General features: G+C 38.7%; 2 protein-coding genes across 2 annotated transcripts; one reads left to right on the top strand and one right to left on the bottom strand.

Annotated features, from left to right (window-relative positions):
* Positions 1-19970: 19970 nt before the first annotated feature.
* LOC120518863 (proto-oncogene c-Fos-like) lies at positions 19971-23184 on the bottom strand. The gene is made up of 4 exons (XM_039741864.1): positions 22864-23184; positions 21790-22017; positions 21364-21471; positions 19971-21265 (listed from the first exon to the last, which is right to left on the bottom strand). Exons 1-4 carry the CDS (start codon positions 23002-23004, stop codon positions 20600-20602), a joined length of 1143 nt encoding a protein of 380 aa, XP_039597798.1. The 5' UTR covers positions 23005-23184; the 3' UTR covers positions 19971-20599.
* Positions 23185-34370: 11186 nt separating this feature from the next.
* Positions 34371-37389, top strand: fosab (v-fos FBJ murine osteosarcoma viral oncogene homolog Ab). Its single transcript, XM_039741448.1, has 4 exons — positions 34371-34678; positions 35219-35461; positions 35825-35932; positions 36035-37389. Exons 1-4 carry the CDS (start codon positions 34538-34540, stop codon positions 36698-36700), a joined length of 1158 nt encoding a protein of 385 aa, XP_039597382.1. The 5' UTR covers positions 34371-34537; the 3' UTR covers positions 36701-37389.
* The last annotated feature ends 30827 nt before the right edge of the window (positions 37390-68216 follow it).

Below are 68216 nucleotides of genomic sequence, written 5' to 3'. Positions count from 1 at the left end.
AGACTGGCACAGCACACTTACCACACCAGACTATGACATAACTAATTACATAAAAGATTTATATTGCATGTTTGTTGTCCACTTTCCACCTAATAAGTTATTTTGAACGTTTGACTATGCTTTTCTTCTATAATTAATACACGTTTTATCACAGTTTAATAAGAACTATTCTCTATTTTGCCAGTTCTTATGTATCAGTCTCTCCAAAATTAAGTACAGCAGAAATGTTTGTTGATATGCTTTAAGAATGTTACAAAATACAAAATTCATATGTACACTCTGCTGTTGTAATCCTAACTGTAAAGTATAGATCACATGCATTAGTTATACTGTCCTAGGGCTCCAGGATTACTGTTATGCAAACCCACTATAACTTGCTTTAGCATACCCATCTCCTTACCCAAGGTTGAAGGGTTCTACCTAATAATGCCCCTATGCAAAACTCTACAAGCACACTCCAGAGTGCAGGCATTAATACTGTAAATGATATAAAGTAGGAGAAAGTAGGAACATTCAGGACTTTGTATGTTAGAAGGAGCTTACTAGACAATCAAAAGCAAAACTTGGTAGCCCTCACACTAAAGCATCAATAGTAGACCAACTATGCTAACTCCATTTTATTATAATTATTCCCTTTGGACCATTTGGAGTGCAATCAGCAAATTAAGCCCTATGAAAACACTTCATTTGGCTGTAAAGTTTAGTATTCCATAAATTGTGTGAAATTATTTCATTTTTTTCATATTTTGCAGTGGGATTAAAGAATTACCTCACCTATCCATCCATCTGCTGACCTGTTTTTATTCAATACAGATTTTCAGGAGAAATGCAGCCTATTCACATGACACCAGGTGCAAGGTGGGGGAAAAAAATAGATAAGACACCATTCCTACATGATTTTTAAAATACCTCACAAAAAATCTTTGTCTCAAACTTTTTTATTATTTCCCTGTAAGTGTTGTTCCAGTTTCATAGGGCCATCACTGAATGTATCCTCAAAACAGAGCTTGCACCAAATTGTTTAGAGGACATAGAATATTGTGGGTTTAAAACTACACTTTTTGTGAGTGCTACACAGGGGCATGTAATATACAGAAAGCTCACATTCGTTCAGGAAAGCACAGCTCTCCGTTGCTATTGAAAGAAATTTTACTGTTCACTCAAAAGAAAAACCACTCATCATGTCCATAGTTTTTTCCCTGCAATAGATAATCTGGTCAATTAAAATGTTTCGTATGTTTGTGGTTCCACCACATTTCTAAATCCACATTCCACATGTTTTTTATAGTGAAATGATAGGAGCGTGTCGCTTACATGCAATTATACAGTCTGTGATATTGGTTTACATATTTAATTATTTAGTGTATTACTCTTTTGGTGTTGTTTCATGCCAGTTATTTTGATAGTAGATATCTGTATTTTTGCTCTCTACATTTTTTTGTTATTGTTACAATTATTGCTGTAACATCAACATTAATTCCAATCAAATATGTTACGTCACAATAATGTTTTCTGTCATTATCAAAACTTCTGTAAAGCTTGAGAAAAGCTTTTATGTTTTCAAGACAACTTTGATTATTATAACAGTACAACCCACAAAATTATAAGCCTCCCAAAACTAAAGAAAAAATAAATTTGAATGACTTTCAAACTTTCTTAATTTATGGGTTGCACTATGCTCATTTAATCTGTTACAGAGACACTGTAAAATACTTCAGATGACAATTTTCTTTCAGTTCTACATTAATAAAGTAGGTAGATTTAAATATACAGCATATGCTTTAACAAAATATACTGTAAAACTCACTGTTTTCCTTTCTCCGTGTTAGTTTGGGTGTGTTTATTAAGCTCTCCCGCAATGAAATGATGTCCTGTATATGTCCACTTTCTGCTTTGCAGCTATTGCTGATGGCACAGACTCTGATATGTCCCACTTCATCCTAGGAAGTTTGTAAAATTAACAAAAAAAAAAGAATCAGTGAACAGTAATTTCAGTAACCTACTAATACTATCAAGAATTATACATGTACACTTTGGAATCTTATTTGCCATCAAATAGAAGAAAGGTAAAAAATTACAGCACCACTTGAGCTAAGATGTCATGTAATTGTGTAATTGAGTCTGACTTTTCTAATTGGAATTAAGTCATCCAATAGCATTCAAACTGACCAGGGTAGACTGCAAAGCTTGTGGTATAATGAATCGAGAGCAGTGTTAAGAATTTATATGCCAGCATCTACTGTCATGCCGCAAAAATTATAAATACCTAAATAAATACTCAAATAACACAAAGGCCTCAATAGACAAAAATGATGAAACAGTAATAGATCTTATATATCAGGAGCCTAATTGTCATTTAAGATTATTGCTGAATGTGATGGCAGACATTTTAGCCATTTTAAGATAACTACATTTCAAACACACTGGAAAAAACAAAGAAATGCATAAATACAAAAGCTCTCAGCACTGTAGTGCAGTGGTTAACAGTGCCACATCTAAAATCTATTGTCTTAGTTTTGAATCCCACGCCCATTTACTGTATGCATAGGTTTTCCTAAAACATCCATTATGTATACAGATTAGCTGACTTGATGATCCCAAATTGTCCCATGTAAATGCAAGTAAGGGTGTGTGTGTAGGTGGGCTCTGTGATGATCTGGCACCCAGTGTCGCCGGCACAGGCTTCAGACATTATAACCTTAGCCCTAAACTGAATTGGAGAGTATGTTACACAGTAGTAGTTTGTGCTCTGTCTCCTTAATTACCTTTATATATGGCTCCATTTTCACAAAAACATATGTAATGCTTCATTTATGTTTTATGATGAACACTAAAGCCAACAGTTTATATGTTGGCATTTCAGCCAATAACTATGTATTCTTAACACACTCAGATTGGTTTTAAGATGTATTGCCCTCTGGTGGACGTTTGTCAAGGTACTGACAACCACCTGACCTTAGTGACCTGTGAAAGGTTGTGAGGAACAAAGATTTAAAGAAAACATGGAGAATTTATGGATGTTGCAAAGGAAATAAAAGAAGTGTCAGTTAAGAAATGTATTAATTGAAAGAGATTGAGTTATCTAAGGTTACACCAAAGTTCTTAAGTGATGCTGCAGATAAGAAAGTTTTTAATTGTATATTTACTGAAATGGTTTTGCATCCTCTGGCAAAATTCATAATGCATGTAATATCATACAGGGCAGGCAGTCATGCCAATATATCCATTTTACAATTTAGTGCAGGTATGCAGGGAGATGAACTGAGTGGACACACTGGACCAATTTATAGTTGCCAGGTAATTTATGGATGTTGCAAAGGAAATAAAAGAAGTGTCAGTTAAGAAATGTATTAATTGAAAGAGATTGAGTTATATAAGGTTACACCAAAGTTCTTAAGTGATGCTGCAGATAAGAAAGTTTTTAATTGTATATTTACTGAAATGGTTTTGCATCCTCTGGCAAAATTCATAATGCATGTAATATCATACAGGGCAGGCAGTCATGCCAATATATCCATTTTACAATTTAGTGCAGGTATGCAGGGAGATGAACTGAGTGGACACACTGGACCAATTTATAGTTGCCAGGTAACTCTTTGAGGGCTGAATATTTTTTCCAAAAAACTCAGTTTTCTGAAAAGCACACAAAGCAATAGTTTCACACATAAATCAATATAAAACATCTGCTGCTATGTGCCGTGACTGCTGTTGGTGCACATTTGGCACCTCTGGTGTCAGTGTCTGCACAGGGGCACCTCAATGGTCAGCAGGAATGCACGGTGGGCCGGCTGCCTGGCTGTCTTCATACAGCAGGTAGGTGGTGGTGGCAGTCACAGTGTCACGCAATATGGTTTGTACCTCCTGTCATCATAAGTGGTAATCCTCCCAGGCAAGTGCTGCTGTAGGTGTATCAGCTACATGAAAGTGTTCAGCACTACAATCAGCTGGGGACCAATCAGATGATGCCAGTACCTCACTTTCGTTTTTAATATCCATTTCCAGATCACTTGCATCAGACTTGGAGTCTGACAAGTCACAGTCCTATTCAACGAAATTACGTAAAACTTCTATGCTTTGCACATATGCTTTTGTTTCTCGCCAGATGTCGATGCCATTTCAGAGGTTGTTTGCTCTTCGCTACTCATGCACGCATTTGGAATTGAGGTCAAATCAACAAAGCTATGTAACTTTCCTTCGAAGTAAAACATAAAGGCGAGTTCTGTTGCAGTTTACAGCTGATTACCATCCCCTACCCCTAAATTTTGACAAAAGTCGACATCAGCCCTGAAAGGGTTAAACTAAAACCATGTCCTTGGGTTATAAGGGGAGACGTGTCTCTGGAAATACTCATATAGTTACAAAGGCAACCAAAATATCAAACTATGACACAAAAATAAGTAATTAAAAATGTGAATTAATTATTATTATATAATAATAATAATAATAATACACCGTAAATGATTCAAAACCTGTGTCTAAAATGTATTTGTCAAAAATAGTAAAATAAAATTGCAAATATTTTTGGTAGGTTGTAGTTATAAGTTGTAAAGACTATGTATAGTGTATGAGAGTATAGCTGTTCTTCACTTTAATAATTCTTTAAAATTGTCTGATATAGATCTACACTAAGTGAAACATACGAGTCTGATTGGGGGGATACTTGGGACCAGTGCCAACCCTAGTGACACCCCCCAACCTATTATAGGACATCACTGGGCTCCTTTATTAATGAACACTTACTAGCCGCTAGGAACAGGAGACCGCCGTGGAAGACCTGTCCTTTAAATGCTAGATGGAGCTCAGAGGTATAGAAACTCATTGAACTTCCAAAGAGAGCTCTATGAAATACAGCCACAGGTCTTCCACACTATGCACATGACCTTGGAGCAGGTTCCTAGGGATGCTGAGGGAGTGGCCTACTCTCCCAGCATTCTGAAGAGCTTAGAGATAGGACAAGCATTGACAGGTGTTGAAGCTTAGATGGTAGGAGGAAGAGAAGGAAGTCAGTAATGAGTGTTCATGAAGTCTGTAAATGCAGTAAGTCTTTTAGATATGATTGAATATCATGAACCAAGCACCCATTGCGATAGCCATGTCTTTCCGTCTATCCACATGAAACAACTCAGCCACCCCATGGACCAATTTTGTTGAAATGTGGCACACTTGTTCTTCAAGAAAATGTGTCTAGACATTTAAATTTTCATTCAGATACAATGGACATGACCTTATTCTTCCTTTACTCCAGTCCCCTCCTGTTTGTGTCTGCATCTTTGAAACACTTATGCACTGCGGTCATTTGGTGGTAAGGCAAGAAACGTAAACTGGGTGAGCTCAGTTAGTGCTCAACTCAAACACTGTGTTTCATACCTCTGCAAAGACCCATGCAGAGCTCGCCTTGTTTAGCAGTTTGTGCAGTGTTTTTCTAGAGTGTAGTGTTTGGGCTCATTTTTGGATTTTTTAAGTACCGTCCTTGGGAAACCTCATGGCATCAGGTTTTTACTCCAACCAGTTTCACAATCGGTGAGACATTCTTACTTTAACTGATCTTAGTGTTTAGATTATCTGTCCTTCAAATATTTCTAAGAAATTCAAAAACAATTGTATTCTTTGCAGAAGCTTTAAATGTTTTTTTGTTTCTTTTGCCATTTTCATTTCCGCCTTTCTGTAGTGTTTTCTCCTTTAATTTTATTCAAATGTGGATGAATAGCAATGAGGAGGGCAGACACAGGTGCATACAGCATTGACTGCTAAAGAGGAGCAATAACTTCACTGCCATGTTCACTTGTCTGCTCATTAAGAAATGATTCTTATAGCTGAGCAGACAAGTGCATTTGACACTAAAGTTAATTTATTTCTACAGCTCATTTTCATACAAGGTATGCAGCTCAAAGTGCTTTACAAGATGTCAAAGAAACAGTTTCAAGAAAAAAGTAGAAGTAAATAATAATATGAATGAATAAATGAGATAATAAAAATCTCTCTATATATAAAATCCAAAATCTGCTGTCTGTCTGCTTTTCACTAGAGAACAGCTTAACAGATTTAGATCTGGCTTTTTTCTATAATTTGCTTGGACATTCCGGTTGATTTTGCGACTTCTGTAATCGTTCTAAGTATCATAGTTTGCTTGCAGGAGCGATTTATTCGTGCTAATCTGGGACAGAGGCTGTGGGCCGAGGGGAGGGGGACACGTGATGTCAAGAGTGGGGATCCAAATGGAGCCATCCTCACTCGGGTGCCAGCCTCTGTTGCCTTTGCTTAGCTAGTGAATGAGAGAAGTACTTAACAGATTTGGATCAGGTTTTTTTCTATAATTTGCTTGAACATTCCGGTTGATTTTGTGACTTCTCTCATCGAGCTAAGTATTATAGTTTGCTTGCAGCAGTAATTTATTCACGATAATCCGAGACAGAGGCTGCAGGCCAAGGGCAGTGGGGAGATGGGCGGGGCCCTCCTCACTCACACGCCAGCCTCCGTTCGAACCAGTCTACCTCTGGCCACGTCATGGAGCATACCTTGCCTCCACTCGGCTAGCAATACCTGTTTGTTTATTGATTTTTAAAGTTTGTCCTGTATCTACGGTTTAGCTAGTAGTAAATAAGAATAAATTGGTCTCAATGTAAATAAGGCATATATACAAGTAACAGAGTCCTTAGTTTGTTTTTAGGTCTCTCATGATTATAATAATTAATCTGATGTCAGACGGCCAAAGGTCAAACAACCACCCACCTCAACAAGGCACCCTACCTAACATACATACGGTATAGTAGCTCCTCTTGTTTTTTAAGCTTTGCCCTAGAAGATCTGATGCAATCAGTAGCAGTCAATGTTTTTAGCATTTGGTTTACAATATGGAAGTAAACTCTTTAGAAAACTTTGAATTTAAAAGAAAACAGCAAAGCAAAGCTAAGCATTTACAGTTTGGGCAAAAATACAATTATTTCAGAAGTTCCCTGAGTATGAGCAAAAAGGAAGATAAACAGGACAGTTCATTTCACAATGAGATCAATTAAAAGTAAGAATAATACACTTGATTGTGAAATTATTTGAAATAAAAACCCGCAGCTACAGGGCTTCTCAAGACTGAGAGTTTTTTGTACCATTCCTTTTTGGATTTGACCTCTTCCCTTTTTGTGAATGTGCCTGCTGGATTAGCATAATTTGTAAATCTTATATAATATTTTTTCACCATGCTTGTTTTTAATTCGGAATGAACAGATGAAAAATAAAATCACTTTTCTTTTTGTACAACATAAGCAGATGATGTTAAAGTTTAATTACATACAGTACTCTTATGTGTTTTATGCAGCTTAAGAAGCACAGGCATTGCTACACTTCTCATTCCGCTCTTCACACTGTGTAAACAGGTGGAAGGAAAACGGACTGTGAAAACTGTGCAAATGTTCCTACAAAAAATGTAAAGAACCAGTATCCTGCTGCACATTCAGATCGCACTTCAAGTCTGAGTTCAGTGGAGAATAAGCAATCGGACAAAAAGTCTAACAATGCCACTTCTTTTAAAGTTACAAACAGGTGGCAACATTGAGACCTTTTAAAAGATGAAAGTAAGTAATAAAAATAATAATGCAGTACACTTGTAAATTTGTTGTATATGGGTTTCTGTTCTACTGCGTATTTTTGCAGGTACTGTATAGAGTTTGTATGCGTGTCCGCAGTAGTATCGTGATCTCTACAGGTCCATCTGCCAGAGATTTGTTGAAAGGCAGTGTTTTCTAGTGCTGAATGTATTCCCTGAACCATTCAATAAAAAGCAAATTCTCAAATATGTACAAATAATGAAAATGAAAACAGACCAAGATCATGTTGAACATCTGAAGTACTTGGAAGGCAATATCACTGTATGCCTGAGCAGAGCAATGCAAATAAAAAACAAAGTAACAAAACAGTTTAAACTGCTGGAGTGTTCAGAACTGGCAGGACAGGCAGTCAGACCTTTGTATTTTAATGAAGGGCCAATACTAGAACTTGATTTCACTCACAACATTTCTGCAGTCAAGTAGTTAATGTGTTATACTGCAATCCCTGCCACTGACTCTCTGTGTATATCTCTAAATTTGCCAGCATCCCATGTGTAGAAACAGTTGATGAGTGAACTTATGATTTGTAAATTACTTTAGATAAAAGTGCTTTCTACAAAATAAAACATTAACAGCTAAAGGTCTGAGTAATGGTATTACACAGATTTGTGATGTTGTTACTCTATTTGAAAAAGCAACATTTTACATGGTAAATATGAGCAATGCTTTACAATTACTAGAAATGCATCTTCCTTTGCCCAACTTACAAACTCAGTTTGATAGGAATTATTTGTAATTGTCAGTATTTTTAAAACAAAGAGCAAGTAATAATAACAAGGCAAAGAGAATGATGCACACTTTGGCACTAAAGAGATGCAACAAAATGCATGGGTGAAAATCTATCCTCAATAACCTAGAACATCCCATTTTACTTTACATTAAGTATTTCGCTCCAAGCCCGTCTAAGCAGATTGAAACCTGAGCTCATCCTAGTCCTCCAGTGTAGGCTGCACGGTTGTGGCTCACTTTGTTAGAGCTGTTGTTTCCTCTCCTGGCAGACAGTACAAATCGCTTTTATTCAAATGGCATCTGGTTTATATTATCCAATAAAGCCTTTTCCAATATGTTTTCCCATATATCAGAAAAATTGAATTCATGCAAAAAGCACCCGTAAACAAAGTATTTCTTGCTCTTAGGGCTAAACACAAACCTACAAAATTCAGGAGTTGCACTTTTATATTCTATTTGACTGAATGACTTTAAATGTTGCATTGCCTGAAGGAGAATGGCATCTGTTACATGATCATAAGCGAGAAGCATTGGTTTGGATGTTTTCCCAAGTATGTCTATAATATAGCACCCCCACCCCATCTTTCAGCAAACATTTGAGTAATTACTGTCAGCCTAATCTGCCAAACTAAACAGCATTTATCTGTGTGTTCACATCATTTTATTGGACTCAGTGATGACAGATCTGTTGAGGCATCATGCCATATTGATCAAGATTTTTGATATGTTCTGTTACATACAGGAATGATGGTGAAAATAGAATAAAAAATGATACTTATTAATAAACAAATACATTTTGTTCATTATTTAAGTAGAACCTTTTGCTCGCCGTTTTGATGTACAGGCAGCCTGAGCCTCTTAAAGCACAAGGAGTGCTTTAATTATGTACCGTGTTCAAAATATTTGTGCTATATGCATAGAAGCCTAATGGATGAAAACGACCAAGAGTTAAGAATCTGTCATAAGACAGCATGTGCTACTCTTTTAAACTGTGGCTACCAACGGGGCTTGAAACCACACAATATGTGGCCTGAAGCCAAAATCCCAGTTCACTCAAGTTAACTTGCTAGTGCTGCTCATGCAGGTTCTTCCACAAGGGTGTGGTTCCTAAACTAATGAAACCTTAAACATCTCAGTATGTTCAGAATTATATGTAAAAATGCCGGGCAGACCTGGTTACCTGTATTTATTCCTAGAAGATGAGATTTTAGTGGTTATAAAAAGCAGTTTTAGTTTATGCAGTGATGCTGGCATGGAACATGAATAAAATGTGTCACTTGTGAACATTAGCATGAGGTTTAAAGGTAAATGGGCCTGCAATTCTTTATCAAACAACTGCCAAAATTAATCTGGGGTGTGAAAAATCATGTCATTAGGAATTGTTTGCTGAGAACAGAAGGACAATAGCTACAGATGAGAACGCTCATTTAAAGGAGGGCAGTGGTGCCAAGAGTTCAGGCAGTGGTCTAAACAGCCATACCAAAATGGAACATGATAGATGGGTCATCATGGGGGCTGCATATGTGGTGCAAACCATTAGAATTCTAAACATTTTTGCTTGCAGTGGTGAAAGGTCTTGGTGTATCCGTAATAAGGAAGGGTTTGTTGTACAGACATTGTTTGACTGCTCAGTGGTTAGCACTGCTTCTCTTTAGATCCAGTGCTCTGAGTTTACATCCCATGTCCAGTCATTTTCTTCATAATTGTGTAAATTTCTTACCACTTTGTGTTAGGCTTATTCTGAATTGTAAATTGCCCCAAGATGACTGAATGGCAATGCAATACTTCAGTTAGTTATGTAATAGATGGATCACTGCCCTGTCCAGGGTTTGTTTTTGACTTGCAACAAATGCTGCCAAGACAGACTTCAGTCTGCTTTAACTATGACATGGATTAAGCAGGTATGAAAATGTTTAGGGGCTCTTATCTGCTTATAAGACAATCCACCAAGTGTGTCAAAAAAAAGTCAGCTGAATAATTTATGGGAGTTCCTGCCATGACATCTGAGTAGCATGAGAACTGTGTGTGTTGATTAATATTCTCATTGAAAGACCAATACTGCAGTCCTCAAGCAGAATTCCAAATGTTAGGAGATCCTATGCCACATCACATAGTCCTGGCTTTGGTGATACACGGTGGCCATACAGTCTATTAAGTGACATCAACTTGGTGCTTTCAGCCTTCGAGCATTCTGCACCAATCCAGCTAATCATTTTCAGAAATAACAATGAGAATGGATTGTACCCCACAAGCCCCTGACAAAAATTAGGATCTTGCTTTGATAATATATGTGCCCATTTTTTGACCAGAGTAACTGAAACCATACTTTTTAATTACAGTGCATCCGGAAAGTATTCACAGAGCATCACTTTTTCCACATTTTGTTATCTTACAGCCTTATTCCAAAATGGATTAAATTCATTTTTTTCCTCAGAATTCTACACACAACACCCCATAATGACAATGTGAAAAAGTTTACTTGAGGTTTTTGCAAATTTATTAAAAATAAAAAAACTGAGAAATCACATGTACGTAAGTATTCACAGCCTTTGCTCAATACTTTGTCGATGCACCTTTGGCAGCAATTACAGCCTCAAGTCTTTTTGAATATGATGCCACAAGCTTGGCACACCTATCCTTGGCCAGTTTTTCCCATTCCTCTTTGCAGCACCTCTCAAGCCCCATCAAGTTGGGTGGGAAGTGTCGGTGCATAGCCATTTTAAGATTTCTCCAGCGATGTTCAATCGGATTCAAGTCTGGGCTCTGGCTGGGCCACTCAAGGACATTCACAGAGTTGTCTTGAAGCCACTCCTTTGATATCTTGGCTGTGTGCTTAGGGTCGTTGTCCTGCTGAAAGATAAACCGTCGCCCCAGTCTGAGGTCAAGAGCGCTCTGGAGCAGGTTTTCATCCAGGATGTCTCTGTACATTGCTACAGTCATCTTTCCCTTTATCCTGACTAGTCTCCCAGTTCCTGTTGCTGAAAAACATCCCCACAGCATGATGCTGCCACCACCATGCTTCACTGTAGGGATGGTATTGGCCTGGTGATGAGTGGTGCCTGGTTTCCTCCAAACGTGACACCTGGCATTCACAGCAAAGAGTTCAATCTTTGTCTCATCAGACCAGAGAATTTTGTTTCTCATGGTCTGAGAGTCCTTCAGGTGCCTTTTGGCAAACTCCAGGTGGGCTGCCATGTGCCGTTTACTAAGGAGTGGCTTCCGTCTGGCCACTCTACCATACAGGCCTGATTGGTGGATTGCTGCAGAGATGGTTGTCCTTCTGGAAGGTTCTCCTTTCTCCACAGAGGACCTCTGGAGCTCTGACAGAGTGACCATCGAGTTGTTGGTCATCTCCCTGACTAAGGCCCTTCTCCCCCGATCGCTCAGTTTAGATGGCCAGCCAGCTCTAGGAAGAGTCCTGGTGGTTTCGAACTTCTTCCACTTACGGATGATGGAGTCCACTGTGCTAATTGGGACCTTCAAAGCAGCAGAAATATTTCTGTAACCTTCCCCAGATTTGTGCCTCGAGACAATCCTGTCTCGGATGTCTACAAACAATTCCTTTGACTTCATCAATCAATTAATCAACATTTATTTATATAGCACATATTCATACAAAAAAATGTAGCTCAAAGTGCTTTACAAAATGAATAGAGAAATAGAAGACACAATAAAAAATTAACATAAGTCAACATTAATTAACATAGAATAAGTAAGGTCCGATGGCCAGGGTGGACAGAAAAACAAAAAACTCCAAAGGCTGGAGAAAAAATAAAATCTGTAGGGGTTCCAGACCACGAGACCGCCCAGCCCCCTCTGGGCAATCTACCTAACATAAGTCAAACAGTCCTCTTTGTATTTAGGGTTTTCATGGAAGGACCTGATGATGATGGTCACGTAGACTTCTGGCTTTCAGTCCATCAATGTTGGTGCATCATGATGCTTTGAGTAGGTGGTGGTGGCGCAGTCTGCCACCACAAAGAAACCGGAAAAAGAAACAGAAGAGAGAGTTGGGGTCAGTATGGATTTTGGAGCCACTGTGAATAGTTATTATGATGAATTGAACATACAGAGTATCAGGATTAAGTTAAAGTGAAGTTATAAAAAGGCCATGTTAAAGTAAAGTGTTTTCAGCAGTGTTTTAAAGTGCTCTACTGTATCAGCCTGGCGAATTCCTATTGGCAGGCTATTCCAAATTTTAGGTGCATAACAGCAGAAGGCCGCCTCACCACTTCTTTTAAGTTTAGCTTTTGGAATTATAAGGAGACACTCATTTGAAGATCTAAGGTTATGCTTGGTTTGTGCTCTGACATGAACTGTCAGCTGTGGGACCTTATATAGACAGGTGTGTGCCTTTCCAAATCATGTCCAATCAACTGAATTTACCACAGGTGGACTCCAATTAAGCTGCAGAAACATCTCAAGGATGATCAGGGGAAACAGGATGCACCTGAGCTCAATTTTGAGCTTCATGACAAAGGCTGTGAATACTTATGTACATGTCCTTTCTCGGTTTTTTTATTTTTAATAAATTTCCAAAAACCTCAAGTAAACTTTTTTCACGTTGTCATTATGGGGTGTTGTGTGTAGAATTCTGAGGAAAAAAATGAATTTAATCCATTTTGGAATAAGGCTGTAACATAACAAAATGTGGAAAAAGTGATGCGATGTGAATACTTTCTGGATGCACTGTATATACATATTACATAACTTGTATATAAAAAATACAGAATAATCTTGGTGGAGCTATGATAAAGTGGTCTATAAACTCTTACCACTACAAAGTCTTTAGGGACCTATCTGTATGAAATCACAATAATTTCTATTTATATGATGATTTACTTTCCAGAAAGATGTTTCATTATTAGTCCCACAGGAATGTTTCAGATTATGGTTTATACAAATGTAGGCTTTGGCATACTAAAGAACTGAATTGCTATGGGTAATGAATAGATGGGCATACTGTATAGATTAAATGGTACATTTAAAACATTTGCAGTCATATTTTTGTGTAACAGAGCATATTCAGAAGTGTGTGCTTACTAATCCCAAAGTTTTGCACTGACTAGATCAAAATCTTCCACTTGTATATAAACCATGATGGCAGTGAAAAAATGACAACTGATTTTTAGCACTTACCATGCTAATGCCAACTATACTGTTATCAGCTCCTTCAGGTAACTCCGATGCTAATTTGTTTATTTTGTTTGCATCTGTTATACCAAGACTCTTGTAAACTCTTCCAAGCATTTCATTATTTCCATGTCATTTATTGTTATGCATTATCATCTTGTATGCTACATAATTATGAATTTGGTGAAAGTCACAATTTAAAATATTGTATCTGATGTGCCTGACTTGACACATTTTGGGGAAAGTGTATATCTGTTATTGCTTATATGCCTCTTACAATGTTACAATGCATTGCAGTTTTTAAAATATGTACTGCATATTTCTCTGTTAAGATTAGGAAACAATGAAGATTGACTGTAGAGGGTCTTCACACTGAAGGTTTGAAGTGCAATGCTCCTGGCACCAGGCCACTATGACCTACTTTTTACAATGCAAATGACCATGTAGTCCTAATATTTTACTGTGCCTTGAGTGATTACGCCAGCCTTTACTTTTTAGTGTGACCACCACGTTACCGGACTGTTAACACCCCCCACAACGACAAACAGGATTCCCGGGATGTCTAAATCCTAGAATCGAAGACGATTTTGTTACTTGTGGCTCTGTGCTTTCGGGAGAACGGACCATGACTGCGAGTTACTGATATTCTATAGAATCGTCTCACCATCTCCCGTCTTAATTTACGGGATCAAACTACCGGTAAGTTATTTACTCATCCCGAAATATCCGGTAACTGCAGCCGCAGCGTTCCTACAGCAGAGTGGATTAACTCGCAGCGCGCCAGAACCCCCTCCCCGCCCCCCGCTTGCGATATTAACCGCCCTACTGGTGACGTATAATCCACGCCCCCACACTCTAAATATGGGCAAAGGAAGTTGCACACGGGTACGTTTGCGGCACAGAACGCGGACGTGATATGACGCCACTTGACGCTCTGTGCGTGCTTGGAAACCAAACAAAGCAAAATGTAGGAAGACTTGTAATGGAGGCTGACGCAAGCACAAACAGGTTTACCTGTGAACATGAAACTTTGCTGTTTCGAGAGACACTGTGGTGGTTGCTTTGCTCAAAACACTGAGTTGTTTATGTAACATAAACTTTTATTTTATTGTTTTACTTAGTTTGTGTGCGTGATTAGTTCCCAGTCCACGGTTGGAAACTACTGTGTACATTCTGCTGCTTGGGTGGGCTTCAGCTCCGCGCGACCTAGAATCGGATTAAAGGTGAAATGATGGAGAAATCAAATGCACAAGAAATACGTGAAGGGCAATTTTTTAATGAATGCTGCAAGTCTGTTACGTGCATAGAGCTACTTTATTACTGCAAGTGCCACAAAGCGCTCACAAGTAGAATATAGGTAACTAAAATAAAACAAGCAACAAATGAACCATGATTATCATTATTCGAGAATATTAAGGCATTTCGCAGCTGTGGCTGAGCCACACTCTTATAAATAGTGCTTCTAAAATGGCACTTTACAGGGTGGTGTGGTTTCTCGTGTAACTATTACTTCACACAAAACTTTTAATTCCGGGTTGAATTCTTTTTTCAAGTTTTCTAATATGTGGTCAAAGCCGAAATATTTAAATGTATTGCAGGCAGGATACAATTGAATATCTAAACATAGTCTCTGATATTGTATGCAGCCAGATTCCTTTTAAAATCACAAACCCATTGATATTTTACAAAACGGTCATCATGTATTCATGGTTATTTAAGGAGCCAGTTAGGAATCTAAATAGATAAAAGTTCTTTCTGAAATTTCCATGTGGATGGCTTTTTTTGGGGAACTCAGAAGAACCACATTGGCTCCTTTGTTTAAGAGTGTACTTAGTGATGCTGGACTAGACAAGCCTGCCCGTTTTCATCGCAACATTTCTACTGAGCACAGCACAAAACCACATTAAAAAAAAATTAATGGCAATTTTTTGAGTAATGTTTGTCCATTACAGAGTGTCTTGGAGTGCGGATGTCTACCGTGGTAGCATTTGGCAAATGGAAACAACCAGCCCTTGATGGATTGACAGCCTGTCACACAGCTCACCTAGTTATATCAAGCATTGAGCAGCCCCTGATGATTTAATATGATAATTTGGAGGAGACTGCACTACATAAACACATAAATGGGAAATAAGTCAGGATTCTTGAACATTAGTGCTGCAACATTAACTCTTCTGTTGCATTTAAATCCCTACCAATACACATTTTCAAGCTCTAATAAACCATGAAACATGGATTGAAGTAGGACAAGGTGTAGGCAATAAGAATGTACATCTACGTGAATGATAAAAGATATATGCATATTCTGTAATATAAAAGTGAATCAATGTTTTGATAATAATGACAGTAGAGTTCCAGCAATCATAAATGGGAGCAGGCAGGGGGTCATTTCGCTGGGCTACGCTCCCCCAAAAATCATGTCAAGGCCAACACCACACACACACACACTGTTGTGAATACTGTTTACTGGTTGGATGTTTGGGACTTTATCATACTATGCCCCACCTAGTAGTATAGACACTGCCCTTACTATTTTGCTCCAGCGCCAGAGCTGATTAAGAGTGAATTGTTTTATGCTACATATGACAGCAGGAATGTAGACTTAATCCAGGTTTTCAGTTTTGCAAACCATCCATCAACCAATCCAGCTGTTTTCAAAACAGCAAATAGTATAGCCATTTGAAACTGGCATATTTCTGGGGATACATGATATTTGGCAGATGTTTGATTAAATAACTACCACAGTTTATAGCTAAATGAAGCATATGCAGAGTCTCTGAGTGCACAAGCCAGGAATCCCGCTACGAAGCAAAAGGAGAAAGGCACGGCCCCCTTCTCCCTCTGGTGTCACACAGCTGTAGTAAGAAGTAACTGCAAGTTGTATGTTGACATTGCATGTAGGAGTGCCACTTGCACTTGAGTGTTGGGTTCGGTTTTCCATGTTGAGATTTCCTGCTTATCAAATAAACTTCTGGGCTTCCTTTTATTTTCCAAAGGCATGTCATCAGCGTGAACAGATTTTGTTTAGTGCTTTGTGCATTTGCACCTGTTCTTGCTAAGTTAAAAGTGTGCCTACCCTTCTCAAAAAAGGTATAGAAGATTTGCCACTTGGCTTAATTTTGCTGATTGAGGGAGGAATCCTTCCTTTGTTTAATATGTTTCAATACAATTCCATAACGTTTCTGAAGCTGTAAAGCCATTATATTTGATGGAAAACTCAGGTAATTTACAAGTAGATGTGGCTTACTTACATTTTGGGAATATGGGATAGATGTAATCCCTTTATGGTATTAGAAATGGTGGACAAAGAAGACTGGACTTTATTACTACATATTTTCTGGAGTCTGCATTCTTTTAATGTGAGTATTGGTATTCTTTACATGATCTATACTGTAACTCTATGATAGCCATTAGAAAAAGGTGCCAGAGGTGAATTTTTTTTGGTCCTCAAAAGACCCGTCCACGTGGAGGTTCCAGGAAGAACTTTAGATCCATAACAGGCATTATCTCTTTATTATAGTAAAAAAAAATCGTGGGACGAGACAAGACTTTTACAGAGAGATACTTTCATGTCCCGTGAGATGAGACTTTGTGCCAAGAGATTTAGCCACGCCCGGGCTGGAAATAAAAGACAACGAGTAGGTGACAAAGTAGAACGTCATGAAGTATTCAAAAACGTTGGCGCGATATCACATGCAGAGCAGGTTAGAGATAAAGGAAGTACTAAAATTTGAAAGTCTCAAAAAAAAAGGATAGTAAAGATTGCATTATTGCAAACAAACAGAAATTATTACTCAGTGAAATAACGGAACAGTGAAAAAAGATCGAATATATTATTCGGATTTAAACTTTAACTCGGAGACTTGTAGATCGTCTAATTCGTGTTGCCATCAGGGAAAAGTAGTGTTTCTTGTCAATGAATAGGCGTATCCGCAAGAATTAAAAGATTTGTCATTTGGTGAAAGTGAAATCCACATACACGAGCGGCAGAGACATGAATTGGCTGGTGTGTAGCATAGGCCGAGGGGGAGGTTGGCGAGCAAAGCAAGCAAGTGGTGAAGCCCCCAAGTACAGTAAATAATCATGAATAGATGGTAACGGAAATACCAGCAAGTCCTGATTTTAAAAGGACTCTTGCTGCAAAGAGTAACACAGTCTAAGTCCAGGCTTCCTAAATCTGTTAGTATCCTACTATGTAGCATACCATACATGAAAGATTTAATTTTTCTTCTACGTATCTGGAAGTTTTTCAAAGCAAAGAATGAAATGGTGCTCTGTCAAGCAATGGTTTCACAAGGAAGCACACAACGCAGTAAAGAACTATTAGCGTTAAGCGATTACAATCAAGAATTGTTAATTTGCATGATCCCTGTAAAGGTTTCAAAGTAATTTTAAAGAGGTTAGATATTCATCAGTCGATAGTTAGACAAAGTGTGTATAAATGGAGATGGTTTAGTACAGTGGCTACACTCCCTAAGAGAACTGGCACAGCCAAAATGACTTGAAAGGTACAATGCAGAATGCTCAATGATGTAAAAATGAACCACAGAGTAACAGCTAAAGGCTTGAAGGAGTCATTGAAACAGGTTAGACCTTCTATTTATGAGACACTCATACACAAAACATAGAATGGGCATGGTGTCCATGGCAGGGTGCCAGTGAGGAAGCCACTACTCTCCAAAAATAAAAACATTGCAGCACACCTGAGGTTTGCCAAAGACCACCCTAACACTTCACAACACTATTGGGAAAATGTTTTGTTGACTAATGAATATGCAGCAGTGCATAATGGGGTGTGGTGTAAAACATCCTCTAATCTGTTAAGTACAGTGGAGGGAGCAGCAGGATTTGGGGCTGCTGTGCCACCTGGGGGCCTGGACATCTTGCCACCATCAAGAGGGAAATTAATTCCCAAGTTTATCAAGGTATCCTACTGGATAATGTTAGGGTGGCTGTCCCCACCTGAAGATGGGTGATACAGTCAGACAATTACCCTAAATGTTGAAGTACCTTTACTATAGAATGGCTTCTACAAAAAAACACCGGCCAGTCAGAGCCCTGACCGTGACACAGTGGAAATGACTTCAACAAAGCTACTCACACCAGATATCTTAAGAATATGCCTGAGCTGAATCAGTTCTGCAATGGAGAATGGCCCAGAATTCCTCCTGAATGTTGTGCAAGTCTTATTTGCAGCTGTTGAAAGCACTTGTTCGAGGTTATTGCTGCCAAAGTGGTTCGACTAGTTATTAATTCCAAGTGTTTGCTTGCTTTTCCACAGCACACTGTTGAATGTTTGATGGATGGGTTCAATAAAAAGCATGAAAGATTATAATTGTTTGTTATTAGCATAAGCATATTGTGCTTGTCTATACTTGTGATTCAGATGAAGATCAGATTGTGTTTTTTGACCAATTAATACATAAATCCAAGTCATTCTAATGGGTCACATACCTTTTCGTGTCAGTCTATTAATTGAACTTCATGGCCGCCTAGAGTAATTTATTCATAACATGAGAAAAATGATCTTCTTGAGATCTTCTTTAATTAAATAAGAGATGAAAAAAAAATGATTCATATAGGTAATATAGAATTTGTTTTGTATAAGAAATTACTGAAAAATAAACTTTGATGTAGTTAGAATTCTATTCTACTGTTATTCAAATAAATATTTGTATTTATACCATTAATAAAAACATCCTTACAGTTTCATTTTATTTACGGCAAGATGCATAACAAAAGCTGAAAAAATGGGCAAAAACAATTAACCAACCATTCAGGTCATAACCATCCATTTTTGAAATTAAGTAACAAAAATACACACACATGCACGTTTTTTGCTGTTTTCTCCGTATTAAAGGGAATGCCAGATATATAATTGGAAGATGTTACCTGGATAGTTGTTTTCTTAAGATGTACCAGGTTTGTTTAGTACAGTTGACTGGCAGCTCCTATGCCCTCAGGTTTATTTCCTGGCCTATTCAATGTCTGCATGAAGTTTGCATGCTGTGTGTGTGGGTGGCTGGGTTTCCCCTACCTGGTCTGATGGTGTAAACTGCCCTTCATGTTCAAGATGCTGAGTTAGATTAACTGGCATCTCTAAACTGGACCCATATGAGTGAGTGTTAGTGTGTCCATGCATTAGTCCATTGGCTGTCTTAGGATGCCATTTAGGCTTTCCTCCTGGTGCATATTGTTGCTGGAGTAACATTAATCTCCTGTAACCCAGAACTGTATTATCCAGAATCATCAATATTCAGCCGAGTTAATATTGTAGAGCATGACATACATTCTTAAACATTTCCCATTGCCTGACTGGCATTGCACCTGGCCTTGGTGATGATGAGCAAACAGGGCAGTTCAAATCTCCCAAATACCCTGGGAATTCCCCAAGTGGATTTAGAAGACATTGTCGAGGATAGACTGGCCTTATCTATCCATCTCCGCATGTTGCTACTGCCACCCTCCCCAGGATAAACAGAGTTCAAGTGAATGAAATACAATGCATTATCAGTTTAAATATATTTATTGATTTTTTATAATAAGCAGTCAATGCTTATTCATCTCTGTATATGAACTTGACAAAATGTCTAAACTCTTAAGGTAGAAAAATAAATTATATCATAAAATACATCTCAATAAATAAAAACCACAGTAAATGTTTTCATGGAAAACTCTTTAAATGTATAAATGAATAAAAAAGGAAATAAAATTCACATCACAGCGGCAGTTGAGGTATGTCAGTACAGTCCATGTTAATTTCTCCAATTACACTAAACTTGCCTAATATTAATAAGCTACTTCTATTTAAAATACATCAATTTCTTTTTATTAGAACATCTCACAACAACAGATCTAGCACCAAGAAATGAATTACAATATATTTAATTGTATGGCACTCGAGCATGCTACAAATACAAGATTGTATGTATTTTTGGTTACAAACATGATTTTCATGCTTCAAGCTACACATATGGAAGAAGATAATCCTTGTTCACTTTCAGTAAACATAATACAAAAAAAGAAAACCTTTTTTTCCTCCAAAAGTGTGGAGTTTGTCTATTATGGTTAAAAATACTTCTATTTGTAATGAGACATTGTCCAGTGCATTTCAGACTGTATTACTTATGTAACTGACATTATAGGGCTAATAGTGTTGGAGAGTTAAGAATATCTAATGCATGGTCACTCTTACTTATTTCCTCTGTAAGATTCTCTCCACAGTCTGGGAAAGAATCAAAATCTGGGTATGTGAATGAAAATGTAGATAAATAAGTATTGCATGCTGGAGTGGAGGTCACTACTGGGGTGCTGAGGGGCTCCATTTCACTGGAAACAGATTTATAGAGGGTCTCCCAGTCTGTTACTCCAAAAGATGAGGAAAGGTCAATGTCTGGAACTGATCGAGCAGTTTCCAAAGCACTTTTGTCTATGGTAGGAAGAAGCTTATCTAGTTGCTCATCCTTTAAGTCTAAAGAAGGCTCCAAGTCTGAAATGTTCACTTCTGCGCTGGAGCACAGCAGGATGCTTGAGTTTCCGGATATTGCCGAGGCCGGGATGCTCGGGATCTCCAGGTCTTGGATGAGGGCGGCATTCGCAGGGCTGCTGCTTTCAAGTTTCGGCGTGTCTGCAGAGCTGAGAAGAGAGGAGCCCAGAGAATCGGAGAAGACGCCGTCCAAGTCGTGAGGAATTTTGCAGGCGGGTTGATGAGCAGCTAAGATCAGCTCAAGCTTCTCCTTCTCTTTGAGCAAACTAGCGATTTCTCTTTGCAGGGCTGCTTTATCGTCTTCCAAGTTGTCAGTTTCCTGAAGGATAATAATAGTGCAATTAGCAACGAGGATCACACAGACGGTTATTAAATAACATACGATGGGCTTCAGTATTTACGGTCTTGTATACTTACAGCTTGCAAACTGTCCGTGAGTTCTTTTCTTCTGTTGCGGCATTTAGCTGCAGCCATTTTATTTCTCTCTCTTCTGATTCTCTTTTTCTCTTCTTCTTCTGGTGAAAGCTGCAAAAGGTATGCAAAATAATTTGTTTATTTTTTGCGTGATGCTATTTTAATTACATATCTACCTTCCCTTTTTGCAGTTTTTTATATTTTGAGTATTCACAGAAAGTAGTGAATGTCTTGTCCCTTAGCGGTTGCTCTATAAATAAACCAGTGATGCAGACCGTACACGAGCTGAATTTAGATGAGCTTTTATTCCAAGGTTTCTAGTCCATGTACCATACCCCCCACATTCACTATGCGTACAGTCGCAATGATTAATAATTGCATTGTTATGATATACGGCATTTTTGTTAACAGAAAAAAAATGATAATCACCTGTTCAGCTTTCCCCCTTCTCCCGGTGGTCTGGCCCGATGCCCCTCCGATTTTGCTGCCAGCTGGCCCGGACCTCTGGTTCTTATAGGGGTGCACTCTGGATTGGGAAGGAGAAACGGACGTGACCACCGTAGGTTGGACCATCCACTGCAAATCTGGGCTGGTGGAAATCGCAGTCACAGTGGGGACAAATGGGGTGCTGCTGATATCCAAATCAGAAGTAAAATCCTAAAACAGGGAAAGAAAGTTATGGTATTAAAAATATATAATAAATACGGAAAGTAGTAAATACTCAATTTCACTAAACACCTGGATGTGCTACTTTGCTTTGAAGACTTATGTTTACTTAAATACAGTCAGCCTGATTGAGTTTTTTTTAATATATAGTTGCTGTACTTTTGAATGCTGTATAACTACTTAAGAAAAAAATGTATTTTGTTTGCGCCGCCGTCTCCCTGTTGAAAATGAAGCTTTGGACACGTTTCTGACGTCCCGAGTGACGCAGGATGTACTGCTCGGGAGTCTCCTCAATGAAATCGTTTTCACATTAAACGTCTGCAGAAAGGGGCAGATCGAAAAAAACAGGATCACACCCCTTCTGTGCAATGCATTAGCTACCTGGATTAAAATGGAGTAATTAAAATGTTTCAATAAAATATCCAATCAGTTTGGTGCGGAATAGTTTTCAATTAAATTTAACGCATCCAAATTCTATACAACAAAGGAAATAGGCCAAATACATATTTATTTTTACCTCAAATGTTATAAATATTTTTATTAATGTAAAATGGCATATATATTTTAGGATAAACATGATCAGTTTTTGCAAGGTAGCACGCACAGTATGTGGATTGTTTATGATGACAATCTAACAAATGGAATTACTATAAAAAAATCAAAATCATTTTTTACAAATAACTTGATTTTACTGTTATATTAAAAAAAAATCCTTTGCATTATTTCCTCATTAATAACAGCCACAATAAAGTAAAATCACTTCCAGGAATAAATGGCTATAAAAGCAATCCGATAATAGAATTAAGAATCGCTTAAAACAGAACAAACTCTGCTTACCTGATGGCTGTTTATTGGGGACGCGCTGCTGGAGAAAGAATCCGCCGGCGAGCTGTTGCAGTACTGCAGGCTGTCCCCGCCTGGGGAAGCCGTGCTTCCGCGGGAGGAAGAATCGTAATCTGTGCTGAAGTTAGGAAACATCGTAGCGAAAAAGGACGGAAGAGGTGTTTGTATTCAAGCAAAGGCAGAAGGTTATTTGAAAATGACACTCTCTCCTAATGCACACGGATTATCCACGACAAACTTCTACGCTGGGAGCTGTCAAGCGAAGCTGTGGCCAGGTTTTCAAACCTGGGAACTCTGCTGAGAGAAACTGAGAGACTTCGTCCTTTTATATGGGCTCCGGTTTTTATGAATGAAAGTCGTGCGTATTCGAGCCATACCATTCGCCTCCAAAAGGGTGGCGCTTTCCAAAAAGGAACATGCCACTTTTCTGTGTCAAGCTTGTGCAAAATGTCAAATAAAGGCAATTATAATACACAAATAACTTACCACAATCGTCTATTAATATTTTACAGGTCAAGAATGCTGAACCATATATTGCATTATTGGGTGGACCCTCTTTAATCCACAGACAAATAAAATCATTCGGTTTGCACACCCCTGATAATCTGCTTTCAAACGTATTTTTCATGGTTATTATTTTCTGCATTTATTTTAACGTGATTGCACCCTTTACACATTTGGTATTTCCGCGTTCCAAACATTACTTTTCATTACTTTGCAATTAGTTAGCAATGCGGCCTAATAACTGCAACAATTGTTTTAAACACACATCTGTCGACATAAGGTAAACATGCATCATGCTTATAAAGCCATAATAATTTTGAACCCCAGAGATTAACCGTGTGCAAGGTACGAACTAAATCAGGGCGGCACGTCAACTACTCTTTCATGGTGTGGCTAACAGCGAGATTTTATGTTAGATTTATTTTTTTTATGGTTTGGTTTATTTTTGGCAGTCCAGCCAACAACATGTCGTTTCAATGTAGATGGTAATGGGTGCGATCACGGGAGTTTATTAGCTTAAAGCCGCACTCGTGCAACACATGGGCGATTCTACTTAACATGACAGGCATTTCCGATAGAAAACAAACAGGGGTTCGAGCTATGCGACGTGTCACGGCAAGGGCTTGGTCACGGTGGCCACTTAACGTCTGGTAGCCTTGAAAGACATGAGGGCTAAAAAGGATGGTTTAAATACTTGTAGTCCTGCACTCCCAAATACACACCAAGGACATATTTTGAAGTTCTTTATCCATTCATTTTCTGGCTTTGTTTCAGGTATAAATCACCTTAGCTACTCAGCACTTGGACACCATTTGTCGCTCGGGCGGAGTTAGCGTGTACTTCCCAAGCGCACGTGGCTTTTCTTCCCGGACGTTTCTTCCCACAGTCCAGCAGTTTGCTTTTAGGTTGACTAGAAATCTAAATCATCCAGTGGCTGTCTGTGTGTGCATCAAACTGGAAATTCAGATTTAGATTATACTGAAAGGAGGCCTTGGTTATAAGATTTTTAAATTCTGGATTTAATCCTTGCATAATATAATATAATATTTAAGCTTCTGTAAACATACCTCATGGGGACAAATAATTATCTATCTATCTATCTATCTATCTATCTATCTATCTATCTATCTATCTATCTATCTATCTATCTATCTATCTATCTATGTAATCATTTGTAACATTCAGTTCAATTCAAGACAAAATTACATGAACCTTTATCACCGAATAATAAATGCGTTTACTCAACGTACCGTAAGATGTTCAGTCCAGGGGCAGTCTTAACCATTGAGCAAGGGTCGGCGAGTGCTTAGGGCCCCAAAGTAGCCCAATGCCCCATTATAAAATGCATTTATGAACTTTTTTTTTTATTTCAAGCGTGTTGAATTTGCGATTATAGATGTTATTTTCAATGGATTTCTGACAACGTGGGGCTCCCCCGTTCAGTCCAGACTACAATGGACTCTTCCATGTTACTGCCACACTACAGCGCAGTTGGAAGGGTAACCTGAAAGAGTAAACTTACAACATGTTTAAGTAAAGAGGCTTGTAGTGTAGCATGGACAAATAAGTACACCAGTATGTTATACAAAATCAAATTATTGACTAGAAAATGAAACAAAGTTATCCAAGTGGAGCAGAGAAACGAAAACAAGGGGGAACAAAGTTGCAAAGCTCCCAAAGGTAATTTATTTTCTCTTGAAATAACTTGCATTTTGATACTAGATTTTTTTTTTCCAGAAGGCATGTTTAAAATACTGCAACAAATGCAATAGCCAAAGAGAAAACAAAATAACTGGATAATGCACTGCCACTGTTAGGGTATCAAACACCCACCAGCACCGTGTCATATACTCTTCTGACGGTAATAATGAGCACCGCCTCGTACAATCGGAGGTTGGCAAAGGATGACCCGTGGCACAGGTGCAAACAGCCCGCGGATCTTAATATTTCGTACCCCATGAGGTGCTCTTAACAAAACGTTGCTGCAGTATGCTATTGTACGAGCTTTTAGTATATGAACAGGCATAGTCTGCAGAGGGATCATTGACGATATTTTTAGCTGGTTACTTGCTGTCTTGCATGCTCATTTTTAAAGAATATGAGTGTGTGTGCATTGTGATTTTATCAACGATGGATTTCGTTGGTGGCAGCACCCTAAAAGCGGAGCTTCGGTGGCTCTCTACATATACACTAGGACCAATAGCGCCGTTATACAAATGTAAATGTGTGCAGGTTAAAAGCAAATCAATAAAAACAGATTATTCCTTTACTTGCCAAAAATGAAGCTCAGACTGCCATCCTTTGTCATGAATTTGAATTTCAGGAGTTTGAAGGCCGCGAGACAATCTTATTTTCAATTCTTTCGAAATCCTTTTGCTGTTAATATGGATAACATGCCAAACTTTTTACAGCTGAAAGTAATTGAACTTCTGGGCAACAGCGTAGATTCAAAATAAGCTTACCAAAGTTTCATGATTTCTACAGACTGCACATTGCTTAGGATTTTCCCCCAAGGCTTTGCAGACATACTGGCATGGCACCATTACGAGGCATACATTTCAATTGTGTGCAGGTCTTTTAACAAATGGAATTACTTAAAAGCATGTCTCGAAGCCGTACTAACAGATACTAATCTTGGCAATAAATTGTTGCGACACGTTGCATGTCGTTCAACATTTGTGCAGAATCAAGCAGCTTCATATACATGACCAAAGTGACATAAAATTATTGTCCCTGATTGGTTTTTGAGCTTGCTCTTAATAGCTTTTAATAAAAGGTTTTATAATTCAAACCATTTTTGAACAACTATTTTTAAAGTTAATGTTTGAGATTAACACACATGCTAGTTTGCACAGGCTCATAGACACACCTGGATTTTATACGACCCACTACATGAGACATTCTTATCATATTGTCCCACTTAAAGAAAAGTTTGTCCACCCTTGATCCCCAAATTACTAAATCCGCCTCTAATGTTTACAATGCTTTTACAGCTTCAGTTATGTACACAAGTTTGGTTTTGCGAACAGTAGAATTATGCCATAATTTTAAAACAAATATTAGTTTTTATATTAACTTATTTTATAGTTGTAGGGCATAGCATTTAATGTAAATATATTGTCCAGAAAACTTATGACGGCATGGTCCTTCCTTCCCTATTACATAAAGAGGCTTTTCAAGTACTTATAGAATGTCCTGCAAAGGGCACCGCATAAAAGAGTCTGACATTTAAGCAACAAAAAGGCCAGTGCATGCTATTATTGAAGCCAGATTCTGTTTGCTGGTAAGAATTAAGCATCTCTTTCATGTGCCTGTAAAAGCGCCTGAGTTACGGTAATCGAGGGGCACTGGTTGTTGGGAAGAAGCCCTTTGCTCTCGCCTTCCCTCGTTTCAACTCACTTCATTACCTCAGCTCACTCGTGAGATAGACGCGCCATACCCCGCAGCAGCCCTTTCCAGATGGCATCACAGAGCTGGAGCACCAATCGGGAGGCAGGAGAGACGCACCATATATGGAACTTCCTCTTCGGTGAGCTTGGCGCTGCCGGGAACTGGATCAGCAGAGGGCTGCAAGGAATGCAATTGATCTATTATGTACAGAAGTCATGACGGTTTCGGGACCACCTCTCCGTTCCCTAATGAGACTTTCATCAGGGAGTCCCACAGAAAAGAAAAATCTATATATACATATTGATGTCAATAACAAAAATTGAAAAAGGGCGTCTTCTAGCTCACTGGAGATATTTTCCCGGATGGTTAGAGTCAAGTGCAAAAATACAGCACTTTATTTCGAATAGTAATATTGTTATGTTAATATTGCAATTAAGCGGTTGCAGATTTTGAGATAATATGATCTTTATAAAAGCTATAAACAGATCTCATTGTGATGTGATTTTCATACAGTATTTAAAGTAACACTGTATTGTTCCCAGATTTTTTTTTTAAGTCTCAATATAAAGACTATCCAGACTTTTATTATTAAGGCACCCTGCGCACAGTGATTCGCAAGAACGGAGACTGATGAAGGTGTTAGTTTCATCCTACTTTTTGCTTATATATGTTTTATGGTCTTCCATGCCGTACGTTGTTTTGAACGTTGTATGCTGGATGACTGGAAAAATAGGAATTCAAGGCTATTTAAGTATTTTAGTATACAAATCTATTTAGTATACAGGGTGGCCCAGATCTAATTATGCAGATAAAGATCGACTGGACAACTTTGACTTATGCGGAGACGATTCCAGTTCGACGCGAAAGCGATCTTTCATGTCGTCAGTTCGCACACTTCTGGATGGTCCGGGATTTTACGGGTGATTTTCTATGTAATAAACTTAATAAGTTTTAGCGTAATGAAAATTGCATAATTAGATCTGGATCACCCTATACAAATCTTTATCCTTGATTAAGCCCCATTTCGAGGCAGTATAATCACAAATCAGCATTGGCCGCTAGTCAGGAATGTGTGCCAGTCCATCGCATGGCACAGTCACATACAGCACATGCTATGTTCAGAGTCGCCAGTTAAAGAAAATGTCACATCACACAAATGTAGAAGGGAAGCAGGGATAGATGGAGAAGGCCTCCTGAAGACATGGGAAGAACATAGCAAGCTCCACGCAGAGACTGTGGCAGTTTCAAACACAAGAATCTAGAGAATTAAGGCAGCAAGGTTAACCACTGTGTACTGCAAATGCATACTGAGTGAATTGTTTTTACGTATGTACTTCTATTACTCTGGCAGGCATGCATTAATATTTGATTGATGGATTCCTAATACATTTTTTGATTGTTTTGGAAATCTCTCATGTACTGTATCTCTTATGTGCAATCCTCATCAGGTTTTCAGTGCTTATAAATGCCAACCACCCATCAAATTTCTAAACTGATATTTTCTAGTATAGGGTCACTGGAAGTCCAAGTCTGGCCATAAAAATTACAGAGGTTGTCTTTATATGGAGTGTCATATTATAAGGGCACACTCAGTGTGAATACAGATCCACATTAGGACAGCTTTGAGTTTCCAATCCATGTTACTCTTTGATATTTTGGTGGAAACTGAGTACCTAGAGAACATGAACATCTGAAAAAGTAGGCCACGTTCAGAGGGCAGCCCAGCCAGAGATGAAGTTGTCAAGTGGCATGAAAAGGTGGAATTGTTTGCCAAAATTAGACTTTCTTTTCAAAATGTCATGGGAAATGGATGCTCCTTTCCTTAGTTCTATTATTTTATCCATTTTGGGACCTTGCTCCTTAGATATAAATATACACAATGGTTGTTGAATGTATTTTAATGATTCCTTCTGAAAAATAAAACAATTAGCTGTGTGAGAAATAAATTCATTATACAAAAGAGACATGATAACACAGTACAACAAAACTGTAAGACATAGCATCAAAAAGCAAGGTCAAAATATCATAAAATTAATGTGATAATAATTACTTAAAATTGTTCTTTTTCTTTCAGTTAATTAATTTTGTGTTAAAAATAGTAAATTAGTTGGCAAAGTGATTTGTATTGTGTATCTGCAGAGTGTTGGGATCACATTCTGATTTGGGTACCAGTGTGTGTGTGTGTGTGTGTGCCTTATAATAGGCGGCCAACCCATCCGCGGCCTGCTCATAGAGCTGCTGTTGTTCACCTTGACATTGATTAAGCAGGTTCCATAATGAATGGCTGCAGCTTTTCTGTGGTCCTGCTCTAAATAACTGGGTGTAGAAAATGGATGGACAGATAGAAGGTTTGAGAAAGTTGTGCATATTTCGTGGTCTGAACATAAAACAGATGAGAGGGTTTTACAGTAAGTTTTACACCTGCTGCTTAAGATATAGAAATTGAAAGGAGAGTGTTATGGTCATGGAACGAGAAAACAAGTGTGTTTAGAGAAAGACATTATTCAGGGAGAGAACAAGAAGTAGGGGAAGACAGACAGAAAGGGATGGATAGATGGTATCATAGATTGCACATAAGGATGTCAACACAACTGCAAGAGGGACAGAGGACAAATAGAAAAGGAGGCATGCCCTGCTCGTCACCTACTCTCTTGGAGGTTGGCAGTAGACGACGATAAAAGTATAAAATATAATGAGACCACTTCATCCAACTAAGGGTTGTGAACGTGTCCTACAGTTTGTCAGTTTAAGTTTGGTGAGTCAGGTAATATGCTATTTCATGGAAAGGTATCCCATGTAAAGTTGGTTCTCACCTTCTGTGATAGGCCCAAGCCCTCTATGAACCTAAAAATGAAACCAATTGAAAATTCAGAAGTTCAATAAATAGGTATATAGTTATTACTGTTTTATAACTCAGAGCTAATACAATTGTTTTCTGGTTGCAGTTATTTTAAATAAAGTCAGTGCTGTAATTGACTTTTGACAGCATTTATTTAATAACCAGTAGTTGCGCATTGCAGAATACACTTGGCTTGAACATTCATAGTTTTCGTTCTCCTTTTCTGTACGTTTACCATTTGTTTGCTCAGAGGTTGATGCGCTTGCTGATTCCTGAGCAGCTCTTGTTTTCTCCACCGTACGACCCGCTTCTTCTTTTCTTTTGTCGGCATCTCTTCACATTAAAACTGATTATGGTAGTGTTTGTGTTGCAATTACTTAGTACATTTTCTTTCATTTTTCACTTAAGCTCTTCAACCTGCCTCAAGAATGATTTAAGATATGGAGAGGGTTGGGATGAGAACGGCGCCCGTACGCATGCGCCACGGCCGCCTTGCTGTCTGCTGCTGAGAGTTGATTCTACAGTAAAACAAAAAATAAAAATAGGAATAACCTTGGATGTCAATCATTACCATGAAAGTGGATAGTAGACATCACGTAGTATTTGTGTACCAAATTTCAGGTCAATAGTTCAAACGGTTTGCGAGCTACAGGTGATTTAAAATCCTGGACAGACAAACGAACAGCCACGGTAGCGTATTATATATAAAGATTTGTTGAATTATTTTTAGCCACTATGCGTATGAAACACCACGTCTTCTTAAACTTTATCCTTTAAAATTGTTGACACTAGTTGAATAAAAAAATAAGGAGCAACAGTGCTGTTCTGAATTTCACAAATACCAAAGTAGATCAATTCAAAATATATTTAAAGCTATTCCATTTTTATAATGATAAATTGAGAGAGGTACATAAGCAATACCATTCGATTCATATTACTCTCTTAGTTTGTAATAATAAACGTAATTGCACAGATGTATAGTAAATTATAAAAATGTATTGAGCACCTACAACTTTAAAAAACACTACAGCTCAAAAGTTGAAAATTATTTCGATAAAAACTTGTTAAATCACCATTTTAAATCCACTTTTCGCAACATTTTAAGCTTGGGTAGCGTGCACTTTGCAGTATTGTGGCGTCAAGGCCAAGGCTGTTCTGTATTCTCGCACCCATCTACGGCGCTGCACAAGACTAAGCAAGTTTAGAAAATAGATTCACAGATTGATGTGCAATGTGTTTTAGAAATATCTTTAGTCTAGAACGTGTTAACCTAGATAGAATACGTTCGTTTAAGCAATACAAAGTTCCTCTAAATTCTTCTTAACTGTGCTTCGAAGCAGCTGGTTTTCAATTAAAACTACTCCTAGATGCAGATGTTACAAATTTAGTACGAAACCGTTTGGTAAAATGATGCAGTTTCATAACATTGAGCTTTGAAACAAAAGTAAAACTGTCTTTTTCTCAGTCGGCCTAGCGAATCAGATGCCTCTTGTTTACAACCCGCCGTCTCCATGGCTACAGGGTCGTTTCGCCGCACTAAGGGCGGGGCGTTACCATGACAGCCTGCAAAGTTTCCTCGATAAACACAGACGAGCAGCGCAAACTGTAATCCAATGAAAACAGAAACCAAGCCCATGGGAACTGCTGAAACTGCATTTATTATGTCAACAAAGTCAGCGGAACACATGCAGGCGCCTTGTTATTAAAAAAAAAAAAAATAGGAAAGTTACCTTAAATATAGCTAAAATGAGGGCATACCCTTGAGGCCGTGGGGGTGCAGCGTGTAAAGGAAAGTAAAGTGTAGGTGCTGCTCACTTTATTTGAAGCTTTCCACAGCGTTAGCACAACTGAGCAATTAGATCATATAAATGTAATCTGCACGTGTGTAGTTCATGTCTGTAGTCACAAAACTCCTTTTGCATTATTTGTCAAAGGTGACCGCTATTACATAAGAAAAGAGCAAACACGAGAATGATGCAATGACGGCAGACACACTCGTGAGAAAAAGGGATTCCCTCAGAAAAGCGCGCCGACACAAACAGTTGCTATGTTGGCAACAGAGCTCTAAAACTTTCACTGCTATTAAGGAAAGACCTGCCTGGAACACTCCCTGTGATTTTTGGTGGAGCAAAGACAGATTAGCCCGCTCTGGCTACCTGCTAGGCCGGTTTCGCCACTCTTAATTGTTTATCTTTAGTGACGAAAAGACACGCGCAGAGTATTTATTCCCTTCTATTGTTATTTATAGTACAGCATAGTGACGCAGTGTTCTGGTTCAAACGAGTGCAGCTCGCTCCCACTGCACGCGTGGTGACGTTGACCTATTACCCAGTTTTAGGTTATTTGACTTGAGTGGGCGTGGGTACCTTGAGCGCAGTGAGACTATGAAGTGAATTTCATGCGTGGTTATTAAACAGATGTTAGGTCCTGTTTTAATGTGTATATAAAGTTTTGCTAGTATCAGATTTTCAAGACTAGTTACGTTTACACTTTACGTGACCCATAAACTTAGACATTTAGCTGTTAAGATCATGTTTATCTGATGCAACATTTCTGACTGAAAAACTTTGCTAAGAAATCAAATGGTTATGTTTTTTCTAATCCAGCTTATTTGTGCATCACACTCACACCACTGACTATGGAATAGGACTTTAGAGCTGTCTCAAAACTGAGAAGCCCTACCTAGATAAAGTGCCCTGCCTGTCACTGCAGTATCATGAAAATAGTTTGTCCATCGAGGTCAGCAAAACAAAAGAACTAATAGTGGAGCTCAGCAGGGAGAACTGAGTGCACACCTCTGTTCTTTACAGGTACAGTACTGCAGTGGAGAGGGATGAGGGTTTCAAATACCTGGGAATCAACATCAGGAGTGACTTAACATGATCCACTCACCCAGACATTCTGGTGAAAAAGATGAGGCAGCACCTTTATCACCTCAGACAACTGAAGAAATGTTTCAAAAAGAGTCCTGAAGTCCTTCTATCACACAGACATTAAAAACACATTGGCAGGATGCATCACAGCCTGGTATGAAAATGGCTCAAAAAAAGGACATAGGGTAACCAGAGTTGTACACTCCGCTAAGCCGAGCAGCCATCCTGACAGGATCTATACACCAAGAGGTACACTAATAATAGTAAGCTATCATTTATATTCATTAACTATTATTTATTATTTAAAAGTTATTAAACCTCTACTGTGATTACATGATACACAAAAAACAACTACTGTACTTGAGTATTTGTAATCTGCATCTTTTAATAATATCTACTTAATGTATACTTTTGGGCGCCACGGTGGCACAGTGGGTAGCACTGCTGCCTCACAGTTAGGAGATCTGGGTTCGCTTCCCGAGTCCTCCCTGTGTGGGGTCTGCATGGGTTTCCTCTGGGTACTCTGGTTTCCTCTCACAGTCCAAAGACATGCAGGTTAGGTGCATTGGCGATTCTAAATTGTCCCTAGTGTGTTCTTGGTGTGTGGGCGTGGGCTGGCGCCCTGCCTGGGGTTTGTTTCCTGCCTTGCGCCCTGTGTTGGCTGGGATTGGCTCCAGTAGACCCCTGTAGTTAGGATATAGCGGGTTGGATGATGGATGGATGTATACTTTTTTAACTGAATTGCACAGCACAGGCTGCTCACTGAGATGCACTTATGGTATTTTTCACTAAATGCCCCTGGGTGTGTACGTGTGACAAATAAATAAAATCTAAATCTTGAATCATTTATTTCTTCTACCATCAAACATTTACATTGCATGAAGTGACAGCATGTTCAAAAGAGATTCACATCAAGGTTGTTTAATGGGCATTTCTTGATGATGTGTTAGTGGATGTATTAAGTAAATAATGATCTGCTTTCAGCTTTAATTTTAATTATTATTAAGGTAGGACGCTATATTAATTTATTTACAGAAATTATCAACACACACATACTTGTTTCACATTTATATATATATATATATATATATATATATATATATATATATATATATATATATATATATATTGGATTTCAAGGGCAAACAATGTAAAATGTAGTTTCAGATTTATATATGTTCTAGTATTATGGGTATGTTAATGAACTTAATCTGTTTTTCGTCAACGCACTTTTCTGAGGTAAACACCATTCCATCTAAAAGGACTTGCAGGGCAGACAACGTTTTGGGTATAATTCATCTTGACAAATCTAAATCCATCCATCCATTATCCAACCCGCTATATCCTCAAATCTAAATCTTTTTAAAAAATATTGTAAGGGTAAACTATTAAACAGAGGCGACTGTAATTGATGTTTACATCGTCCATGGCATTTGTTTATTTGAATGGTTGTCTTTAAACGTCAAATTGATTATCTTTCTTCCCGCAAACACTTTTGCTTCGCAACCAACTACAGGGCAAATGCTTACAACGCCGCAGTTTCTAGGTAAAGTACACATTAACCAGTTTAGCCCAGCCTCTGACAGGATGCATTCCATATAAGGTTATTTACGTAATCGGGATGCCGCAGAAGGTTCCATTGTAGCCAAAAATAGGGGTCAAAGACCGATGCCTTGTTCAACATTTTTATTTCAAATCATTCATTAACCTGCTTGAATGATTAAATATGTTTGATTTGATTCACATGTCTCCGTTTTAACTTGTTTACCTTATCGTAAAATTGATATTAATCAAATTAAGAAAGAAACCCACCAATTGGATTCTTCCGTATAGCATGTCAATTCATAAAAGTTTTCGCAGGTTCCGGAAATTACAGTATAAAAGCACAGCCCCGCTGTCAAATTCGCTAAACAGCAAAAACGAACGCTAGGAGGTACAGAGGTAGCTCTCACTTAAACACTTGGCGAGCAGCTGAAGGAGACTAATAGACCGGCGTTTTGAACGGCGACTGGTTTTAAAGCCACTTTTCTGGGTCTGGCTTGGAGCGCACTTCGTAGCCAGGATGATGTACCAAAGTTTCGGCACAGAATACGACTCGTCTTCCCGCTGCAGCACTGCCTCTCCAGCCGGAGACAACCTTCCATACTATCACTCCCCTGCTGATTCGTACTCCAGCATGGGCTCTCCAGTCAGTAAGGCGCAGGTACGTACGGAGCAGTAGTACTCTTTACTTTTGTAGATTCAACTTTGAAAGTAGAAGAGCATATGCATGGTCGTACTCATAATTAGTTGCTTCTTTGTAACTCTGTTTATATGAACAAATTTAAATAATGGGTAGTGTTCATGTTTTTGTCCGTTGAATTCTGGTTTTCAATTAGATACTAACTTGGAGCGATACTATACTGGAAAAGTGGATTCAGAAACCGACGAATAAGTCCTATACCAATCAAATCACATTAAACACAATTTGTATCAACGCATAAAACAGTGTCATTGTAAATAAGTAAAATAAACAATGCAGTTGTTTATGAGAAATTCAACAGAATTGCGAGTTACAACATCAGACCAGGCTTGCAGTTCAAGCAGCAATGTTAACGCCAGTCTTTACTTTGATAAATGCGTCATCAATGACGTCGTGGGCTCCAACTTATTATTATAATACCACAGACCTGTCAAAAGAATTGAATGCCGTGTTTTAAGACTGCACACTTACGATGTATCGTTTTCTTCTTTCTTTTTGAAGGATTTCTCCGATTTGTCCATCTCCAGCGCCTCTTTCATCCCCACTGTCACTGCCATCTCCACGAGCCCCGATCTGCAGTGGATGGTGCAGCCGACCACGCTCATCTCGTCAGTGGCACCGTCTCATGGAACTTCGCATCCCTATGCACTGCAAGGATCTAGCGCTATCTACCCCAGGGCGGGCATACTCAAAACACCAGGGAATAAAGCACGAAGCACTGGCAGAAGAGGGAAGAACGAACAGGTATTTTAACATTTCCTTTCAGAAAATTGCATAATCAAGTTATAAACTGTATACGTATGGAATGCAGTATGAGCTCGGCTTTCGCGCCATGGAAAAGATGCAATTTAAGACTATGCCTGATTTCTACTATAAGACCCAGGCCCCACCAAAACCATATCTTTCATCATGCATGCCATGATTGCTGTACTGCAGTTCGACACTAGCTAGTGTTTTAAAGTTGTCTGTTGCAGTAGCTCTGAAAAAATATTCTTTTAAAAGTTCTATTATACAGCAAGTGCATGGGCAGTTTGCAATTTCACATAACAATGGGGGGATAAGGAAACTAACTGGAATGCCTCTTATTTTGTATTTTTTTTTTAATAGCTTTCCCCAGAAGAAGATGAAAAAAGAAGGGTCAGAAGGGAAAGGAATAAGATGGCTGCAGCTAAATGTCGTAACAGGAGGAGAGAACTTACAGACACTTTACAAGCTGTAAGTTTACTGTTTTTTTATCATCTTCAATTTAGCCACTTGCACCCATTTTATTACTGATTTTGCTCTTCAGTTTTACTCAAGCCCATATTTTCTTTTCAGGAAACAGACACCCTGGAAGATGAGAAGTCCGCCCTGCAGAATGAAATTGCCAGCCTCATGAAAGAAAAGGAAAAATTAGAATTTATTCTGGCAGCTCATAAACCTGTCTGCAAGATCTCTGCAGATCTGAATGTTTGCTTTCCAGAGTCCATGGTTTCTCCACAGCTGAAGAGTATATGTGAAGATTCTGACTTTTATATCCAAAGTGCTGTTCCAGTCAGTACTGCTTCCGTGACCCCTGTGACCGCACCTTCCAAAGACTCGACTATTTCTAGGAGTGCTGCACCTGTTGCTTCCATGTCTACAGTACAACTGTCTGCCCTTGACGGTTCTTTGCACATAAAAGAAGAACCCCTGGATGATCTGTTTACATTCAAGAAGACAAGCTTGGAAACGGCTAGATCAGTCCCTGAAATGGACCTTTCCAGTTCTTTTGCTCTAGCGGACTGGGAACCACTTTATACGTCTGTAGCAACCGACCTGGAGCCACTGTGCACTCCTGTTGTGACCTGTACGCCATCCTGTACTACATACACCTCCTCATTTACATTTAGCTATCCAGAAACTGAATCACTCCCATATTGCGGGGAGCTCCACAGGAGAGGCAGCAGCAGCAATGAACAGTCTTCAGATTCTCTTAGTTCTCCTACTTTGTTGGCATTGTAAGAGATGTAGCAAAATGTATTACTGAATTGGCTGACATTGTTTCCTTTTAATATACAGGGTATGTAGTTTCTAGGACTCTGGCAGGGAAATACCTCTAAGTAATTTTATTAGCTTGATAATAAATAAAGTAGTATTTTTTTTTCTGCATATGTAGCAAAACTTGGCATGTTGCTGTTGTTGTTGTTATTATTTTGCTAAATATTTTAAAAGCATATTTATAAGCATGTTGAAACATGCTTTGTTAATATCTGTTAGTAAAATATAAATTTTTTTGGTGCTAATTAATTTAAAGATGTATTGTGCAGATGATCTGACAATATATGTAACTGCAATAGTGAGTTATATATTTCAACAGAAACATGTCTTTAAATTTTAGATTTTCTTAGTATAAGTAAATTTTTGTACAATCTTCCATGTTTATTATCCTAGATTCAGAGTCATTGTAGCCCTGGTCGTACCCACCTTTTTACTTCATCCATTGAGTGGTTTGAAAATTTGTATAAAGCAAAGTTTTCTGTGAAAACATTTCTTTTTTTTTATTTTAATTAAGTTATACAAGACTTTAATATTTATATTTTTTTATTTTATTTTTCTACCTTCTGAAATGTTGGTCAGTAAACCTGCAAAAGAAGTAATTCAGCATTAATTGCTCATTGTTATATAGTTAATAAATATATATATTAAATACAGTTCATGTACTTGGAGTGTTTGTGTGTAAAATACGTAACATGTTTTTCAGAAAAAATTGAATTCTGCATTAATACTTTTTATTATTGACTAGGAAAGACAAAGTCTTTCAATACCCTGTCGTGTTCAGCCATTGTACCTAATTGCTTAAGGGATGTGACCATAGATGTCTTTTATTGCCCTCTATGCTGACGTTTTATTCCCACACATAATATTTTTCAAATGCAAATATATTCGTTTTCTGGTTATGCCATTTAACAGCTGAAATTATTTCATGGCTGCTTTGAAGTATGTCACCTGTCGTATTTACCGAACATCTCTCAGATGGTACTTTTAAAATAGCACGGCCGTAGCTATGAGTTCAGTAATTTTGATACTTTTTCTTAAATTACTTTATTTTTTTTAATGAACACTTGATTGTTATCGACTTTAAATTACAGGTCGTCGTGTTTTGTCCATATTCAGATTACTTTTTGTAATGTGGTACACTCTCTGCTACCTCCCCAGTTTTTCTCACGTCGAGATGTACCTCTGCAAGATTCCTGTAATTATTAAAACATTTTAACAGTGCGCCCCTTAACAGAACAAACCAGCTATTTTTATAAAGTGCCTCTAAAAATAAAAGCCTTCGCGTTTGGTTAAGGCTTGTCACTACGTTGCAATAACGCTCCGTTTCTATGGGCACGAGCGAACGTCAGTGGGTAACGTCAATGCGTATTAGTTTAAAAAAAAAAAGCATGACCTTGACACGCAAGCGCCATGACGTCACGTTTCCGTGTACATATATGGGCAATCTCTGTTGCCAACGGAGTGGGATGGAAATTTCTGGAAACTGGCGACGTCAGAGTGTACGCTAGATTATTCTTTTCGCGAGTGAACGACTCGCCGCGCACGTGCGCCGTTGCCATGGAAATCGTCTTTTTTTCTCTCGTTAGTCTCTAGGCAAATACAGAAGAGATTAAGGCTGCGTGGCATCTTGAGGGCCTGGAAAGTATTTTTAAAAATAATATTCTGGCGTGTCGGGCATTGTTGGCAGAGATGTGACATTTTTTTCCCCCTACTTCTTCGTTTACATTTACGTTTTTTGTTTAATCGATTTCTTCGTAACGAGACTCCCTTCTCGCCATTTGAAGTGGCGCACCAGTTCCCATCCAGGGATCGACTTTCTGGACAAAAGATGTTTTGCTGAGTGTTGTGGCCTCATCTTTGAGGTGTTCGCGTTTCGATTTCTTTACCTCTTGGCTATACGGTATACTTTTTTTTTTTTTTTTTATGAACGCTTGCTTTTATGAAGGCACCGGTATCTTTCTTCACAATAATCCCGGCGTCAATGGGTTCAAGGCGAGAGTAAATCCAGAAGTGCTTGCCAGCCAAGGGATGCTGGACCAGTTGAGAGTTACAACTTTACCTCATATCCACATCTTTTGGTGGAAAACTGGCGTGCCAGGAGTTGAACACACACAGAGAGTGCCCAGATTTGTGTTTGAACCAGTGCTGTGGGCATGTGATGCAGTGACGCTAATCACCTTGCCCCCAAACTTTCAGACATCTAAATAGTTAATGTAATTCAACATGATTTACAGCCAGAGTTTCAAGCCTCCCCGGAATATTCTCAAACCTGCCTGATGCATTTCAGGGTCATTTGTGGCCGGAGCTGATCCTAAAAATGTATAGATTAGGTTAACTTAGATTTCTAGGGTTGGCTCTAGCCACGCATGACCCTGAATTGCATCAGGCAGGTTTGAGAAAGTTACAGGGAGGCTGGAAACCCAAGTATAGATACAGGGAGAACATGCTAACTCCACACAGATTGTACTGTGCATTGGGTAGAACCCAGGATGCTGGATCCATGGGGCAGTAATGCTGTGTTACCAAGTCACCCGTGCTTTAAATAAATGCATCTTTGATTGAGGGCATGTTTTGACTGTGAGTTACAACCTGTTTACTCGAAAGTTGGTCATTTGCCATAGTGTTCACGCAAACATTGATGTCTAATGAAAACTGAGCTGATTGACATACTGGTGCAGGTAGCAATTTAGCCTACAGAGAAGAAGTGTGTTTAGAATACTCATACATTTGTTTGTTCCCCAATGCCTTTTTTAAAATAATGTACACAATACTGTATAATCATAGTAACACTGTATCAGACATGGATTAATAGGGTCATTATTGTCACATGTACAGGGTGCACTGAAATTCTGGCTTGCATGTGCTAATCGACATGCCACATGTCGCCACTCTCCAGTGACACAATCGGTGAGTATGACTGCCTTACCTTGTGACGTCTGTCTTCCTTGTCTAAAATAACTACCTTACTTACTTCAAAGTTTGGATTATGGTAGAACGTAAAGTTAAAGTGAAGTATTCACCCTATTAGATTTTTCCATATTTCCTACACTGTTTCAGTACATGTTCTTGCAGTGATAACATTAAATTAAGCAGTCTTCTGTCTTTATTTTCTTATTTGGTCTCTGCATTTTTCTGTGATTTTTAGAACTGTTACACACTCTTGGGCTTTTCTGATGGAAAAGTTGAATCAAGGTAAAGCAATGCTGTAAGCAGGGACTGCATTTTGATTCAAAAGCAAACGGAGCTCCTGCAGAGCAGAATTGTGGTGTTCAAATGACAAGGCTGCCAGTCCTGTCCCCACCTTTGATTCATGGTGTGACCCTAAGAAACTCACTTAACCTGCCAGTGATACTATTGTATGAAAAACCAACCCGAAACATATATACAGTATATGTAAAAACTTGTACTATGGACTAAAATGGTAAGCCACTTTGAGCGTGATTGTTTTTGCAGACAAATTTAATTCACCATTACTTTGCAATTTCAATTAAACACCTTTAAACAACAGTTGATTTATCCTTAACAGAACTCTGTAGGATTTCAGGTCACACTGAGAATACTAATAAAAACACCCAGCCATTTCTTTTCTATATCCATTGTTCTCAGAGAAGGGGTACAGAGAGTTGGCGTTTTCCCCAGGAGTCATCAGGCCGTTTATTAGTCATTTAACCCCGGGTTCCCCATGGTTATGTAGTGCTAAAGAGTAATCGACTACTCATCCGAGCCGCTCCTCAGTCCTGCCTTGAATGGCTAAACAATCGCAACTCTGGGCTATCCCTGTTAGAGGAAAATATTCCCAGATGGCACCACACATTCACTTGCACAAGGCCACTCTTATTGCTCACCTGGATTATGAGTAATCATAAACACTATGAACATAAAAACAGAGCAGTCAAGCCAGGGTGCAAGCGCTGCACACTACAGTACTGTAGCTAATGTATTTTTATGGAAGATGAGTTGACTTTCAGTTTGCCTGTTCAACTCTCCAGTTCCCCTTGTGAAAGAAAGGTGCTATCAAAAATAAATATAGTTTGATGGTAGTGGCAGCATCAGAATAGTAAGAATGGAATTCAGAGAAATTCATACTTCCATGTTATTTTTGGGCACTCTTTTAAATTACACAGTTAATTCAAAAACATTGTGTAGCTTCTGATGATCGTAACTGAACACTTTGTTTTATATGAATTGTGACTTTTGTATCACTAGGTGAAATGTATTCTAACGGTGTCTTAACTGAATTTTAAACTGTTCAACTGCTTTATAGATTACACTAAAAGGTTTAATAATGTCGTTTTAAAATAAATGTAAGGATTCTGAGTTTTGACTGATTACAGGGTTCTACATGTTCTCAGTACATTATATTCGCTGCTAATTTACTGTAGCTATACTAAAAGGTCAGAACTCCCTGCGGTTAATCGTGCTATCCATGCAAAAAGCATTTAAATTTAATTCCACATCTCTTATTCCAGTGTGTGAAGGTTTCAGTTTAATTACAAACATCTGTCCATTTCACAATTAAATCATTGAACTCCATTCTTTTTCAGTACAAAATAAAGTATTTGTTGACAGTCCCAACTGGTGCAGCATCATCAAAGATGAAACTGTAATAAAGGACAAGGCGTAGTAGCCACAGATAAAAGAATGTATAATGGACGTTGTTCCAGTATTTTGGAAAGAAGATGATTTTAGTTATAAAAAAAAAAAAATACGGGAATATGATGGTCATCAACGAGAATGTTTTTGTTATACTGTGTCATGGAGCGGGATATGCTAAAATAGGAATTGTAATTCATCTGGGAGAGAAAATGTAATTGGTATGAGCTTTGAATATGAAAAAGTTACTTTACATATTGTATTTTGTACTGAGTAAATGAAAGTTTACTTTTGTGAAAGAAAAGAAACATTAAGCAAGGCAGCAGCAATAAATACCAGCAATTATTCCACAGTATCAAAAATGTGAACATATCAGACCTGAGCAGGATTAAGTCTAAAGAGGCAATGATCAGGGAGTGCAATGTAGACAAGCTGGTAAATAAAAGCTGAATCAGACCGCAGACTGACAACTGGTAGTGTCCTCGTCACACATTACTAGTGTCACCGTCGAACAGCTTACAAATCACAGTTGCACAGGTTTAAATTTCCACAGTTGTGAGCAATGCCAAGAGAAGTGACTTGCCCAGTTTTCAATGGCGAGTCAGGAGTGGGTTACAGTCCATTAACTTAGTCATTAAAATACACTATTTTATCTATCTTAAGTTAAATAGTTCCTTTCATATGAATCTATCAACTGTCAGCCACATTTACAGTAACAGAAATACTCTGTATGCCATATAAAGGTTATAGGGTGAATATATTCATTCATTGATTTTCTAATTTAGTTATGATGCAGATGCAGGAGGCCAGAACATATTCACAGGTGGTATTGGGTACACTGTGGAGCACAAGCTCACAACATGGCACACTTAAACACGCACCCACAATCACGTCAGGCCAATTCGACTTTCTTGCCAGCCTAACGCACACCCAAACACCTTCTGTAAAACCTGGGATGAAAACTCCTGTTTGTCATGCAAACTCCACATGGATAAAAAATTGGACAGGAATTTGAACCCAATTTTCCTGGCACTGCACAGGTAATGCTTTCCTTAAGAAAGATGCGTCAGTGCCTTTGAATTCCTTCTGTTGTCTATGGCTAACATTTTGACAGTTGTAAGATAACGAGAGTTGCAGTTACAGTGAAATACAGGTGCATCTCAATAAATTAGAATATCATCGAAAAGTTAATTTATTTCAGTGGCAAAAGTACCAATACCTGCTTAAATGACCGTGGTATCACTGTGCTTGATTGACCAGCAAACTCACCTGACCTAAACCCCATATAGAATCTATGGGGTATTGTCAAGAGGAAGATGAGAGGCACCAGAGTCAGCAATGCAGACGAGCTGAAGGCCGCGAACAAAGCATCCTGGGCTTCCATAACACCTCAGAAGTGCCACAGGCTGATCGCCTCTATGCCATGCTGCAATGATGCAGTAATTCAAGCAAAAGGAGCCCCGACTCAAGTACTGAGAGCATACGTGGAGATACTTTTCAGCAGGCCAACATTTCTGTATTAAAATTCTTTTTTTTGTATTGGTCTTATGTAATATTCTAATTTTCTGAGATAGTGAATTTTAAATTTTCATTACCTGTAGGCCATAATCACCAAAATGAAAACACATAAACACTTGAAATATATCACTCTGTGTGTAATGAATCTCATGAAGTCTCCACAAGTTGTGGTGGGGAATATGCAGCACTAAAATCTTTTAATCAAGGATCATATGACACCTCACACTACGCAGGCTTACTCTAACAAGAATACATACTGTAAATCCCCTCAGACATGGTGCTCTTAGCATTCTTATGATTGTCTTTTTCTGCATGGAGGCCAGCTGTCAGCCACTGCTGGGTAGTCAGGCTGAGTTGATTTTTCTAGTGTGTGGTATGGGAGGAAAGTGCAGATGAAAAAGACAGCATCTTTATTTTCTTCAAGAGAATGGCACAGCTGCTTAGGTTTGTAAACAATGGAAGTTCCTGATTTGTTTCTGTGTAACAGATACTTTAATCAACAGGTTGTTAACAAGGTTGGCTTCATTGATAACTGCACCTATGACCAAACCTGAATTGTTCACAGTTAATATAGTGATTTCACCGTCGTCATGTGCTAGAAGAGCTCCATCTGTATTGCTTACCAAATCAGCTAGTTGTACAAAAGGTTTCTCTCTGCCCAAAACAGCCTGCAGAGATGGGCGATCCCCCAAATACTAGGATCTCCCAAATCTAATGATACTAATAAAAGAGTTCTTTTTTTAGAAGTACTGTGTACAAAGTATAGTGCTGCAGGTTAATACCTCTCTGTTTAAAAGTACAAAAACAACCAGATACAGTAATCCGTTTAGAGAGAGACGGACATTTATTGTTCATAGTGTGTAGCCAAAAGCGGATTAAACTGAAATATTCACTCCACCCAGACTGGAAGTCTACCCATTTTCAAACCCACTTTTCCAGTTAGTAATAAAAAGTGAATAATGGCCTAGTGGGTTATGGGTGTGAACTTAGTGTTGCATGCCTACATTTCCGTACTAGCTCTCTCTGACTGCCAGAACTGTACAAATCCTGCCCATGCTTGAATTGTACACATGCATCTCTGTGAAGACTGTGAAAGAAGAATGCTTTGTGGGTGGCATGCACCTTTAAAGGTGCTATACTAAATAATGAAATCAAATAAAGGTGTGTAAATTAATTGCATAATCTAGCTATGATTACATATGATTATATTATTCTATGATCAGTGCATTTCCATCTGTTACCTGAGTCATCTTCTTTTGATTTAGGGTCATGTGAATCTGGAGCCTGCCTAAGCGCCCTCAGGCACAAAGCAACCCAGGACGGGGTGTCAGTTTATATGCAGTAGACAAATGTGCATCACTATGTTTTGTTTCTCACTTGTATTTATAAATGTATTTTTGAATATTCAGCATAAATTAGCTCATTGGGTATCTTGGACATCTGTAAAATGAACACCAAAATGAAAGGCAGAAAGCTTTGTGATAATGTCAGTACATTTTTATAATATGTTCAGGAAAAATGTTGCATTGGTTTTGATAGTACAGTATAATGATTTCTATCAATGCTAGATTTTTTTTAGTTTTGTAAATAATATTTTATTATTGTGCAACTTCACATATTTAATTAAGCTATGTACATATTTATAAATAGTATAACCAGAAGTATAACATATCAAACAGAGGACATCTATCTGTCTACTATATAAAAAAAAATGCTATGTTCTGTGTGTGTGTCCGGTCCGGTCAGTTTAATTTTGATTACGCGGTTAGAAGAGGAAGTGCTGGGAAAGAGAGGTTGAGACACACATTGAGGAGTGAAGGCGTTGGAGGCAAGCCAAGAGTTGCCCTCAAAGACTGGAACTCTAAAAGCGGACAGGATCTGAGCAGGGCACCTCAAAATGGCAAGAGTCTAAGAATCAGGCTTTACAGCAACACACTCGAGAGAGAAAGAGAGCGCCGGGCAAGGAAGGTTTAGACACACACAGATGCAGAGGAAAGGCATATGAGGAGCACTGAAGGTACATGTTGGGCAAGAAATATCAAATATTTTAAATTTTATTCTGTTACCTAAGGTAATATGGCTAGTAGGTTATAAAAGACAGATGTTTCATTTAGAATTAATTCATTTTAAATGTATATCCTTGTATTACTTCCAGTTTTTGTTTCTTCTTCAATTTGTAATTATTGTCCTTTAAATTCCTGTAATATTTATTTGCATTTCTTTATTAAACATCCATCTATAAATATATAAAAGTTCACATTTGTATTGATAATTTTCTTTCTGATTTTTTTTGAAATGTTTACATTCTTTTTTATAATAATTGACATATTTCTATTTCAGTTATAATGTACTGAAACATTAATCATAATGAAAATATTTTTAAATCAAAATATTCCAAATTGTAATTGTGCTTTTGTGTGCAGTATGTGTATTAAATTATTCTAATGCCTCACTTTGACTGCTCTTTTTATCTTTGTATCTATAGCTAAGTCAGAATTTGCTTTCTTTTTTAGTAATGTTGTGTTTGTTCTGTTATAGTTTTTATGTAGTTATTTACTTACTTATTTACTGAGCTTTGATAAAAAAGATAACATTCTCCCTAGGGACAAATTATCTATCTATCTATCTATCTATCTATCTATCTATCTATCTATCTATCTATCTATCTATCTATCTATCTATCTATCTATCTATCTATCTATCTATCTATCTATCTATCTATCTATCTATCTATCTATCTATCTATCTATCTATCTATCTATCTATCTATCTATCTATCCCTAATGCTTTATCCCTAATGCTTCAGCGTCTTTATTTACAAATTAATGTAAATAATTAAACTTCATTATCATTTAAACTCAATGTATTTTGTATATTCTATAAAGAAATGATTTAACTCCAACATTAATACCAAAACAGGGCAGCACAGTAATTAGTTAACGACTGCTGCCTTATGGATCCAGCACTCTGGTTTCAAAGCTCACTCCTGGTTGTTGTCTGTGTAGGGCCTGCATGTTCTACCCTTTGGTTGTATGGTTTCTTCCAGGTATTTTGCTTTTCCTTCCACAACACAAAAGATATACTAGTTGTTTATTGGTGACTTTAAATTTGCCCTAAGTGGGTTTTAGATTGGGAGGGCAATTCTATAAACTGGTGGCCCTGTTATGTTTAAATCTATACTTATTTAAAGAAATTAAGAAAAAAAATCTAATGACCTGGGGCCTCATGTATAAACGGTGCAAACACACAAAAATGTTGCATACGTCTGTTTCCATGCTCATATCACGATGTATAAAAACTAAACTTTGCATAAAGCCACACACATTATCACGGCAGCTTGCCCCCTTGTGTATGCATGTTTCTGGTGGCACCCAGCGACAAAGCAGTCATACTGTTCCTGTGTGGTTTCCCTTTCCTTTTTAAAATTCACATCCATGATACGGGCTTTATCAAATATACTGAAATTAACCGCATATCGCTTATAAATTTAAGACACCTGATTGTAATCAACCTGTAACAATAAAATGGTACATGAAATGGCCAATAGCTACTTTAGTGTTGATACTCTCAGTGCATCACTCAGAGTATTTTAACCCATTGTATATGAGTGTGGTATCATAGCTGCACAGCAGCTGATCGGAGAGTTGTACAGCAGGTTGTGTCGAGAGTGCAGAGGATTTATCGAGATACAGCTTCCAGACCTGGATGACATTTATAGCACATGCTGCCTCAAGAAAGCCACCAGCATCTGGATTGATTCCACTCAGCCATGCTGCAGTATATTTGAACATCTCCAATACACCAAATGCTTCATAGGATTTCCTGCACAGACCTTGAGGCTCAGAAACAATTTTATCTCAAGAGGTATAAACTCACTCAATTAGTCCATCAAGTTCTCCTGGTAGAACTGCTTGTACTTATAATTACAATTACCTCACTGTAAACTTGCAATACAACTGTAACATTGCACAACCTGAGCCACTTTATTAACCATTTGTACTATCTGCATTGTACAACATTTACATGTTTATTGTACTTATGTTTTCATAATTTATATTTATCATTATTTTTTTATCATTATTGTTATTATTATTTTATAGGAAAATACATTTATGGAGAATTTGCATATTGAATCTCATTGTAATTCAATAGAAGAGACTGTAATTACAGTCATTTTACAGTACAGTACAGTCAATTACAGTAATTACAGACTGTAATTACAGATGATGATGACTGGCTACTAAGTCAAATTAGATTTCCAATTGCTATCCTCTTGAAGCTGTGAGCTGTTAGAATACTAGGACTTGATACTTGATATCATTTTTAAGATGAAATGTAATAAGTATGTGCATTACATTATACAGATAAATTGTTAATTTAAATAATGTATACTGTTAATAATTAAAAATGTGGGGGCATGGTGGCGCAGTGGTTGATGAGCAGGCGCCATGTCCAGGTATTGTTACTGCCTCGTGCTGCATGTTTGCTGGGACTGGCGCGACCCTGGATGGATAGATAGATGTAATAATTAAACATGTATTATGAAGATTTTTCAGTGTTCCTTATAAGTTTTGAACATCGCCATTCTAATCTTACAGCTGGTTTGACATTTATTACAGAGCTTATTATGTGACGATTGATTACGTGGAGAAAGAAAACAGAAGGACAGGAATTGGGGGTTGGTATGTTTGACAGACACAGTACTGCTGCTATAAATTATTTCATCGAGGGTTGCGCACATCCCAGCAAACATCTTGCAGGAGGCAGGAACAATCCCTGGAAGGTTGAGGCAAGAACAATTCCTGGACAGGGCGCCAGCTCAATGCTATCGCTGTGCCACCGTGCCCCCATATTTAATACATGCTTTAATGACTTTCATCATGAAAATGACATCAAGTATACATCTTAGTATTCTAAAATGTTCAGAGAGCTGTAATATCATTAATGTAATGTGCTCTTTGTGGAGATCAGTGCCTGCGCGCTCCTGAGAGAGATACCCATTTAAGAAGCACATAGAATACAAAGCATTTAACTTACTACTTTTGGTTACGATGGAATTTGAGAAATTAGTAAATTAACCATCGATTTTATGATGAAGTTTACGACGTTCTACTTTATTGACAAAATAAACTATGAGATTAAAGTGGAAATTTTGAGAATAAAGTCAACATTTTGACCTTTCTATCTTCACTGTGTTCCTGTTTTTTTTTTTCTCTGTACCCTAATACGTTTCCGTGTGACACTCAGAAAGTGGGCTCCAGACAGTATTGTGCACCTGAATTTTTTTGTGTGTACATACATTTCAACTTTTGTTCATACGCCATGTTTTGGTGTGACTTCTACGCATGCCATTATACATGAGGCCCCTGGTGTATATGTTATTTCTTAATGTATTTTGTGGCATTGTCAAATAATGCCTTTTAATGCTTCATTACAAATAATTTTTATTACTTTTTCACATTACTTAAGAGAATAAAGTTTATTTTTTAAAACATTCATATAATTTTATAGTACTACTTCAAATTTGTGTAGAGTTGGCATGTTGTCCCTTTTTCTGTGTAGGTTTTATTCATGTATTTCAGTATTCCTTTGGCATCCCAAATTTGGGTTCATTGGTGATTCTAAATTGTCCCCATGTGAGTGTGAATGTCTGTTTGTGTATTAATGAGCCTGATGATGGACAGACATCTTGTCTTCTGCTTGATACTGCCAGGAGAGCCTCTGGCCCTCCATGACCCAGAATTAGATTAAAAGAATTTGTCATTATGATGTGAATATTTCAAACAGGTGGATGGATTATCTCTTGCCTCATTAGTAACATTTACACTGATTCCAAAGAAGTAACTTAATTTTTTTTTCGTTCTGTTTAGCACTGCTTGGTACATTTTATAATATTGAACAACTTGTTGATTGTACTAGAATTATGTTTCAAAATATTCATATTTTACTTTTTCCAATTTTATGTATAGATAAAATTTTGATAAATTATTTTACTTCTTCAGTGAACCTGAATTAGTTTAATGCGTGTGATAATGTTATTTTTCTGTTTGTTTCTGCGTAAGCTTTTCTGGTAGAATTAAATACATATATATATTTTTTCAGTTGAATAAATCAACAAAATGAATATTGTTTTGAGTTAAAATAAAAGCCTGCTGTTGTTGAAGCTTTAACTAGCTAGCTCAGTAACACGGGGCTCTTCATCTGTTGGCCAGCTCACATGTGTTCCACAAAGCAGCAGGTGTTCCTTGTGTTACATCATGCACTTTTCTTATTTCCTCATGCTGCAGTGTACATCATATTTTAAGTTAAACAAAAATATTTTGTCAAACATATTAATCTAAGTGATATGAGCACTGACGTTGCTTTAGTCTCCTAGCATCGAGTAGTTTGATGGTCTTTTCATTTTTAAATTATGTTTTGCTTTTATATATTTAAATATATACTTAATTATTTACTTTGATGTTACATTATTACATAATGCTTCAGAATCACATTTCAACTTATTTTTAATACTAGCCTTTAAAAAGAAAGATGCTTTCAACCTAGAAAAGAAAATCCTTTAATACTGTAGTGGAGAAAAAAGACAAAACACGGAAAATGTAACTGTTTGTATCTCAAGGGAGGAAGATTACTTTCCTTTATTTTTTATTTTATTTTTGAACAACCAGATTTTTCCATGATTAAATGGGGATTCCCAACTCTGCTCATGGCCTTATTCTACAGGTATTTCTTTTACAATATAAAAGAGAAAATGTATAAAAGAAAAACAACCTAAAGTGTTTTATTGATATACTTCAATTTGGAATGAGTGTTTTAACATTCCCAACACACTGCTAGATTGAGGTGACAAGTACCTGTATACTTTGGACACTTATTAGACATGCTCTTAAAAAGCATTGGCAGCTGCTTATTTTTATTCTGTTTGAAATAGAAATAATTCATACTTCTGAAATACATTTTTTATTAGATAACCAAGCATAGTAAATAACCCACATTAAGGTAATGGACTGTGTGAGGCCTTCTTGGTCTACAGAAGTATAGCCATCATTCAGTGCTCTATTTCAACTCAAGAGCTGCCACAGAGTATAGAATGTGTTTTGTTTTCTCCTGCAGTACATCTTTTATATAATTAACAAAATGATCTCACAGTAAGGAGAAATGAACTTCCCAGACATATGTAAGCTTGCTTATGTCAGTCTGTTGTGATATAAAATGTACTTTTTGCTTGCATGATTGGAAAACTGGGCCTTGTTCCAAACCATAAACTTGCAATTTTAACATTTAAAGACATCACGCAGGATATTTATGGAACTGGTAGCTAAGAGTTAAATTGTGCTTCTTGGATACAGTAAGCCAACTTAGTGGCTCATGTGACAAATCATTTTTCATTTAGATTTGTTTTATTGCATTTTTAATTTTAAAGTTTAAAGTTTGTTTCCCTAGTGAAGCACTACAATGCAGTATTTTAAATTAAGAACTTGTATTTGAACTTAAAAAGAGGAGAGGACAAATTGGCTTGATGTGAACAGCCCATTTTTAGAACTTTCTCTACATTGCCCTGTTAATGCTCAAGGAGAAATCTGCATTCTATCTTCCAGTGCTTTACAACAATGTTGGTATGTTTGTGGAAAACCTAATTGGATATAGTATGGCAGATGAAGCATCGCAAACAATACATCTTAACACAAACCCTATTATTAGGATTGTCCTTGCTCTCAATGCAGTCTTGTTTTCAAGCTGCCTTACTTTTGATGACCTTATTAAATCATTCAGTACAGTATTGATGTTCAAAAACCTTGGGGATCGGATTGAAAGATAAACATTTTAATCACTTCCACGTAATGCATACATGTTTCATTTTTATAAGAGGATATCATTCAATGTGCTCTTTAGTGCAATAAAGAAAAAATGTTTTAAAATTCTGTTCCTCACATGGCAGAAGTATGGTACATGAGACTATGCTTATACTTACGTTTACATTTATTTATTTGGCTTCACAAGACTATGCTTATACAAGTGACGAAGCTGTAAGAAATAACAAAGTTTGTCAAGCAGTAGAAAAACAGGACAAAAATGCAGTGACGCCTCTCAAACCATGTTTGTAAAATGTCCACTATGAATTAATATTCATCTATTAATTTTCTAACAAGCTTATCAGCTCAGGGTCATGAACACTGGCAGAGCTTAAAGGGGTGCCAAGTAGGCCTAGCACCCACAACAGATGCACAATGTTACTAATGTAAATCCCCAATTAAGGGTACTTCTTTCCTCAAAAGCTGTTTTTATTTTTTTAAGGTCACAGCTAATGTAAATATGTTAGTAATCAACTAATACAATAATTAAATCCAACCTACCCTATGTAACTCACTCTTTCACTCTGCCCACCCTTGAAACAAAAGCATTCTGTATGACTTCAGTTATGGATTCGTTTACTGTTTTAAATGTAGCTTCAGAGAGTCACTTGTATATTTTCTGTTCAGAAATCTCCCCTTTTACATGTCAGATAGTTGCTCCTGTCAGTAAAACAGATCTTCAGTAGTCAGTCCTAGCTATTTAAACAGGCACGGAGTCATGTGCTCATGACTTGTGTCTGAATGTGCCACCTGTAGAAAACTGGTGTGGTGGTTTGAGCAAACCTCTATCTTGTCTTACGCACCACCATTACAAAACATTTATTCTCTTTTTAACAAGCTAAATAAAAAAAAAATAAAAATGCTCCCAACTTTTCCTCAATCCATCCATTTTTAAACCTACTTATCTAGAGTAGAGTCTCAAGGAAGCTGAAGCCTAATCCAGCAAGCCTTTGGCACAAGTCAGGAACAATCTCTGGACAGGGCGTCAGTCCATCATAGGGCAAACACTCTCCCACACCCATGTACACTCTTCAGAGACCAATTCACCACCGCCACTCCACCTAATGTGCATATCTTTCAAAACAGCCCAATTGTGAAGCACCCCAAGTGTTACGCCATATGTGTACATTTTCTAAATTATTTAAAAGATAAGAAAGTGGTTATTTTGCCAAAGTGCAATAAGTAGACAAACAAAAAAAAAAACATTTTTTTGTCATTGCAATCATGTTAACAGTGCTTATGTACTTGGTAGTAATTTCGAAGTTTTAAATGTGTTATTGTAGCTGAGATTTAGTTTATACTGAAACTTTATATTTTGAACAGTGTAAGTTATGCGACTCGGGCTATGATGTAAATATTAGGCAGATGGGTGAGACTCAGATTACAAATATTTTGTATGGTTTGTTTGGCTTCCCAGCAGCCTACATGTCAAATTGGCCATGGTAGTACTAGTATCAATGAAGCATACATAAGCACAACCCATCCTGGGACGAATTAAAGTCACCAGTTATCCTTCCAAGGGATGTGGCAGGAAAAGCCAGTCAGATATAGGACCAACATGTAAATCTGGACTGGCAGTGCGTTTAGTGGACTCTGTGATGCAGAATGGTTACCAAGGTACCACCACCATGGTGCCCCATACATAAATGTCTCTTCTGTAAGTGCATTAGCCAAAATGTGTTGTGGTAATGTAGATCCAGAGAGAAATGGTTATAAAGTTGTTAGAGCAGATTTTACCAAACATTAGAAAGACACATGGAATAAATTACCAAGAAGTGTGGAAGTGAATAGGACTCTAGGGACCTTCATGTTTTTTGAAGAATCTATGTGACTGGATGAACATGCTTGTTGGACTGAATGGCTGGTTCTTGTCACAGTTGCTTCAATGTTCTAATGTTCCAGCTTGCAGGTGCTATGAGAAAGTTGGAATTCTTTAGATCTAATATTTTTAACAAAGTGACTTTAGTAATCTAGATCAAAATGGATAACTACAACATACCACATGGATTGATGTGCACTGTTGTTGTGGATATAGGGTAGCAGTACTGTAAGTTGAACTGTTGAAAGCAGCTATTTTAATAACATTAAGAAATACTATCAGTAAGTGGCCTTTAGTTTCAATTCATACAAACCATCTTCCTGGCACTTAAGAGTATATACATTTGTCACATGTGGTAAATGTGGTCATCATAAAACTAGGCTAAGGAGGTTCTTCAAAATAAGTTAATAATAAAGCTGGACCTTTACAAATTTAAAGTGCATAACATTACATTCCCAGACTAGTGTTATCCAATTCAGGGTTGTGGGGAGGCATCACTTATCCTGGTAGCACTAAGTACAAGGCAGAGGCCAGTCCATCTCACATCCTATTCACACACACACCCACACAATCACCAAATAACACAACCTGCATATCTTTTGGATGTAGCAGGATAACCTACTTAGAAATGGGGAGAATGTACAGCACTACGCAGACCACAATCATGGGCAAAATTCAAACTCAGGACACTAAATATGTACGATAGCAGCCATCTGAAGCAGTTCAGAAAATGAGGGTCTGAACCATTGATATCAGAAGACTCTGTTAAAAGCCTGAAAACTGTAGTTTGATTAATTTTTACCATATGCATACCAACTACAATGTTAAATTTCCCTGCCTAGATGTTGGACTTAAAGTATCACCCAGAGACTTGTTGATGGGGAACGTGGAATTCTGCTATTAGAGAACACAAGAGTCAGGTGTTTCCATTAAGTAACTTTATACTTTCATGTTGGGGGTGCCTTTAACTGGTTTCTAAGATGTAACAACACCTTTCAACCATAGTAGTTTGAGCAATTCTTGGCATTATGTGTGTACTTCCCTAAAACTACACACAGACACACACAAAACTAGTGACTTGAGAAACAGTAAAATTAAGATTTCAGTTGTCGGCTTGAGACAATTTTAAAAACAATAGTTACCTAAAGTGAGTAGGCTTCAGTCCCTACTGCCCTGCAAGTCTGATATGAGTAAATGATTAAAAGATGCAAAACGTAGAAACAGTTAAAGAGCTGCTCTGGTGTGTAATGCTGTTATGTTAACTAGCAAAAAATGTAAACTAAATGGAATAATATATTGTGAATCATAATATAGCTAAAAATGTTTGAGTTTGGATATTCTCCATGTACAGTTCTAACTAGTTCTTGTACAAGTCATATAAATAGGATGACCCAGCATCAAAGAGGAAATTTGTTATCATTGCAGCAAATGTACAGGCCTCAACTGGTTTCATAACAGACGTGCAGAACGAACACCCTGACGCAAATATCTGTAATTTGGTAATTTACATGCTGGTGACTGAGAGTACTTTGAAATCTTATGCAATATACAGTAAAAAAAATGTGTTTGTGTTTGAAGGTCATATCAAGGCTACAGTTGTGTTATACCAAAAGAGGTCATTTTAAACTAATGAGCCAAGCAATCAGTGTTCTGTTTTTATTTTTTGCTGAAATATTTGGTTTAAACACAACAACCATTCCTCTTTATTTGTAATGATGGAAACATTATCCCTTCATCCATTTTTCTAATCTACTAGTTTCGTTACAGCATCAGAAGTCAAGTCTAGGTGGAATGTTACTTCCATACCGGGCACACACACACACACACACACACACACCCTGAGCCTTTAATTAACCTAAATAGCTTATCATTGAGATGTGGGTAGAAACTCTGAGAAAGCATAAAGAGACACTACTCGGGGCAGAGGTATTGTTCCTTCTAAATAATTTGTAGGCAGATGGAGCATTCTTGAAACAGAATAGTAATTTAAAATAAAGCTGGGCACTAAGTTAAGATAATTAGGAATTTTTACAACTCACAAAATATGAACCTGCCCAGAATTTGTATTTCCCTCAAGAAAGAGTTCATGAGTAGTCCAGAAAAATTGTTGAACTATTAAGATAGCCTCCTTCAATAGTGCTAACAAGGATACAATGGTGATTTACTTTTTAAAATTAGGTGTCTATGCCAGGTGCAAAACAAAGTGGGGATCTTATACCAGATGAAGAACTCTTTGGTCCTGTCAGCACATGCTTCATACAAGCTGTGGATGTCCATAACTGTACTGCATAAAGGTAGGTGGTTCACATCTAGTCCCTACTGTTTTATCATCACTACACAGTCCTGTTTCCTCCTTTCTATCTTACTGGCTTTTTATATGTATTCTAAGAACACAGAAGCTTCCTGCTGCCATCTTCATGCTAGAGCACAGACCACATGTGTAAAGTGTCTGTAGTTTCCCCAATTAAACAGTTTTAAAAGGTCTAGAATAGCCCAGTGTGTGTGAGCTAACCCTGTACATGTTCCACAAGGAGATGCTCCCCTTCTTATTCTATCTAGTGCAATGGTCTCTTACTGTGAAATGTTTGCATGGCTCCCTACTGCTTTAGTAACAGGAGTTAACTCCCATTTTTAAGTTGGGCTTGGAATGTGAGGACCAGAGTTGAACTCCACTGTGGGTATACCTGTGAACCCATTCTTGGTTCCAATTTTATTTTAGGAAGAAAAGAAAACTCCAGCAGGCCTTAAGTAAAGGGAAGGATGCCCCTAGACACAGTTGTATGCCAAAGTCTTAAGTGGAGGTGAAATGTTTGTCCTTTATGTGTTGGGGCACTCAAGAAGAGAAAGAGAAGACTGGACTGTCTCTTCAGAGAATCCTTGAGTACTGCTGGTTTGACTTTATGACGAATTAGTGGTTGCTCACGGAGTCCCGAATAAGGCACATTACCTGCATTGTGATGGAGCGTCAGTTAAGGTACTACGGCCATATGGTGTGATTCCCTGAGGGTGATCTGCCTCACAGGATCTTCATTGTTGAGGACCTGAATGGTCAAGTAACACCTGGCAGTGACAGATAGATGGTCATTGCTGGAGGGTGGGACTGGACAGTGTGTCTGCCTGGGGGTTGCCAGCCAGGATCCCGAGCTGTTTCATCATGTGGTGGATGCGGCAACACGCTGTACCAGTGCATGTTCCCAAAAACTGATCTGACTTGACTCAAAAACCAACCTCTTTGAGGTGCCAGTTGTGCTTATTTCAGCTGCCATGTGGTGTTATTAACATACTCTGGCCATTGCTGTTTTCTCAGTATGGCCACAAGTTAACTCTGACTTTGTTAGTAGGCCTTGATTAAGAAAATCAGCAGTCATCAGGCAATCAATAATAGCCACTCTGAGGGAGAATCATGGTGATAGCCCCAATTGTCCTCAGGCTGCACATGCTAGTATGGGAATGCAGAGATCTCTGTGGAGTGATGTATGCTCTGCATATATGTATCGTGCCCTAGAAGGGTTTTAGCTAGGGGCACCACTAATGGCCTGAGTGGAAACAAACAGTGCTCTCTATGGATGGTACAGGGAAGCTGATACAGCAGTGGACAGGGATGTCTCGTTGCCTGGTAAAAACAAGAGAGTTAAGGCCAGAGAGCAAACCCCAAAGATGGCAATTCTTGTTCATGTCTACAGAGCACTCGTGCCAGAAAAGAATTTATGTGGCCATTGTTTGACAGACTAGAAAGTGGATAAGTTGCCTTTGAGTCAAGGTCCTTTAAAGACAGGATCAAGCAGGCTAGGACAGCAGGAGCCATAAGACTGAGTTCTACTGTGGTGTTTCTGGGGCAAGTGTAGAGTTGACCCTGAACTTGGGTGTGAACCCATGATGGAGTTAAATGATGCCAGACAGGCAGAACCAAAAATGAAAAGGAAGTCAGGAGGATACATGGAGGCAAATGGAGAGGAGAGAGAAACAGGAGGAGAAATGGTGCATTTTTGAGTGCTGTGATGGGTAGGGGGGCAATCCACCTGACTAGCTGTGTAGGTACAAAAGGCAATTAGGAAGGCCCTGAGGGACTTTAGTTTTTTTTTACCTATTCTCCTTTCTATTTGGGTTGTGTTCCTCCCCATGTTCATTACTTATGTAGCTTGTTTTTAGTTAATAACGGTGACTTTTTTAAATGTACCTTTTACAATCATGCTGGTTTTGACTGTCAACTTGAGCTGTCCACAGGGTATTGTGCTGAACCCTTTCTGTACTCCTTGTTCACCTGACTATATGATCATTGAAACAGTAGCTCCATCCCCATCATTAAATTTGTTAATGACACCACCATCATAGGCCTGATCCCTAACAGTGATGAGATGGCTTACAGAGAAGAGGTTTACCTGCTGACTTGATGGTGCCAGGACAACAATTCCTAATGTCTGCAAAACAAACAAATTGACAAGTCATTGACTTCTGGAAGCAGACCGCACTGACTTCTACAGTGTCATTGACTTCTTCATTAGTAATGACTGCTTAAATATCCAGAAGAGGTGAAAAAGCAGACTGAAAATAATGATGATGCTGAAAATATTAAAACCAGATTCAAAAATAGCAGTAAAATATCTCCATGTAACATTCATTCTTGCCACATTAAATAGAATTTAACAAAACTCAGTTTTGAAATTCCTGGATAGATGTCAAAAAATAAAAACTGAGGAATGACTACATAGTTAAAGCAGGAGTCTGAATAAAAATGGGTACCCCTAACTAAAGATCATTTTCCTAAATTACCACAAGATGAAAGAGTTTGTGTTCTCATGTGTTAAATGTGCTTTGATTAAGTGAGACCTCCATTTATTTTCTATCCCACTTAGCCCTGAGCAGGGTCGTGGGGGGCTGCTGGAGTCTATCCTAGCATAGGGTGCAAGGCAATCACAGGGAGAATATACACACACATCAAACACACACTATGGCCAATTTAGGATCGCCAATTCACCTAAACTGCATGTCTTTGGACTGTGGGAGGAAACCAGAGTACCTGGAAACCCACGCAGACATGGGGAGAACATGAACTCTAGTATCCTTACTTCGAGGCAGCAGCGATACCACGGTGCCATTGTGCCGTCCATCTCATAAGGTCTCAATGATAAAACACTGTCCTGGCACGAGCATTGTCTGAACAGTTGGCCTGATTGGTATCCCTAAAGTGGTCTATCATGAGTGACTGCGCCCTGTGAAAACTGTTGTCCAGTCCAGGATTGGTTTTAGTCCTCACTTGATGTTGCTGGGATTAGTTCTGGCCCTTGTAACTCCAAACTGGATTATTCAGGTTGAAAGATGAAACACTAGATTTGTTTTATACTGTGTGTCAGTCCAATTGATCAGAGTGACTGATTTACAGAAAGCCCAAGAGGCGCTGTAAGACTTTCAAGATGTGCATTATATCTCTGCACAACCCAATCATTTATACAACAAAAAAAGAAAATCTGCCACTATTTTCTGTTTCTTCCAGTTCGTGAGAGGCTATGGTTGCCAGTTTATCACAAATAGGAAGTAGCCTAATCAAAATAAATTACTTACTTCCGCAGGAAGCCTGTGAAGTAAACTGCAGAGTGTGCCTTTCTTGGGGCTTTGGGACAGCTTAATGTAACAAGGTGGTGCTTTCATGTATCCTGCGGCATCTGAGCCAGGTGACTAACAAGAAAATAAGAATGCAAATTGAATGCACCTCTCTGATGTAGTAGTTTATTTATATAATAAATACTGTAGAATATAACGTAACAAACTTTTACTGTACTTGTTAAGAAATAAATGGAGTTAACCATCTGAAATAAAAGTGTGGTTTAGATTTCAACATTTTGATCAGTTAGCATTTATTTCAGGTGGTGCACTTGATAGGGTACAGAAGACACTAATAAAAATAATCAAAACCACTGTCTATAAAAAAAGGGCAGATAAACAAGCAATGAGTAATCTGGAACCCAGGAAATGAAGTGTACTGAGTGTGCCTTGCAATGGAGTGGTGTTCTGCGTCCTGCACCCAGTGCTGCCAGTAGGGTGATCTAATAATAATAATACATTGTATTTATTTAGCACCTTTCCCTTGCTCAAGGTGCTTCACAGCAGGTGTACTGTATGTAACATTGGATACAGATGGTTCCTGAATAGATCATTAAAACAGAGGCAGGGTATACAAAGGCATTAAACAGAATAAAAGATAATAAAACTGAGTAAAATAGTAGATTCAATACAAAAAAAGCCTAGCAAATAACACACACACACACATTATACCGAGCACCTGGACAGAGAGGAAGACTGAAAGAGGAGGCTGAATGTCAGGATAAATTAAAAGCCTACCTTGTTCTTTAAAAGAATGAATGGAGTCAGCTGATGTAATTAATTTTGGGAGGTCATCCCATAGTCTGGGCGCCATACACCTGAAGGCCGAGTCACCCACAGAGTGCAGGTTAGTGTGCCAGAATCAGAGGACCTTAGTGGGAGAACAGGAGCAGATTGATGGAGAAGGTCACTGAGCGAGGCAATTTAAAGCTTTGTAGGTTAATAATAGAATTTTATATTCAGTTCTGTAAGCAAGATGGGTGTTATGTGATCGCTGTTGCTGGTTCATGCATGGACTCTTGCAGCAGTGTTTTGAATCAGCTGGAGCTGTGATAAATTGGCATAAGCATGTTAAGAGACTACTCAATAATTGGGGAGACTCCATCACATGCAGAGTAGAGGAGTGGGGGTCCCAAAAGGCCATTAATGGAGCTGGTTTCCGGAATGACCTCTGGCTACCCCATGAACTGCTAGACACTAGGGTCAAATCCACGGTAAACAGACACATGTTTTAAAAAAGTAGCAACATTAAAAACTAAGAATGTTATATTCATTTTCAAAAGATGTGATCTTCATCTATTGCTAAGCAAGTTGTTTCTTTTTAACACTTAAGGGTGCTGGAGTTTTTCTCAGAGCATTTTCCCACAAAGTTTCATGTAAAGGGAGTGTGGAAGCAGGAGTAAGGAGTATTTTAGGCAAGCCGGTTTCTGTTTTGTGTTTATGTTTCCATTGTATTCATTAAACCAGAGAGTAGTGACATGTTGCACGTTGGTTGGACATGCAAATAAGAATTTCACTCTACTCTGTACATGTGACAGTACAACTAGTACTATTGCTTGTACAAAACATGAAACCAGTCTGAATGGGATGACCAAGAACACGCAGACATACACATTCACACCATGGCTATGTCTTGATGCCAGTCATATAAACATAAGAGCATAAATTTGACAAATGAGCGTAGACCACTCAGTTCATTTCGCTTGTTTGTTTAGATAATAGCTAAGCCGTCCCAATATCTCATCCAGATACATTTTATAGGCTGTGAAAGTTTTTGCTTCAACTCCATTTCTCAGTAGTGTTTGGTACAAATTCCCACAACTCTTGGTGTAAAGAAGTACTTTCTGACTTCAGTCCTAAATGCACTTCCTCTTAATTTCCACGGGTATCCTCGAGTACGTAATTCACTAAGGAATTCAGCTGGATCCACTTCATCAGTGCCTTTGAGCATTTTAAAGTTCTGAACAGGTTTAATTCTCTGTCCTGGGATGCACCTGGTTGGTTAATCTCCTCTACACAGCTTCGAGTGCTGCTGACTTTCTGGTAGCGTGATCACAAGAACTGCGCACAATACTCCAGATGAGGTCTTACTAGTGTGCTAAATAGTCTGAGCATAATATCCCTCAATTTAAATTCAATTACATTTATAACATTTTATTTGCCTTTTGGACCCAGAACAGACCCTGAGGGACTCCACTGGTGACCTCACTCTACACTTGGAGCGTTCTCTTCTAATTTGTATTCTTTGTATCCTACCGGTTAATCAACTTGAGATCCAGTTTTGTAGGTTACCTCTGATGCCTACAGCTTGTAGTTTTACGAGTATAATTAATCTTCAGTGTGGGACTTAGTCAAAAGCGTTTAGCAAGTCTAAGTTAGTCATGTCATGCTTAATTGTGTTAACTACTGTAGTAAACAGCTGAAAAAATCCAAAAGATTGGTTTCACACAGTCTTCCTCCTACAAACCCATGCTGGCTGTCATTTAGTATATTATATTCATATAGGTACCTTTCTAATTTATCAGTTATTATAGTTTCCATACTTTTACATATTACAGTAACAAGACTTAGATAGATAGATAGATAGATAGATAGATAGATAGATAGATAGATAGATAGATAGATAGATAGATAGATAGATAGATAGATAGATACTTTATTAATCCCAAGGGGAAATTCACATACACCAGCAGCAGCATACTGATAAAAGACAATATTAAATTAAAGAGTGATAAAAATGCAGGTATAACAGACAATAACTTGGTATAATATTAACGTATACCCTCCCGGGTGGAATTGAAGAGTCGCATAGTGTGGGGGAGGAACGATCTCCTCAGTCTGTCAGTGGAGCAGGACGGTGACAGCAGTCTGTCACTGAAGCTACTTCTCTGTCTGGAGATGATCCTGTTCAGTGGATGCAGTGGATTCTCCATGATTTACAGGAGCCTACTCAGCGCCCGTCGCTCTGCCACGGATGACAAACTGCCCAGCTCCATGCCTACAATAGAGCCTGCCTTCCTCACCAGTTTGTCCAGGTGTAAGGCGTCCCTCTTCTTTATGCTGCCTCCCCAGCACACCACTGCGTAGAGGAGGGCGCTCGCCACAACCATCTGAGAGAACATCTGCAGCATCTTATTGCAGATGTTGAAAGATGCCAGCCTTCTAAGGAAGTATAGTCGACTCTGACCTTTCTTACACAGAGCATCAGTATTGGCAGTCCAGTCTAATTTTTCATCCAGCTGCACTCCCAGGTATTTATACTGTAGGTCTACACCCACTGCACACAGTCACCTCTGATGATCATGGGGTCCATGAGGGGCCTGGGCCTCATAAAATCCACTACCAGCTCTTTGGTTTTGCTGGTGTTCAGGTGTAAGTGGTTTGAGTCGTACCATTTAACAGAGTCCTTGATTAGGTTTCTATACTCCTCCTCCTGCCCACTCCTGATACAGCCCACAATAGCAGTGTCGTCAATGAACTTTTGCAAGTGGCAGGACTCCGAGTTGTATTAGAAGTCCGATGTATATAGGCTGAACAGGACCAGAGAAAGTACAGTCCCCTGTGGTGCTCCTGTGTTGCTCACCACAATGTCAGACATGCAGTTCCCGAGACGCACATACTGAGGTCTGTCTGTTAGATAGTCCACGATCAATGACACCAGGTGTGAGTCTACTCCCATCTCTGTCAGCTTGTCCCTAAGGAGCAGAGGTTGTGTGGTGTTGAAGGCGCTAGAGAAGTCCAGAAACATAATTCTTACAGCAGCACTGGCTCTGTCCAAGTGGGAGAGGGATCGGTGTAGCATATAGATGATGGCCTCCTCCGCTCCCACCTTCTCCTGGTATGCGAACTGCAGAGGGTCGAGGGCGTGGTGGACCTGTGGCCTCGGGTGGTGAAGCATCAGCCGCTCCATGGTCTTCATCACATGTGATGTAATGTAATAGTCTGTAATTTACCAGGATACATTTTGTCTCTCATATTAATGACTGGAGTTCCATTTGCAATTTTTCAGTCTTCTGGTGCTTGTCCTTTCTCAAGTGACAGCTGAGATATGTATAGTAAGGGTATATAGATGATGTCTTTCATTTCTTTCAGTACAATTGATAAAATCCCATCAGCTCCAGGGATTTTAAACGTCTTCAGCCTATTGAGGGCTTGATGCACTTTTATTTTACTCTTTTATTTTAAAATCTAGGAAATCAGAGTTTATTTTTGTTTCTGCAGGCACCTTTCCATTTGTTTCTTCCTTTACAAATACTTGGCTGAAACATTTGTCCAGTTTGTTATTTACAATCATTTCTCCTTTTGTGTCCCTGGCTTTTCTTAAATTCTCTTTTATTGTCCTTTACACAAGTAAAAAGGTTTCATCCTTCACTGCACAAAATAAAGTCTGCTATTCTAACAGTGAACATGAACCCTAAGAACTGTCTGAATCCTTTATAAAGTGATATATTTCCAAAATCTGACAGGGACAGAGAAAGATACAGGAAATAACACAGCATGGGAGACCAGTCCATCATGAGACACTCATTCCAGGCCAGTTATCATCCCACTGTGATCGATCACACGCACATCTTTGGAAGGAAATCATCTTGGATGTAGGGAGAAACCCAATATAGACACAGCCCAGGCTGGCATTTTAACCCAGGTCAGTAACCTTTGCCATCCCTCTCAGGTCCTGTTCACTAAATGTTCTTTTTGCAGAGGGCCATTAGCCCTAATTTCCTCTCTGTGACTCTGTATGTGACCCAGAGTGTGCCATTTATCCTGCTAGTTCTCACATATTAAAAAAGTGAAAATATTTCCTGTAGCAGAACGCTGTCTAAATTAAATGTGTGTACTTTCTAGACTTCAGCAGCACTGAAAAGCCGGTTATAGAAATAATGGATTCTCTTATTAACGAATGTCCTGACTTTCACTGCAATGTACATCTTGACTGCAGAGTAACACCGCTGGGGGTTCACTGATTATAAACAAAAAGGGATTTTTTTTTTTAAATAAACATTCTTGAGATGCAACTAAATCTTTTATGTGACATTTTCGCCACTCACACTCCACAAAGTTACAACCCCAAAGGCATCCTACTGTGAAACCATGCAGCATAAAATAATTCTAATAATACCACAGAACAGAAATGGGAACAGAGCAGAAATAGCAGGTGCCAGTAGCTTCTTTTTACACCAGCACTGAGGAGCAGCGAAATTAGAAGGATGACGTCAATTTACATCTGCAGGGAGGATCCAGGCAGAAAGGGAAAAAACAAAATGGAGTTTTTGTCTTTGTTGAAATTTCTGAAAAAAGTTTGTTTATGGTTTTTACGTGTTTTGTTAAACAAAAATCAATAAGAAGCCTTTTATAAAAAACTTGGACAAAGGGCTTAGCGTAATATGGAGTTATGTGACATGGCCCAATAGACATGCAGTGATGGTCTTGGATTAGTGGTGTGTGGGTTAGGTGGGATGGGGACTGGATGTATGATGACCGGATAGCATAATTGTTAGTGTTACTGCCTCTCAGCTCCTGTACTCGATTTCTGGCCAGCTCTGCATGTTGCTTCTGTATTCCCCATGTGTTGGTGAGGCTTTATTCCATGTTTTGCAGTTACTTCCAACGTCCAAAAGATGTGTGGTGACTCCAAACTGGCTCAGTGCATGTGAGTGTGCCCTATGATGGACTGGTGTCAAATTTGGCTTATGAGAGTTCCTGAAGTAGATGGATGGAGGAGTACTACATGATTTGTTGTTGAGATGCACAAGTGAATTGATGACTTGTTCATGTTGTGTTTCAGTAACAATTCCATTGCTGATATTTGGGCCATTGCAATAACGGTTTTAGAAATCATCTTTGATAAGTTAACTGATGCTAATGACCTTATACAGTCATGTGAAAAAGTAAGTATACCCCATAGAACTTGTAGGCTTGTTCAACAGATTTTAAAAGACAAACGGTAGCTGTTCAAGCAAACAGTGCCTACAAATAAAGGGGATGTACTTGAGCAAATGACACATGAAACTGGTGTATTCATTCTCATAATCTAAAGTTAAAAATGTATATTTGTCCCGTGGAGAACGTATGGCCAATCCTACTTTAAACACCACTTCAAATCCATCCATCCATCCATCAATTACCAACCCGTTATATCCCAACCACAGGGTCACGGGGATCTGCTGGAGTCAATCCCAGCCAACACAGGGCGCAAGGCAGGAAACAAACCCCAGGCAGGGCGCCAGCCCGCCTTAGTCTTGCAGACACGGGGAGAACATGCAAACTCCATGCAGGGAGGACCCGGGTCTCACTTCAAATCCATAAAATTAGAATCAGGTGTTCCAGATTAGGTGCCAATGATTAGAACTTCTTTGGGGAATATGCAGATGGAGCCCATCTTATTTAATCTACAGTACATGTATAGAGGGTCTGGCGTTCTCTTTTCAAGTGACATAATGGCAGTATCAAAAGAGCTCTGTAAGACTACGAGAAAAAAAGATGTGGATAACTTTGAGGCTGGCAAGGGATTTAAAAAGATCATCAAATTATTTGAAATGAATCATTCCGCTGTAAGGAAAACCTTCTACAAGTGGTGTGGATTTCACCCTACTGCTACCAATAGGTTGTCCAGGTCTGTCCAACCCAGCAAATTCAGCCCATGAACTGACCATCTGATATTAAAAGAAGTCTCCAAGGACCCCAAACTTTTACTGTGGCATCCACAGGTAATTCTTGCAACAGTTGGTGTCCAAGTGCATACCTCTACAATCAGAAAGAGACTGCACAAATTTGACCAGCACATGAGGTGTGCCAGGAAATAGCCTTTATGTCCAAAAAAAACATAAGCGCAAGATCGCAGTTTGCCAGTGGACATCTAGGTGAAAACCAGGCCTTCCGAAACAATGTTCTCTGGACAGATGAATCAAAGAGTTGCTTGGCCACAGTAACAGATGTTTGTGCAAACCAAAGACAGCATTTTAGAGGAAGAACCTCAGACCAAAGGTGAAGTATGGTGTTGGAAATTGTATTAATTGAGGTTGTTTTACTGCCTAAGGGCCTGGACAGCTGGTGATCATCAAGTCAACAATATCAAAGTGTGCCAGAGGAGAATGTGAGGCCATCCATCCATCCCACTATATCCTAACTACAGGGTCACGGGGGTCTGCTGGAGCCAATCCCAGCCTACACAGGGTGCAAGGCAGGAAACAAACCCCGGGCAGTATGCCAGCCCATCACAGGGCGCACACACTAGGGACAATTTAGGATCGTCAATGCACCTAACCTGCATGTCTTTGGACTGTGGGAGGAAACCCACGCAGACACGGGGAGAACATGCAAACTCCACACAGGGAGGACCCGGGAAGCGAACCCAGCAGCGCTACCCACTGCGCCACCGTGCTGCCCGAATGTGAGACCATCAGTTCAAAAGTTGAAAATGACTCTGAAATGGACCTGATCCACACCACACTAGCAAATCCACCAAGGAATGGCTCAGAAAGAAGAAATGGAGGGTTTTGCACTGGATAGCTCAAAGCATTGATTTGAATCCCATTGAAACGTTAGATAGATAGATAGATAGATAGATAGATAGAGAACTATATTCATCCCTGGGGTGAAATTTGGCTTTTTCCAGAAGCTCTTTAATGAAATAAATACATACATTAAATAGATAGATGAATATGTATATATACACACAGTATGTTCTGAACACACATCACGATGACTAAAAAGGAAGAAAATGTAAAAAGATGGAAACCTTCTGACTTGGCAGTCCCAGTCCCAGTTAGGTATTATGCAGGTGCATTGCTGCTGGTATAAAGGAGCCCCAGTTGTGTTTCTTGACATACTTCTGACTTCTGCTGAATGATTTGTTAGCTGAAAGTCCTCAGTGTTGATGTGTCAGAGAGAGAATGTGCAGCATTGTTCATAATGGCACTCAGTTTCTTTTTATTCTCTCTTTTGCTAAGACCTCCAGGGGGTCCAGAGTGTGTCCCATAACTGAGGCTGCTCTTTTAATTAGCTTGTTGATTCAGTGGGCCCCTCTTGCAGTGATCTTACCTACCCAACACACTACAGTGTAGAACATCACACCGGCCATCATAGTGTTATAGAAGATTTGAAGGATGTCTTTTCCCACATTAAAGGAGCACAGTCTCCTGAGTAAGAAGAGCCTGCTCTGCCCACAGTTCCTCTATGTCCTATGACCAGTCAAACCTTTCATTGATGTGGACCCCCAAGCTCTTGTAGCAGTGCACCATTTCTGCATCCACTCCCCAAACAGAAAGCGGAACATGGAGGAACTTTGGTGTGGCAAACGTCAATTAACAGTTCCTTGGTTTTGCTGATGTTAAATTGCAGACAATTCTTTCCGCACCAAGATGCAAAGTTCTCCACCCGACTCCTATTCTCTGCCTCGTCCCCCTCAGCAATACACGCCATAAGTGCAGAATCACCTGAAAATTTGTGCAAGTGATGTGACCTGGTGTTATATTTATAGTCAGAGGTGTACAGAGTGAAGAGAAAAGGAAACGTTGTGAGGGGATTTGTAATGGGCGGACATGAAGGAAAAGCAACAATCATCTTGCAAGTAGAAAGAATTTTGTATGGAGGAGCAGTCAAAAATGTCACTAAGTTGATGCCAGTGATTAGTAGACAGCTGTGCAAAACACCTACAAAAAGTTGTTTCTGCTTCAGTTTTGGAGACCAATGGTAGACTTGCTTTTTCTTCAGTAGACCATTACATCTATTGATGCTTTTGTTGGGGGGTGGCACGGTGGCGCAGTGGGTATCACTGCTGCCTCGCAGTTAGGAGACACGAGTTTGCTTCCCGGGTCCTCCCTGCGTGGAGTTTGCATGTTCTCCCCGTGTCTGCATGTGTTTCCTCCCACAGTCCGAAGACATGCAGGTTAGGTGCATTGGTGATTCTGAATTGTCCCTGGTGTGTGTGTGTGTGTCCTGCGGTGGGTTGGCACCCTGCCTGGGATTTGTTCCTGCCTTGCGCCCTGGGATTGGCTCCAGCAGACCCCGTTACCCCGTAGTTAGGATATAGCGGGTTGGATAATGGATGGATGGATACTTTTGTTGAATAAAAGGTAAAATTTGCTTGTATTTGTTCACGTATATGACCTGTATCTGTAGGCACTGTCTGGGTGAAGTTGTACTGTTTGCCTCTTCAGATATATTGAAAAAGCCAACAATTTTCATGGGGTGTACTTATTTTTTCACATGATTGTATATGTAATTGTCATCCATATGGAAGGACAGGGACAGGTTCTGATTTGGACTGCAAGTTGCCTCCATTTCCTGTACCTTTGCTTGAGCAGGCGTGGTGTTTATCTTTGCTGGTTTAGGTGGAAACTTTGTGTCAAATGTTTTGGTGGCAGGAAGCTGTTTCAATATGTCTGGAAAAGCTGAAGCACACCAGGAACATACTGTGGGGTTTGCTTTGGTTGCTGGGACTGAAAAAGGTTTCTGATGTAAATGGATGGAAAAAGCAGGCTGCACCAACAACACAAAATACGCTGCTGAATGGAACCCAGTTGGCCAACCAATAACATCCTCAGCGTTGACTCTGTTCAGCTTTATTCACACTTCAGTAAGTAAATATAATCTGCACCACAAAATGTGTACTGGCACTTTAAAGCAAAAATAATGGGGATAGTATGCAATAAATAAGACAATGCAAGCAGTTCTACATATTTAAACAGGAAATGTATTCTCCCAGTCAGGAATGGCGAACTCCGATGCAGGCTTTCCATCATCCAATCTTATTAAGCTGCTTATCCAGGGCAGGCTCACTGTCCTGCTGAAAGGTCCTCAGGAAGGAGGCAAATCTTAATTCTGCTTGGCAGCTTCGGACAGAAAGCAGAACCCAAACCCAAGGAAGAAATCAGAGAATCGCAAAGCACCTCCACTGGGCCAAGTAAGAGCTGGCAATTCATGGTGTAACAAAAGGCGCTATATAGGCGCCTGACCCGACACAGAAGGACACGGAGGCACATATAAAATGAAAACCTTTTTTTATTTTCTCTTCAACCGTGGGGCATGTCTTCCCCGTGTCCCACAGCCCAACACAGATCTCTCTTCTTCTACCACCACTCCTCCTGAAGCTTAGTCC

Source organism: Polypterus senegalus, chromosome 18 (genome assembly GCF_016835505.1).
Source record: "Polypterus senegalus isolate Bchr_013 chromosome 18, ASM1683550v1, whole genome shotgun sequence".
Classification (NCBI taxonomy): Eukaryota; Metazoa; Chordata; class Cladistia; order Polypteriformes; family Polypteridae; genus Polypterus; species Polypterus senegalus.
The sequence above is the reverse complement of the archived record's forward strand: the minus strand, read 5'-3'. Positions and strand labels throughout refer to the sequence as shown.

What these genes read in the sequence shown, in the direction of transcription:
- fosab (XM_039741448.1), top strand. Translation starts at nt 34,538, where the DNA reads ATGATGTACCAAAGTTTCGGCACAGAATACGACTCGTCTTCCCGCTGC. An exon ending in GAAGAGGGAAGAACGAACAG is followed by an intron (nt 35,462 to 35,824) that starts GTATTTTAACAT and finishes TTTTTTTAATAG; the next exon opens with CTTTCCCCAGAAGAAGATGA. An exon ending in TTACAGACACTTTACAAGCT is followed by an intron (nt 35,933 to 36,034) that starts GTAAGTTTACTG and finishes TTTTCTTTTCAG; the next exon opens with GAAACAGACACCCTGGAAGA.
- LOC120518863 (XM_039741864.1), bottom strand. Translation starts at nt 23,004, where the DNA reads ATGTTTCCTAACTTCAGCACAGATTACGATTCTTCCTCCCGCGGAAGC. An exon ending in CCCCAATAAACAGCCATCAG is followed by an intron (nt 22,018 to 22,863) that starts GTAAGCAGAGTT and finishes TCCCTGTTTTAG; the next exon opens with GATTTTACTTCTGATTTGGA. An exon ending in GAAGGGGGAAAGCTGAACAG is followed by an intron (nt 21,472 to 21,789) that starts GTGATTATCATT and finishes TACCTTTTGCAG; the next exon opens with CTTTCACCAGAAGAAGAAGA.